Source organism: Tamandua tetradactyla, chromosome 19 (genome assembly GCF_023851605.1).
Source record: "Tamandua tetradactyla isolate mTamTet1 chromosome 19, mTamTet1.pri, whole genome shotgun sequence".
Classification (NCBI taxonomy): domain Eukaryota; kingdom Metazoa; phylum Chordata; class Mammalia; order Pilosa; family Myrmecophagidae; genus Tamandua; species Tamandua tetradactyla.
The window spans coordinates 45,739,703-45,811,791 of NC_135345.1; the positions used below are offsets into that span (position 1 = coordinate 45,739,703).

The window sequence follows — 72,089 nt, forward strand, 5'->3', positions numbered from 1 at the left end:
CTGCATTGGCTTCTGTTCACATAGGGGACTGGAATGTGGTTGTAAGTGCAATTCAAGAATTTTAAAATAGAATTAATGTTTTTAAATTTTAGTCATTGTTTCTCAATGTCTAGTTCTATGTTACAGCTTACATCTTTGGGTCCATTAAAATTATTTAAACATGTCATTGGGGATTTTTAAGATGAGATTGACTTCAAGCCTATGAAAACCACAGGTGTGAAAAGGAAATTGAAGAGATGGTGTCATTGCCTTAAACACTTTATGCCTTTTCCAAAATCAGTTACTAATTCTGCCTCAAAGAAGGTGTCTGAGATTATCTGAATTTATATTGACCAGTTCACATGCCTGTGGTAAATGGCATTCAGTCTTTAAGTAAGTTTGGAGGTTAGGTTGGAAATTTGATTTAAAAATGTAAGAGTCTTGTGGTTTTCATTTGGATTTCACAAAAATAGCATAAGAAAAGAAATGAGATTTTTCTTCCACTTTAACATGCATTTCAAGAAATCTCTGTAGGCAGAAGCAGAAGGAAAATTTTAACTTGCTGCATCTAGGTTTTTGTTTTTAAAGTATTTCCTGATTTTGGGCATTTTTCTTTTATGCTTATTCCTAGCTCATGGAGAAGCAGACAAAATGCAGTAGACAGTAGTTATTAATCAACCAAAGCAGAGCCATCAGAATCTAATATAACCTATTTGTTGATGAGATGGCATAGGTTTGTGATAATTGTACACCAGGAGGTCAAATCCCACTTTGGAGAATTCAGGAAGCTCAACAATTGCACAATTTAGCTTGCTCAAGTGAGATATTTGAAACCAAAATTAACTTTAGGCAGTGTCAGTTAAATGTCTACATTTATCTTTAACAGGAATGAAAATCTAAAGTATTTTTGCCTGAAGGCAGATAAAATCTTAGTGGTTGTTATGATATTCAAGCATCTTTCATGTACATTTTTAAAACTTCATGTCTCTTATAACGAATTTTTCCATTTCATGAAATAAAAACTTCCTTTTCTTTACAATTTCTAGCTTTAGGCATAAGCTGACATTCTGCAAAGGTCCCTGACACACAAAACCTTCCTATTATTTGAAAGATCATTCTTCAGAGCAGAACATATAATCCTCGGGCAGGAGAGGGAGGAATGGATGCAATCTCATTAAATAGGAAGATTTGCCATCTTAGTTTATATTGTGGAAATTTGAGTTTTCAATCACATTTAATATGGCAGATTGGTGAGACATTATTGGTGGACACTCAAGATTCATCTTTGTCTACATTTTGTTCTTATCCCCTAAATTCAAAATGACTTTTGAACACCGGGATTATCTTTAAAATATGTGTCTGTGACAGAGGCTTTACTGTGGACAGGCTCTGCATTATTCACAAAAGGTCTAGTTTTGACATATGGCTCTCGGCATGAGTTCAACCGCTAGCTGACTCCCAATCTGTAAGATTTGCTGCCATCTAGAATCAATATCATTTTGTAATAGGGACACAGCCATCAGTCTTTTGTAGAAACAGATATTAGTCTCTTCCTTCCTGAGTCATCCATGGTCTGTACCACACATTTAGACACTTAAATAATAACCTACATTCTTTTCCTTGTTTCTATATTTGATCTTCCAAAGGAATTCACTGAAGCCAGGAATTGGGTTTTACTTATTTTTGTACCTTAACATAAAAAATTTATATTGTTTTAACATTTTATATTTATATATGATTTACCATTGCAACCATTTTTTAATTGTACAATTTAGTTACTTTAATTACATTTAGAATGTTGTGCTACCATCACCACCATCCATTACCAAAAGTTTTTCATTTTTCTCAAACAGATACTCGGCATCCATTAAGCAATAACTCCCCATTGTAATCTGCCCCTTGGTACCCGGTAACCTCTACTCTTCTATCTATATTAAATTGCTTATTCTGGATATTTCATAAAAGTAAATGTTTGTGCTTTGTCCTTTGGTGTCTGCTATATTTCACTAGGCATTAAGTGGTCAAAGTCCACCCATATTGTAGCATGTATCAGAATTCCATTCCTTTTTATAGTTGAATAATCCATTGTATGCATACATCACATTTTCTTTATCAATTCACTTGTTTTACATATTTTTGACTCTATTAAAGTTTGAGTGCTAGATATATGATAGTAATTCACTAAATTGAATGAAAATTGTATGTGGATAGTAACACATTTTATACAATGTCCCTATCATTTAACATATTAACAAACTTAATTTTTGCTAGAAAGCCATTGTAGAATATGAATATTTATAGACAGCACAACCTAACTTTCTTCAGGGTATTAAGTCTTCTGGCAGCCAAAGGACGAGGTTGTAACAGCTCAGCCATGTCACAGGTGGAATTAAGGGTATCCCAGAGACTGGTAGATGCAAATGGTTAGTCATGTAGGATGTGGGAGGTGAGGGACATTACACAAAAAGCTCCAGGATATTTCTTATTCTTATTGTTATTACCATTATTTGATATAACAGGGGAGTCTTTGTAAACTGCAATCTCCCATAAGGGAATCGGACTTAATACCTACAAAAGGAAATGAAAATCCCGTGATGAAGCAGAGAACACCATGGCAGAACTGATCACCTAATGTGCAGGCCACACAGTGCTGAGAACAGAAAGAAAATGAGGAAAACAAAGTTGCACAGGAGAGAAAAACTATTCATGGCTATGAATAACATTTTTCAGAATTGCATGAAATTATGTTTATATAGTAAACAGTAGAGTTCTCATTTGATAAGTTACTTGCGATTTCTACCAATTAAGTGGTTTCATAAAATTTTAATTTAAAAAAGTCCTTTATATATTTTATTGATTCATCGCAGGACTGAGTAGACACCATTGACTATTGCAGATAAGATTTTGCGAGCACAATGAGAAAAAGTTGGGTACTGTCTTCATGGTGTGAGCTCGGGCTTCTGTTCATCACTGTTCTGGGAATTCCTTTTACCACTTTATAACTGGCAGCTAAGCATTTCCCTTCAGCCTCTGGTTTCCCCGAGTTCCAACCACAGGGATATTATTCTTGGGATTCACTTGCCCTTAAACAGAATATCCCTCGGGGTGGAATTAATCAGTCCCCAGGTCAGAGACTGTGTAACTGAGTTTTATAACTAAGTCTATTATACAGTAGGAATGGAATTCTAGAGTGACGCCCCAGATCACCAAGGGCAGTATGTACAAAAGAAATGGGAGGAATTTGCCCCATGTCTCTTGATCTCACGACTGATTTGCAGGATAGGAAATTGTTTTCTGTTTTTTGTTTTTTACTTTTCCATGACATATCCATGAATTAGGCAGTCACTTGTATTCTGCCGCTTTGGGTTCTTTTATACTTCTCAGGCATGAATCGGTTTCAGTCTTTTCTACACCCCAGCTATAGGAAACACACTTCAATATCTCTAAGTGGGCCCAGAGATGCCCTGTGCACTCGGCTTGAAGTAAAGGAGGAGATCAGAGCATGTAACAGCTCTCTCCAAAGAAACACATAGAGAAAACTTTTCTTTCCCACTCTAGAACAATTTCCTATCCTACAAATCAGTGGTGAGATCATGAGATATGGGGCAAGTTCCTCCCCATTTCTTTTGTAAATACTGCCTTTGGTGATCTGGGGCAACACTCTAGAACTTCATCCCTACTGTATAATAGAAACTTAGTTATAAAACTCAGTTATGCAATCTCTTAATATCCCCCATCAGAGGTATTCTGTGGCTCTACTTCTTGAGCTGATTTTGTTTTTATATATTTATCATTTTCTTTTGTTGGTTCCTTTCTTATCCTGCTGGACAATTACATAAAGAATGGAAATATTAATAAATTGGTGACTGAATGGATGGTTGAGTACATAATAATGGATAATATATGTTAAAATTGCTACTGGAAGTTTGCTGATATTCTTGAGATACCTGTTCCTTCATGAGAATACATGAATTGAGGTGGATCTTTCATTTCGGTGCCCTAATGTTTGCTAATATTTGCTTAGAATGTACCTGCTACCTTTATATTGTCAAAATGTACCTTTCTTAGCCCTCAGTTGGTCAAATCGGACCTCAAAAACCCCAACACTGCGTTTGCTTATTGTTCTAGTTTGTTAGCTGCCGGAATGCACTATTACCAGAAACAGAATGGCTTTTAAAAGGGAGAATTTAATGAGTTGCTAGTTTACAGTTCTGAGGACAAGAAAATGTCCCAATTAAAGCAAGTCTATAGAAATGTCCAATTTAAGGCATCCAGGGAAAGATACCTTGGTTCAAGAAGGCCGATGAAGTTCAGGGTCTCTCTCTCAAGTGAGAAGGCACATGGCGGACACAGTCAGTGCTTCTCTCTTGGCTGGAGGGCACATGGTGAATACAGCGTCATCTGTTAGCTTTCTCTCCTGACTTCCTATTTCATGAAGCTCCCTGAGAGGTGTTTTCCTTCTTCATGTCCAAAGGTCACTGACTGGTGGACTCTCTGCTTCGTGGTGCTGCAGCATTCTCTGCTCTCTCTGAATCTCTAATTCTCCAAAATATTTCCCCTTTTATAGAACTCCAATAAACCAATCAAGACCCACTCAAACAGGTGGAGACATGTCATCACCTAATCCAATTTAACAACCTCTCTTGACTAAATCACATCACCCAGGGAGATGATCTCATTACAGTTTCAAGCATACAGTATTGAATAAAGATTATTCTACCTTTATGAAATGGGATTTATATTAAAACATGGCTTTTCTTAGGGGGCATACTTCCTTTCAAACCAGCACACTTATGAACATGCTTAGGACCAATACATAATTATCTGTCTGTCTGTCTATCTATTTATCTATCTATCTATCAACTATTAGAAAATTTCAGGCACTGGGTCAAATAGGGGAAAGAAACATTTGGCCAGGGGCTTAGGGACACTCTAAGGTTCTTCTTTTTTCTCATCACTTCTGCTTCCACTACAGCCAAGATTAGTGACGAAGCTAGATATCTGAGAACCCAAGCTATCTTATTTTTCCTATCATTATTCTTAGTTATGGAAAAAAAGTACATTTCATATTTTTTTTCTTTCAAGGCCCACTTTTAAATGTTGATAACTTGGCCCTAAGTTCTTGGGATATAAAGATCAAAGACACAAAATAATAAAAGAAGTACCATAACAATGACATAGGAAGAGTGAAGAGTAAAAAACAAAAACAAATATAGAAAGAGTAAGCAACTCCCCAAAGAACTAAGGCAAACTTCAGAGAGGAAAGGGACATTTTATCTAAAGCTTTAATGAATAGGAATTCAAGATGAGGGCTGGGAGAGGAGAAAAGGTGGAAGGGCATTTACGGTTAGAAAATAGCTTGAGCAAAACTACCGACAGGTGAAATTGACCATGATAATTTTTAAAGAATCATATGGCAAAAGCAGTGAATAAACTGGAGATAATGGGCCTAAGTGAGACTAAAAGGTAGTTTGGAACGAAATTGTGAAAAGCCCTTTTAGGGTGTATTAAGGAGTTTACATTTTCCCTCTAAGTCATCCAGAGCCAATGGAAGTTTTAAAGGAAGGAACAATAAGAACAGAAATGTCATTCTGAAAATTAACTCAAAGTGGAGAGAGTGTCCTGAAGTCAAGGAGAAGTAACTAGTGCCTACAGCAATTTATTTACTCCTCCATTTATTCACCAATTGCTTACTGGTACTTACTACTTGGTAGGACTTGGCTAGGAGCTGGAGATGTAGAGGTTAATAAGGTCCCTGCTCTCAGGTGAGTTCTATCATAATGGAAAAAAGAAGACGAAACAAATAAATAAGATCCCCTTAGAATTTGATGAGTGCCGTGCTGCAGATATAAGCAGGGTGATGGAGTATAAGTAATTTCAGCAAGGTTTGGTAGGAAGAAAAAGTGGTTAAGGAAGTTATTTCTTAGGCTATGATCCATGAATCACAGGCATCAGAATCACCTAGAGCCTTGTAAAAATGCAAAATCCCAGCCCTCAGCCCCATATTTTGACAAACACCCCAAGGTGCTTTGAAGTTTGAAAAACATTAGTCCCTAAATCTAGAGCCTAAACCCAAAGTCTATTTAGATGGCTATTGTGCAGGTGAAAAACACATGAACAGTGAGAATAAAAAGAAGCAAGAAGATTTAAAAGATGATCAGGGAATAGGATCAACAAGAGGGTAACATGTTTCAAGGTACTGACTCAATTATACAGTCTGTTATCAAAGACTTTAACATACATGATGAACAAATTCACACCAAGTTTTTAAAACCTTGATGTATTGCTCTCCTTCAGGTGCAAAAAATTTTTATATTCTAATTGAAGGGTCTTGAGGTGGGGGGAAGTAAATGTAGAATTTTAGGGTCCCTGACAGGCGGAGAAAGAGGTATTTTAGGCTGACACAAATGATTTTGATGAAAGTTAAGTACAATGCAGAAGCACCCAGATAATGAAGCAGGCAGACAATTTAATTCTCGGGTAAAAAAATTAAAAAATGCAACTACCATACTTCAGTTTGACTGCTGCTCCAACAGAGTGAGTAATTTCTTATACTACATATTAGAGTTCTTCTGGGAATTAATATAATTGCAAATGTTGAGGAAAAATTTATGTTCAACACAGGCTTCTAGTGGAATCCTCATTAATCCCCAAAATTCAACTTTTAAATTCTAAACCACAGAGAGGCTGAACATATGGCCTTATGGTGCTCTTACACATATTTTTTGCTATGGTTATGAAAGATGCCCTTGGATAGATAACACTGAAATTGTTCACAGTTTATGTACCCAGAAAGTAGTACATCAGCAAATGCTAACAAAAATCAATATCCTTTCTATGCCTGGGCAGCTTATATGTACTCAGTCTCCTAGACTATATATGCTGAGAAGGTCAAGTTTATGGGAGAATATAATGGATAGTATATTGTATTGTAGCACCTTAGAATTTATAGAGTTTTCATTTTATACACACTATCTTAATGGATTTTCATAGTAAGTCATGAGTTATTTATTATGCCATTTTAGAGATGAGGAAACTGAGGCTCAGAGAGTTTAAATTCGCACAAGAACACACATCTAGGTTTCAACTGGGCCCAGGGTATTTGCAACCTAGACATTTCGACAAAATGTCAGTGATCTTTCTTCATGAAGTCCCATATCTCAGATAACGTGAAGGAGGAGAACATTGCCTTGGGATCCCTTTCAATATGCCTTTAGGCTCATTCACTCTTTCCTTTCCTTCACATCCCTGCTCTCTTTCTCTCCCTCATTCTCTTTTCTGGTACTTTAATTGGTCAATGCTACAGGTTTTTCCAAATCCCTACCAATTAGGAATTGTTTAGGTTTCCCTTTCATAATTTTCCCCTTCATAAGCTTTCAATTTAATTATGCTGTTGACAAATTCCTGGAAGATCCAGATCTCAGCTAATCAGTAGCACTGGAAGATTCACACAAAGGAAGCCAGTCTTGGCTATGAATGGAACAAGAATGTCAGCAGTGCCTGCCTAGTAGCTTCTTTTTGCCTCCACCTTCTCCCATTTCACTCCATTCTGTCTTAGAGATCACATACAGAATATCCAAGAACAAAACTCTTCATCAGCCTGTTTGCTGTGGCCAACTTCTCCTTCCCCCTCTCTTAATACATCTTTCCCTTCACTTCCTTCTTGTGTTGGTGTGAAACTGTAGCATACCCCAGAAAGGTCATTAATTCTCATTCGGTATTGCTGGGTGGGATCCTTTTGATTATTTCCATGAAGATGTGACCTACCCAATTGTGGGTAATAACTTTGATTAGATGGTTTCCATGGAGATGTGTCTCCACTTATTCAAAGTGGGTTTTCTTATTGGAGCCCTTTAAGAAGGAACCATTTTGGAAAAAGTTTCAGTGCCAACAAAAACTACACAGCCAGAGACCTTTGGAGATGTAGAAGGAAAACTCCCTCTGGAAAGCTTTATGAAATGAGAAGAGAAAGCTAGCAGACATTGCTACATGCCTTCTCAGCTGATAGAGAAATCCCAAATTTCATCAGCCCTTTCTTTGGAGTTAAGATATCTTTCTCCAGATGCCTTAGTCTGGACAACTCTATGGCCTTAGAACTGCATACTTACAACTTGTTAAATTCCTTGTTTAGAAATCATTTCATTTCTGTGTATTGCATTCTGGCAGCTATAGCAAATTAAAACATTCCTGCTCCTTTTTCTCTCCTTTCCTTCCTTTCTCCTCCTTCTCCTTCTTCCTTCCTCCTCCTCTTCTCCCCTCCCCCTTCTTTTTCTTCTCTATACTTTCAGAAGTTCATATACTTTCCAGTTTAGTACCACCTTCCTGCTCCCTTATTGTCTTACAGCATGGCAGCTTCACTCATCTACTTGACCTTGCTGATTTCTGAATAATTTTTAGTTTTTGGACTCAATCTAGCTCACAAACATTTACTTCATTTTCTCTGATTACTCTCCTTCCCCTTTCTAACTCAGATTGATATTTGATCTCCCCAGTGTGTGGAGCTCCACTTTCCAACTTTTGATTTGCTTAAACTTAACTCTTTGTCAGTTTCTGTACTTCCTGAGACACAAATCTCTTATTGAATTTCATGAATAATTTCGTTAATTTTTAAAAGGATGCAAAATACAGCAAAATATTAATGATTGTCAATTCTGGGTGTTATGTATGACATTTCTTAAAATGTTTCTTACAAAATTCTTCCAGTATTTTCTTTATTTTTAAAAATTTCCCAAAATTAAAAGCAAAAACAATATTTTTAGTAACTGTTACTTTGCTAAATCCCACAGTTTAAACTTTTATGTCAACCATTCATTGGACGCCCCTGAGTTAGCTCTTCTGGAGAGTTCAACCCATGCATTTGCAATTCTACATATCATTTCCTATTTACACTCTAGTGAATTATAGCCTGGGACATTAATATCTGAATACAATGTATTTTAATATTTTTCCAGGAACCAATGTCTTGACTGAAAGAAATAAAGCTTAGTGGTAAAATATCAGATGCCTGCTTTGATGTGGTTCAAAGTAGGTCACATGGAGAAAATCTGCATCTAAGTGGCCACACCTTTAAGAGAGCCAAAATAAGAAGTACAGGTGGTTCTTCATTGCTCCATGGCTTTATGAATTATATTCTCTCCTCTGGGCTATAATATTTGAGGGCTGTTGTTCTAGGCCTCTTGTCTGATTGGAATGCATCACTCCTTTACACTCTCCCCACCTATCTTCTGCTCAATTTTCATGTCCCTGCTGAAAAATCTTGCTCTCAGAGAGACCTTCCCTGAATACCCAGTCTAGGTTGGGCTGATTCTTTTATACTCTCCATCTGAAATTATAATTACTTGCTTAGTGTTTGATTTCCCATCAGCCCAGCCAGAGCGCTTTATGACAACAGTGACCAGATTCACATTATTCATTACTATATCACAGTGCCTGGCCCATTGTCAAGTATATAGGATGCATTAAATAAAAATATTATTGAAGAAAAGAAGAAAGGAAGAATAAGGCAAGGAGAGAAAAAATTGCTGTTTTCCAAAATTGGCTATGAACCAACTAGCATCCTAGCATCCTTGAGATTTGATCTTCTTATTCCCTACCAGTCTATACATGTAATTTCCTCACCTTTTGCATGTGCCAAGATTCTAAATTAAAGTGTCAAGGGAAATTTTCACAAAGGGATGACTGTGACTTTTGTAATTATTAATAATAGGGCTTTTGTGACTGGAGACTCTGTGCCTTTCCCTCAGCTGAAGGTTGAGAAAAAAAACAGTTAATTCTCAGTAATATATATCTAATAGATCAGAATTTCAACAAAGTTAATTAACTGGAAACACATGACTTGAAAAACCCCATTAAACCTCTCCTAGATTAAATGCTGATAAGAGGCTAGACTAATACCCACATTAAATCTCTGATTTTGCCTTCAACCATGTGGAATGTGAAAAGTTGGCTTCTGGTGGTGGTTACATAAAGAATATGGTAAAGCAACTTCTCAGACAAATGAGTTATGAGCACGTGTCAAAATTTTCTTTCAAACTTGTGCTAAATGAAGATTCTTAGGAAAGCCAATTCATTGTTTCCTTTAGTGCAGATATTTTATAGTAGATTAGATAAAAAGGAGGGGAATGCTCATTAGAGATAATTAAGAAAGACAAGTTAAAAGCAGGATCAAGACCATTACATCTTTGATTGTTTAATTAAAGTTTGTTATGCTCATCATACATGAAACTGAGTGTTGGTTAGTATCTAACACTAGGTTCCCAAAAGGGGTCTTAATTTTCTTAACACCTAACAGAAAATTACTCAACCATTTTATCATAAAAATTAGTTACTTTCTAGAAGATGCTATAAATTATACTGTGCAAAAAGATATTCTGTTCCACACCAGGTTGAAGACTATATATATAAGGGTGTATGTGTGTGTGTGTGTGTGTGTACACATACATACATGTACACACACATATACATATATATGTTTACACACATACATGCATGCAGATATAAGACATATATACATAAAGAGTATATATATATATATTACTCTCTCTATAAAAATATTTATGTAAAAATATACATATATAGTATATCCATTTATGTATTTGGGTTCATATATGAAAGAAATGAGTCTTTCATTTCTTTGAGTCTTAGATTCAAAGAAATTTCTAAGATTCTTTGAGTCTTAGAAAAGTAATAAACCCAACCACCAATCCCCCTTATAACTGAAAGAACTGGTACTTTTATCTCTCTATATCATGATACAGAAATGAATTAGTTCATCTTGCAAAATATTTTATCATATATCCATATAAATACAGAGTGACCAATGATGGTGGTATATAGTTTAAAGAGTATTATCTATACAAAACATAAGATATATGATGGAATAATTAATTTCTGCAAAGTGACCTGATAACCTGGATATTCTTTACAACATTATTTCTGTGGGAAAATAACAAACTCTTAAATGAATTTTTGGGTGACAACTCCATGGTGGGGGATTGTCTGCACTGTATAAACACCAGATGTTGATATAATAAATGCTAATTTGTGTGTATATAGAGAGATACATTTTGAAAATGTGAATATCAACTGAATTCATCTACTTAAAAATACCAGATGAATATATCCATTTTTCAATCTTCAGAGACTGATGGAATGGTTTTTAAATCTACACTGTTGCATTAAAAATTGTTTCTTTGAGTTACATCTCCTTTTTCCAAGCAGCTAGCATCTGTCATGCAAGTCACATATGGTGGCTTGGTTAGTGAAGTGATAAAGAATCATTGTAGGCTGCAACCACCCAATTCAATTAGTCATCAGTCATTTAAAACACATGAACATTTAGTTTGACAGCCATGGCCTTTGCACTAACTACATAAACAACAGGTGTTCCCTCTTCAGGCTCGCAAAACAAAGGCCATCTTTTATGTTTCCTCTTAACTGCATATACTCGCTTCCCCTCTAGCCAGCCTGCTTCAGTAACTCCAGGTTATTCAGTTACCAAATGACAGTTCCTCAATACCCTCCTGCTCTATTCCCAGTTCTATATGAATCTTTCCTTTCTTTGTTTTAAGGAACAGCTTAAGCTACATGTCATTGAAGAAGCCTTCCCAAAGCCGGCCATGAGGGATCTCACCTTTAAGTCTCCAGCATCCCTCTAGCACAGTGGATTGTGATCACTCTGTCATTCTGTCATTCTGTCATTCTGCCATGTTTGTGTCATTCTGTTTACCAGAGACTGCCTTGCATTCCTTCCATAATCTTGTGAACACTTTCTCTGAGCTAAGCACTCTGCAGGCACTCAGATTTAAAAGGAGTAAATACCAGATGCTTCTAGTCTTGGGAGGAGGTACATATGCATAAAAAATATATATTTTTAATAGAACTGGATTCAAAGCTATTTTTTTAAATATTGCATTTAATGTGTTTCAAAATGGATAATATACTCAAGTCATATGTTATGAAAGTTATAAAATGATAAAATTGTGAATATTCTCCTACCTTCTCTTTCAGTTATTCAGTTCCTCTCTCCAGAGACAAGTAATATTAGGAGTTCTTGTGTATTCTTTCTGGAATATTTCATGTGTATGCAAGAAAGTATATGGCTATGCATGTATGTGTGTGTGTGTGTGTATTCTTTACTTTTTGTTTTAAAATTTTAATGCAGGTGTAAAAGTCAAAAAAAGACTGCAGCTTGCTTTTTCACCTAATATTTCTATTTTGTATATAGCTCAATCAGTCCATAAAGAAATTTCTTATTTGTGTTAAATTTGGCTACATAGTATTCCATCATAGGAATATACTATAATTTATATTACCAAATCCCAACTGAGATATATTCTGGTTGTTTATTCTATGTCTGTGCCTCTTTTGTATATTGGAAGCAGTTAACTTGTTTTCTAGGTTTCAGTTCCATAGACAGAGGTGAGTTTTGTCCCAAGACAGATCACACCTATAGTCACATTTGATCAGACTTTGTTACTGAAATGATTTAAGGCTTTGGGAATATTGTACCAGAATGAACGTATTTTGCATATAGAAAGAACATGCCTTTGTGGAGTCCAGAGGGTGAAGTTTAGTGGTTTGAAACTATGTGTACTCCATAAAAACATGTTCTTAATTTAATCCATTCCTGGGGGTGGGGTGGTGCTCGGAGTTTAGGCATTGCTACAGAGGAACTGAACTCAAAGTGGATCCTTGACATGCACCTCCACTTGGTGCTCTCTCTCTCTGTCCCTGCTAACAGAGGCCCCATGGCCTGAGGGAGCCCCACACCCACACACCAGCCCAAGTGCAGCTCCTGCCTGTCAGGCCTCTGCTGGAGAAACAGGCTGGGAATTGAGCCTGGGTCTCCCACAGGGTGGACAGCCTTTCTGCCACTGGAGTAGCCCTGCGCCCGAGCCTAGTTTCTACTAGACACTTAAGCTGAACTGCATCCCCTCCATGAGATCTGGATCTTAATTTGGTGGAGAATAACTGACAAGCGAAGTGCAAAAGGAAACATTCAGCAAAAAAACAAGAAAATACAAAACTTTAGAAGAGTAAAGGACACCAACTTGCAAAATGACCATATCAAGGTAATCAAATGCTCTGAACACAACAGAAAATCACAAAGCACATGAAAATCCAAGCAAGAATGGCCCAGCCAAATGACAAAATCAAAATTCCAGAGGGGACACAGAATATAGAACAACTACTCAGGATATTTACATAGAAGTAAAGGATATATGGAAGACACTAGAAGAGCATAAAGAAGAATCTGGGAGGTTAAACAGAAAAATGGCAGATCTCACAGAAATGAAAGGTACAGTAAGCCCAATTAAAAATATACTGGAGACACACAATAGCAGATCAAAGAAAAAGAAGAAAAACAAGTGAGCTAGAAGATAGAACAATTGATCCGGAGTACACAAAAAGAACAAATGACAAGCCAAATGGAAAGAATGAAACTGGATCTTAGGGAAATGATGGACAACAAGAGGTGCACAAATAGAAGATTTGTTAGTGTCTCAGAAAGAAAAGAGAAAAGTAAAAGGTTGGGAAAGTTAGTTGAAGATATAATCAGAGAAAACTTCCCAACCCTTATGAAAGACATGAATATGCAAGTCAAAGAGGCCTCCTGAACTCCAAATAGAATAAATTCAAACAGCCTTTCTCCAAGACACATACTAATCAGACTGTCAAGGTTTGAAGGGAAACAGAAGGTCCTGAAAGCAGCATGAGAAAAGCAATCTAATATATATAAGGGAAAAAAACATAAGACTAACTTCAGATTACTGGACTGGCACCATGGAAACAAGAAGGTAGTGCTATGATAGATTTAAGATCCTGAATGAAAAAAGCTTTCAACCAAGAATTCTTTATCCAGCCAGGTTACCCTTCAAAATTGAGAGAGAGAGATGAAAATCTTCAGAGACAAATATTGAGAGAACTAGTCAATAAGAGACTAGCCTTACAACAAATTCTAAAGGGACCCTTGTCAGCTGATAAAACAAGACATGTGACGGATGTCTGGAGGAGAGCACAGAATTGAAGAATATGAGTAAAGGTAATTTAAAGGGAAAAAAAGAAGAAACATAATATATTGATCTGACAAATAAAAACTAAAGAACAATATGATAGAGTCAGGAACCACTTTTATAGTAATTACTTTGAATGTTAATGGATTAAATCTACCAATTAAAAGGTACAGACTGGTAAAATGGATTAAGAACATAATCCATCTATATACTGTTTACAAGGGACACATCTTATTCTCAAGGACATGGTTAGATTGAAAGTGAAAAGATAGAAAAAATATTCTATGCAACCTATAATCAAAAGAAAGCAGGATTAGCTGTACTAATATTGGACAAAATAGACTTTAAATCTGAAGATGTCATAAGAGACAAGGAAAGACACTGCATATTAATAAAAGGGAAAATTCACCAAGAATAAATAGCAATTAATTTGCATTGCAATCAAGGAGCTCTAAAGTACATAGGGCACATATTGGAAAAACTGAAGGGAGCTGTGGACAAATCAACAGTAATAGTAGGAGAGTTCAATACACCATTCTCTACTATAGATAGAACAACCACTCAGAGAATAAACAAGGAAATACAGAACCTAAACAATGGAATAAACTAATTAGATCTCAATTACACCCCAAAACACCAAGATATACATTCTTCTCTAGTGCATGTGGAATGTTTTCTAGGATATATCATATGCTAGGCACAAACTCAGTCTTTATAAATGTAATAAAATTGATATTATCCAAAGAATTTTCTCTTATCACAATACTATCAAGTTGGAAATTAATAATCACCAAAGAACCAGAGCTTTCACAAATATGTGGATATATTTCACAAATATATTTAAGATCCACACTCTTAAATAATCAGTGGATCAAGGAAGAAATTACTAGAGAAATCAATAAATAGCTGGAGATGAATGATAATGAGAATACAACTTATCAAAACTTATGGGATGTGGCAAAGATGGGGCTGAGAGGGAAATTTATTGCCCTAAATGCCTATATTAAAAAAATAAGAATGAGCAAAACTTGAGTATTTAACTGCTCAGCTTGAAAATTTAGAAAAAGAATAGAAAACTAATCCCAAGGCAAATAAAAGAAGAGAAATAATGAAGACTAAAGCAAAAATAAACAAACTTCTATTGTTAGAAAGAATCAACAAAACTAAAAATTGGTTCTTTGAGAAAATCAATAAAATTGATGGTCCCCTAGCTAGACTAAGGAAGAAAAAAGAGAGAGGACACAAATAAACAAAGTCAGAAATGAGAGGGGGTCGATACCACAGATTATGAAGAAATTTTTAAAAAATCATAAGAGAATATTATGAACAACTATATGCCAACAAACTAGAAACTTAGATAAAATGTGCAAATTCCTAGATATACACTAATTAACTATATTGACTTGAGAAGAAATAGAAGATCTCAACAAACCAATTATAAAAAAGAGATCCAATCAGTCATGAAAACTCTTCCCACACACAGGAACCAGATGGCTTCACAGAGGAATTTTATCAAATATTTCAAAAAGAACTAATGCCAAACCTACTCAAATTCTATAAAAATGAAGAAAATGGAATACTACCTAACTCATTTTATGATGCTAAAATCATAAGCTAATACCAAAATTGGATAAAGATGACACAAGAAAAGAAAACTACAGACCAATCTCCCTAATGAATATAGATGCAAAAATTCTTAACAAAAACTAGAAAATTGTATCCATTGACACATTAGAAGAATTATACATTATGTCCAAGTGGAATTCATACCAGGAAAGCATGGGTGGTTCAACATAAGAAAATCAATCAACGTAATACAGCACATTAACAAATCAAAAGGGAAAAATTACATGATCATATTGACTGATGCTGAAAAAGCATTTGAAAAAATCCAGCATCCTTTCTTGATAAAAACACTTCAAAAGTTAGGAATTGAAGGAAACTTTCTCAATGTCATAAAAGAGTTATATGAAAAACCCATAGCCAGCATCACACGTAGTGGTGAAAAATTGAAAGCATTCCCCTTAAGATCGGGAATGAGACAAGGATGCCCATTGTCATGACTATTACTCAAAATTGTATTAGAAGTACTAGCTGGAGTGATTAGACAGGAGAATGAAATAAAAGGCATCCAAATAGGAATGGAAGAAGTAAAGCTTACATTATTTGCAGATGACATCATCCTGTACTTAGAAAATCCTGAGAAATCTATAGCAATACTATTCAAGCTAATAAATAAATTCAGCAAAGTGGCAGGATGTAAGATTAATGTACAAAAATCAGAAATATTTCTATACACAAGCAATGACCTGTCTGAGGTGACAACTAAAGAAAAAAATTCATTCAGAATAGTGAGAAGAATCAGGTATCTAGGAAAAAGACTAGCCAGGGATATCAAGAACTTATACACAGAAAATTATTTTAAAAATTGTTAAAAGAAATAAGAAATGACCTAAATAGATGAAAAGATATTCCATGCTCATGGATAGGAAGGCTGAATATCATTAAGATATCATTTCTACCCAAATTGATCTACAGATTCAATGCAATAGCAATAAAAATCCCAACAATCTACTTTGAAGTCTGGGAAAAGCTTGCTACCAAATTTATATGGAAGGGAAAGAGCCCCAAATAGCTAAAGATATCCTAGAAAAGAAGAGAGAAGTGGGGGCACTATCACTTCCTGACTTTAAAGCTTACTATAAAGCCACAGTGGTCAAAACAGCCTGGTACTGGCACAAAGATAGAAGGACTGACCGGTGGAATAGAACTGAGAGTGCAGAGATGGACCACCAAATTTATGGATATTTGATCTTTGATAATGCCCCCAAATCCACTGAACCTGGACAGAATAGTCTTTTCTATAAATGGGCATGGGAGAACTGGATTTCAATAGCCAAAGGAATGAAAAAGGATCCCTATCTTTCACCCTGTACAAAAATCATTTAAAAATGGTTTAAAGATCTAAATGTAAGAGCCAGTACCATAAAACTTATAGAAGAAAATGTAGGGAAACATCTTCAAGATCTAGTAATAGGAGGTAGCTTCTTAAACTTTATACCTAAAGCACAAGTTATGAAAAAAATAAACAAATGGGAACTCCTTAATATCAAGATCTTCTGTGTCTCAAAGGGCTTTGTTAAATGAAGAGGCAGCCAACTCAATGGGAGAAACTATTTGGAAACTACATACAGGATAAATGCTTGATATCCTGTGCACATGAAGAAATTATACAGCTCAACAAGAAAAGAACAAGCAACTCAATTATAAAATGGCAGAGGAAACGAATAGGCACTTTTCTGAAGTGCAAAAACAGATGACTAAAAAATACATGGATACCTACTCAACGTCATTGGCTATAAGGGAGATATAAATTATCTCAATAATTTGAGACAATAAGATATCACTTCATATCTATAAGAATGGCTGTTATAAAACAAACAGGAAACTATAAATGTTGGAGAGGATGTGGCGAAATTGGAACACTTGTTCACTGCTGGTGGGAATATAGATGGTTCAGCCACTGTGGAAGTCAGTTTGGCGATTCCTCAGAAAACTAAATATTGAGTTGCCCTATAACATGGCAATACCAATACGCAGCATATACTCAGAAGAGTTGAGGGCAGTGCACAGATATTTGCACACTGATGTTCATAGCAGCACTATTCACAACTGCCAAGAGATGTAAATAATCCAGCTGACAGATGAGTGGATAAACAAAATGTGGTATGTACATATGATAGAATATTATGCAACATTTAAACTAAATGATGTTCTGAAACATATGGCAACGTGAACAGACCCTGAGGACATAATGCTGAGTAAAATAAGTCACACACAAAAGAACAGCTACTGTATGATACCATTATTATGGCTCTGGTAAAATCTCCAGTGTTTTGGAGCAGCTAGAAGGAAAATCTGTGATAAGGGAATAGTAGCCCATGACAAACTCTGAGACCGGTTTTGTAGCTGCTTGTTGAAGGGTGCTTTGAAAATTATTATTTTTTTTTCTTTTCTTTGTACATATACACCCACCCCCCCAAAAAATGGTAAAAAAACAAACTATAGGCAGCTATAGTAATTTTAGATAAAATAAATTCCTGTAATCAAAATTTGAAAATGCTTATTAACATAGCTCACTACTATAGCAAAGTTGGTATTTATAACTTTTTACTTGATATTTTGAGAACACACACAGTTTGATAGTTAATCAAATGGTATTTAACATCGTGTTAATATTTAGAATCTAAGAAACTCTGATATATGTATCTATACATTTATTCCTTTGCTTTAATTTTAAATCGGTTTATGAAACATTGTACAAACAATCTTTACAATGATTACTGAGATATTTTATTTAAATAAGCCTATGGATAAGCTAGCTAAGATACCCATTTTAGGTGGTTAGGATTTTTAAATGCTAATTGCAAAAATATTTGTACCTCCATATTTTCCTGAAATCAGGAAAATGTTTAGTAACATAGGTCATTACTATAGCAATGTAGATATTTGTAATAACTTTCTACTTGATATTTTGAGAACAGCCACAGTTTTGACAGTTGATCAAATAGTATTTAAGTTAGCATTTAATATTTACAATTTAAGAACTTTGCTATCTGAATTTGTAGATTTTTTTCCTTTTTTCCTTAATTTTAAATTGATTTATGAAACAGCATAACCAGAAGTTTTACAACGATGATATGGATACTTTATTTAAATATGCTTATGTTTAAGCTAAGTAAGATATCCATTTTTGGTGGCTATAAGTGTATCATTTGTTTTCTTAAATAAAAATATTCTTAAAAAATTTAATCCATTCTTGTGGGTGTGGATCCATTGTAAGTAGTACCTTTTGATGAGCCTATTTCAGTTAAGATGTGACCCAACTCAATCAGAATTGACTCCTTTACAGGAGAATTGAACTCAGACAATAGTGAAGAAGTGCCACAGAAGCAAGAAGATGAAATCATTGGAACCCAAAAGAGCAGAGAGAAATCAGTAGAAGCTGCCACATGCCTTATCATGAGGCAGTGGAGCCAGTGACCATCAGCAGCTGATCTTCGCAAAGATAGTATCACCTTGTAATGCCTTAATTTGGGCACTTTCTTGCACTCTAACCATGAGCAAGTAATTTCCCGTGGTCTAACCCAACCCATTTCATGGATGTGCTTTGAGCAGCCTAGAAAACTAGGGGGGTGTGTATTATCTCTTGGTTTCAATTATCCTTACTTGTTAAACTTACTTGTTTTCTTTCACCGTAACTAGCATCACAGACTAATCCCATATATATATATATATATATATATATATATATATATATATATATATAAGAATTTCCTATAAAGACTCAATTATTTCATACAGAACACATCCTGCTCAAAGTAGTATATCAATGCAGTAATTCTTCTGGCAGGAATCTGCAGATATTTTAATTAGAAAACAAACAAAAATAAAGCTGTTGATATATCACTATGGCTTTTAGTTCAACAGGGCTAAGTAGCACGTTAAATACGGAAGCAGAAATCACACCTGTTCTAAATGGAATAGCTAAGGTTGGTGGTCTATTTGCTCCTCAGCTGCATTAGGTTACACTGCGGAGTAAAGACATTTTTACAGGGTGGGGTGAAGCAATACAGAGGAAATTTGCCTTCATTTCAAAAAGGAGAATCAAGATGGTGCAAATGCAGTACACAAGAGACACCATTAGTTTATGGATTTGTTCTAGGAACTGGCAGAGTTAGAAAAGAGGATATGGTAGCAGAGAATTCAGGACACAGACCAACTGTGGCCATCATTGCAGACAATGTCTGTGATAGGGTGGTCACCAAAAAACTGAAGCATAAAAAGAAGACTCATATCAAAGAATGATCAGCACTTGTTAGCTATGTGAGATATTTGGGTGCCAGTAAAAGACATTGGATATATTTTATCACTCAGTAAAGGTGCTATATTTGTATTAAGGAGCTTCTAGTCTAAAATTGTCAGTACATAGGAAAAAGCCAGATCTGCCAATTAAGAAAGTGACTAGAATTCAGAAGTGAATTTATGAAATGCTGTGACATGTAAGACCCGACTCATGGAAGCTGGGTCAGATACACAAAGAAGGAAATTCAGTACAAACCAAGTAGCATAAGAACAATTGTTGGCCATTAACACTAGATCAAAGTGCATGATTTAGTTTTCTCTTCCATTATTTAGAAAAATGTTATTTTTATATTATCCCTACCTTGCTTCTTTCCATATTGAGTTAAAAATTTGGAAGAATCTGAAATTGTCTAAGGTGGGACAGGGTTCAAGGGATGCTATAAAATGGCAGGTTCTAATAAAGTGAGGCGGTTGAAGACAGCCTATTTTAAAAGACATTTGAACACAAGGAATGATATTGACATCTTATGCAATGTTGTTTCCCTCCCAACATATCATCACTCCCATCAAGTCTTCCTAAAAGACACTCCTCTTCCTTGTTTCATTCAATATTCTAGTGCTTGCTGGGAACACAAGTAAGATGAGACTCTCTGACAGAACTGCCACTTTGGACATTAAAAGCAACCACCCCAAATATTTTACTGCAGTCTCTTACTAATGAATGAGAACAAGTTGGTACTATTCTCCAGCCGTGGGAGCACCATGCCATCTGATATTACATTGTGTGCCCTTTCATAACAAAATAAACCATTACAGAATCCCCCATGCTGCCCTGGTGTGTTCTAAATCTGTTGGAAGATTTAACTGAATCATAGCTTTTTACACTAATTGTGTGCCTTATATAATATAAATCAATCCATTTCAATTTTATTTTAAGATGTATGTGCTGCTCTGATTTCCACTATCATTTCATCACCCTGTAAGTATTTCTTCCCAACTACAAGAAAAATCCTGAAAATTTGTTTTTTAAAATGTAAATGTGCACATAGGAAGGGAAAAACCTATACACTTTTCATATATTATCTGAGCCACAAATAACACTCTGCTAGGCCCATCATTTTCCTATTCTTCATACTATATTTTGTGGAATAGAGAGAGAAAATGTAAAATAATAATGATAGCACACATCTATTAATACTTTCATACAACACCCTGTTCAAGATTTTTGAATGTAAGATCTCACTTAAGTCTTACAACAATCCTGTACAGTAAGTACTATTAAAACATACTCATTTTATAAGGGGTTGCACTCCTGAGCAGAATAAACCAGACGAGCTGTAGGAGGTAGGCTGTTTCTGGTTCCTGTGCCCTGTGCAAGAACGTGTTTGGTTTGTTTGAATAATTTAACATTCCAGCTGGGAAATGAAACCCTTTGGCAAGCCCTAACTAGGTGGGGAGACTTTCTTGCTGTATTGGGGGCTTATCTGGTGAGAGCAGAAGCATTCACAGTGAGACCTTTCAGTTATGTTAGGCTCAAAGATGTCAAGGAAGCTGTGCTGGTTTGAAAGGATGTGTGTACCCTAGAAAAGCCATGTTTTAATCCTAATCCCATTTTGTAAAGGAAACTGTTTCCTCTAATCCCTATTCAGAATTGTATGTTTGAAACTGTAATTAGATGATCTCCCTGGAGATGTGATTTAATCAAGTGTGGTTGTTAAATTGGATAGCTGGAGGTGTGTCCCCACCCATTTGGGTGGGTCTTGATTAGTTTCTGAAGTCCTATAAAAGAGGAAACATTTTGGAGAATGAGAGAAATTCAGCGAGAGCAGAGAATGCTGTAGCACCACGAAGCAGAGTCTACTAGCCAGTGACCTTTGGAGATGAAGAAAGAAAATGCCTCCCAAGGAGCTTCATGAAACAGGAAGCCAGGAGAAGAAGCTAACAGATGATGCTGTGTTCACCATGTGCCCTCCCAGATGAGAGAGAAACCCTGGCCATGTTCTCCATGTGCCCTTCCACTTGAGAGAGAAACTCTGAACTTTATCGGCCTTCTTGAACCAAGATATCTTTCCCTGGATGCCTTAGATTGGACATTTCTATAGACTTGTTTTAATTGGGACATTTTCTCAGACTTAGAACTATAAACTAGCAACTTATTAAATTCCCCTTTTTAAAAGCCATTCCATTTCTGGTATATTACATTCCAGCAGCTAGCAAACTAGAACAGAAGCTCTTGAAATTTTAAGCTTTAAAACACAGAAGGGTCGAAGATTTACCCCAACTGAGAGGAAAATTTATCACTGACACTGTTTACACTCACCTGTTCATGGTGACAATAAAAAATGTTCCGAATTTTAATCAGTTGTATTATTTTTTCTAAATTCTTACAGACAATGCATTCCCACATTTCCCACAGAGAGTGAATAGCTTCTATCAACACAGAACTCCTGTTTTGTGCTCCTTGATTCCCTCCCCACTCCTTTTGAATGGTAGGATTCATTATGGTTATATTCTCTTCTCTAATCATGCAGAAAACATCTCTCTTCAATTCACCATCTGCAAAGAACCCAGACCTATACCCAAGCAACTGCACCTCCAGGAGCTCATTCATACCTGGACCTGGTATATAGAATTAGATATGGGACCTTGAGTCTGAGTCTTATGCCATAAAAAAGTGAGATTTTCGGATTATCTGCAGAAAGTGAGTCTGTCTTTTATGAGAAAGAAGTGTAACCTTTAGTGGTCAAGATAGGGCTTGTGGTGTGGTGGTCCATTACATTATCAGCTCTGGTATGCATGTTCTGTTTTTTTCTTTTTTTTCATGGGCAGGCACTGGGAATCGAACCTGGGTCTCCAGCACAGCAGGCTAGAATCCTGCCACTGAGTCACCATTTTACTGCCCCATACATGTTCTTTTTTGGTCCCCTCCAATTGAATATGGGCAAGCATTGTGATTTTCTGAGTTGAATGCAGGGGAACTATAATTATGTCAGTTACATGCCTAAATTTTAAGAAGGCCTGGCTATTCGGTTTGACACTCTTGAAAATCCAGATTTGCCATGGAAGATATCTGGCTACCCCAATGGAGACTATCTGGAGAGGCTATCTGAAGAAGAAGTGTGAGAAAGGAGCCATGAAACTACAATGAAAAAGAGAGAGAGAGAAAGAGAGAGAGAGAGAGAGAGAGAGAGAGAGAGAGAGAGAGAGAGAGCCAACCCTCCCAGCATTCCAACTAAATTCAATCTCAGGTGACCCACCACCTGTATGCAACACAGGAAAGACAAGAAATTTATGACAGTCCAGATTACAGACTGGTTGGCAAGCAAGATGAATATTGTTTTAAGTCAATAAGTTTTGAGGTAGTTTTAAAAATAGTAAATAGACAACCAAAACAGTAGTATTAAATGCTTAATAAATGTTTATTGATTCACCCAAGAGAAATGATGATGCCAGGATACTGATCCTCAAGACAATTACTGGGTAATTATTGGAACAATTACAGGGTAAGGGACAGAATAATAAACTGAATAAAACTAATAAAACAGTGTAAGAGGAGTTTCTGCACACATGATAGAAGTGTTCATATAGTACAGCTGAAGCACGAATGGAAACCCTGGCCAAGATTAGTAAGATCAAGAAGACTTCCAAATCAGATATCTGAACTAAATTCTAAAAGGAGAATAGAGTTTGATGAGAGAGATACAGAGAAAGATGCATGCTTTCCTTTGAATCTCAAGCATATCCAGAAGAATTTCTTGTTCATAAATGAAGAAAGAATGAATGAACAAATTGATGGATTTGAAAGTCATCAGCATAAACATAATATTTTACATGGATAAGACTGTTAAAAGGAAAGGGGGCTGAGAATGCTTCCTCTTAAACATGTTTAGTTCCGGCCCTGAACTCTAAGCTCTTTATTAAAATCAGTGCTTCCTCTTCTCTGAGAACAATTCTTTCCACTGAAAGAAGTTTATGTTAATAGAATACAGATTATAGTAATTCCTTATCACTGCTCTAATGAAAACTGCTATGTCCTCATTAGTGACGTTGGATTATTTCTAGAAAGAACCATGGGGATATCCCTGCGGACATTCAGAAAATTATTATTTGAAAAGTTTTTAAATTCAGAATTAAAGCCATGAGGCACAGTTGTACTCTGGACAAAGGTATTTCATTTTTAGTATCTGACCATTAGATAAAATTTTGCCCCTGTAAGTCTATCTTCTGCTCTCATATGATAGAGCATTTTACTTTTATCATTGACTATCATCTCCCTTAGTCAATATTGATGGAAATATCCCATTACACACTCACATACAGAATGGGAAAAACCGAATTAAGTGATTTCAATCTACTGCAAAAAAGCTTTTGTGGCTGGATTTCTACAAATCTGAATATTGCCTGCTATTTTGCAGTTTTAAGCATGTGTTCAATAACTAGAAGTTTTGGACATTTTAAAAAGAGAAATAATAAATATTGAGTAAAATAATCTAGTATTTCTTGGCAATCAATTCATTCCTTCCTGATTTTACAAGACAGAATAAATAACTTCCATAAAATGCTATTGAAGGTGGGCCTGCTGAGGCGATGCTCAAAATCTGTTAAATGAATAAATGAAAACACAGGGGTTATTGTTCTGCAAGACCATGAGGGGCAAAACACTCACTGAAATATGGGAATTAGTAAAGACAAGGTGATATGTCACTCATACTAGGGCCACACTGGTTTTTATAAATAAGTTGGCTAAGGAGACTATTAAAAATTAGTAGAACAAATCAACAAAATGGTCAACGAAATGAATAATCATGAGTGACAGTGATGAACACAGTGAACCAAAAAGAAAGCAAAGGCTTGTGAAGAGGATGGCAGCAGTCTTTGAAGGGGCCCCTTTAAATTTTATAGATGACAGAAGAACATTTGCCTCTGCAAACAGCTTGCTCACAAGAGGGAAAATAAAAAGGAAAGCCGGGGCTTCGCATGTTTAATATCTCCCCCCAAACTCATTGTTGAGGTTAAGTCTCTTCCACAGGTGAGAACCAAGTGGTGTTCTCTATATAGCCAAAGTTGTTCATATGGAAGCATTTCTCACGCGGACGGAAACACCAGCCGTGGGGATCGGTGTTACACCAGCCGTGGGGATCGGTGTTACACCAGCCGTGGGGATCGGTGTTTCCCCATCACAGCTCACTAACTCTGCCCCGCTAATAACATGTTGCATCTTAGATCAAACAGAAGTACAGCTCTAGCGTCTTGAGAAATATCAGTTATCCATAAGAGCAATCCTGACTCCAACTTTATAAGGCAGCACCCCAATACTAACCGCTGGTCCTTAGAGGATTATTGTAAGGCAGAAGGATGTAAACTCCAAAGATCTTAAACCAAGTTATAATAACACAGGAATCAAATTCTAAAGTCATATTGTACTCAAGATTATAAATGGACTCCGTATTCTAATTATCTTCTTTCAGAGCAGTACCTCAACTAAAGATTTCATTGGAAGTACTTTACTAGGAAATCTCTCTAGAGAAGCCACTGAGGGTGCGGGGAAACCGGAGAGAAAAGGCGAAAAAGCCAAGTAAGGGTGTCATTTCAGATGAAGTCCTAGAATTAGCGCTCCCATAAGGTAGCTCAGGGACTCTAATACTGTAAATGCATAAGTCTATAATCTGAAATATGTGCAAATTTCATAGCCACAATTTCAATTTGACTAGTTGAAAATCATGGTCTTCAAAAACAGTTATGGGGTGGTGGACAGTGGCTCAGCGGCAGAATTCTCTCCTGCCATCCCGGAGACCCAGGTTTGATTCCCGGTATCTGCCAATGTGAAAAAACCAAAACCAAAGACAATAAACAAACTGAAAGAAACAATTATATGGTGGTAAAATGCTTGCCTTCCATGCAGGAGCTGGGTTCGATTCCTGGATCTTGCACCTAAAAAAACGAAACAAACAAAACACAATTATGAACAAAGAAATAAAACAAACGAAAAACAATTATGAATCTTGTATGTAGCATAATCAATACCAAGTACATTTATGATGCGTAGGTTTCTTAAGTAATAAAAACAGTATGCTGTGCCTCACTAATAAATGTGCTTTTGCACTATCACTGTGAAAACAAACATTTAATAATTTTCGTTATTGTTCATTTATATAATTGCAAGTATGAATTATACACAAGTATAGCATGAAAAAATAAAATTTTGAAATTTTTTGAGATTAATTTGCTGACCTGATGCCACAGTGCACCACAATACTTGAGTGTGCATTTTGTACAAAAGGATATTTTCTTAGAAAACCATAATGTAAACATCTAAATAAGAAAATTGACATAGATGCATTATACGATACAATTTTTAGATCGCTTCAAGTTTTACCAATTACCCCAAAAATATCCTTTATAGGAAAAAGGAGCCAGTTTAGAATCAGGAGTTGCACTTATTTGTCATGTCACCTTAGCCTCCTTCAGACTAGTACAGTTCCTCGTTTTATCCTTGACTTTCATGAGTTGACACTTTTGAAAAGAACAGGCCTGTCATTTTGTAGAATGTCCCTCCTTACTCTTTCTTAAATTAAATTGCTTCTTTCCAAATCCATAACCAAGCATTTTTTTTAACCAACTTTGCCCATCTTCTAGGCCAATCCCAGGGTGAACATTCTAAAATACAAATCTATTCTTCCCCTAATTGAATGCTTTTAGCATTCCTTCTACCCCCTAAAATTTAACATCAAGTTGAAAGCTCTACCTAAGTAGGTTCAAGACACTTCATAATCCTGCCACTACTCAGCTCTTTTGCCTCATCTTCCACAACTAATCTGCTCACAATTTGTGCTAGGTATCTTTTGTTTGCCCCTCCAGGTCTTCTCTCCAGACCCTTTCCTGCTAGGTGCAGTGGGAGTACATCAGTGAGCTCCTGTGTCATCTGATTTCTGGGTGGGTTCAGCCAATGGTGCCCAGGAGGTGGTCAGAGAGAGAGATGAGTGACCCTGCTGGGTGAAATCTTTGCCTTCTTTCCTGCCAAGTCTCATAGGCTCACTATGTCCCTCCTCCATAATTTACTCTTTCTCTCAAGACAAACTTTTCTATCAGACTTTGTCCTTCTGGAATCAAACCATCACTCTCTCATCTCATCTCATCACTTTTGCCCTACAGGTGGAAATAATTTCTCCACTGTTAATAGCACAAATTATTGTATTATCCACAGTGGCTGACATATTCACTTTTATAAATACTACCCATGGTGGGGGTAAAACGTTCCTAAATTATTCTAATTGTGTTCCATCAGTATTTTATAGCAACCATAACTGGTTAGAATCATGCTAACCTAGAATCATGTTAAATTTTACCTTGCTGCTTTATGCCATTGTGTCTTTGCATCGCTGTGTTGTCTGCCCTTTCCCTTTTCTTTAAATCTCAATTAAAATATTTTCATTTCCTATGAACTCTTCCCTGAGCCATTTTAAACTCAGGTGTCTGTACACTATATTGTGTATTTTGTAAGAATGGGAACCACATCTAATTTTTCTTTATATCATCAGCACGGCATCTTGTACCGGCAAACAAGTAATATATATATATATATATATATATATATATATATATATATATTATGCTATATATATATAGCATAAATAAATAGATGAATGTTGCAGCAATGGAGGCAACATAGGCTTTCTTGTTTTACAGAACATTGCAGACAATTGTGCAGTAAGTTGCAATTGTGTAAATGTACAATGTGGTAAAAAAGAGAGAAAGAAAGGTAATAGAAACAGCAAAACAGCAGCTATTACTCTGATTACTGCATAAAACCCAATAAAGAATTAGGCTAAGGAAATACTACCGAATTTTTAGGGCAGGATTGGCAGCTATGAGTGAGCATATTACGGCCTCCAGTGCCATCATTATAAACCCATGGCCAGTATTGCTAATTAAAAACTCTCTATCTCGCTAAACCCAGAGAAAGCCTCAGATACTACTGAACACAGATATATAAAAATTCACCATAAATCCATCAGCTTTTGCATGAAATTGGCATCCAATGTTGTAGAGATACTAGTATTCCAGAAGAAGAAATTCCAGGGTGATCCATGGTTTGAGTTTTACCAAACAAACCAATCTTGCAAAATTGTGTAGACATGAAAAGTGTCCAATAACAGCTACAAAGCAAAGCTTAAATAATTTGGTGAGGATCTCTTAACCTTAACAACTGTTATGGTTACTTTATATCTTCCTATATTGCCCAATTCTTGAATATCAGTTGCTCATCCAAAAAGACAATATAATCTGAAGTTAAAGTGCAGTGTTAATCTTGTCCATTCTGTGATTTTTATTTCATTGTTGAATTACCACCATAAAACATCACAGTGGATCCTAATATCAGCAGTTTGCAACACTCTTCCATTTTATAACATGTGATCTGTCATCAAAAAGAAGGGAATCAATTCTGCCCCAACTGTAGGAGTTGAATCAGCAAAATAATCTTAGAGAAGTGGTGTGATTGATATAAGAAAATTTTCTTTTGTTATTTGTAATATTCTTTTTGAATTTCAGCCTGAAATATCTTTTAGGGGATGCTAGTTCTCCTAGTGCAATGACCTGCTAGTTTTAGAACTTGTCTGTATGTTCGTTTGTTTGGCTGTTTTACTAGAAGATTAAAAAGTGTCCTTAGAAACTATTCTTCTTATATTTCTTTGAAAAAAATAGAATTTTGATAGTTATGCTCAGAGATAAAGTAAGGATAATTCAATTTTATGTAGATAAAATTTAACGCATTTATGACTGATTTTAGGAGACTGGCAGACCCTGGTATAACGTTATTACCATTGTAAGAGATATATCATATTTTTAATCTTTATTTTTTGCATCATTAAAAAAGGGTACCCTTAATCATAATAAGTTGTACATTTTATTCAAAGCTTCCTTTTTCAATATGGTCAACAATTTAGTGGTCACATCTCTTTGCAGACTAGAATTTATCATGTAAATTTATCATACAAAACTTCAGTAAGCCAAAAATAAATGGTTAAAGATGAATTCACTTTCCATTATAGATGTTTGTAATCAAAAAGCTACAGATAAAAAGTTTGTTATTACACTAATTTTTTTCAAGAGTTTAACGATCTATTGATGTTTTCTCTTCTTTAATTAGATTTTTGTCTTATTTATTTGATTTACTTCATCAAATCATTTTGAAAATGATATTACTCAATAAACAGAATAGGTATATAGGCTTATATTTGAAATATTTTTTATAGTTTTTTAATGAATTAAATTGATTTCAATATTTCCTTTCAAATGAAGTATTTATAGATCAAGGACATACACTTTCTGACAAATGAACTCCAATTTTTTTAAGTCAGCCACAAGATGTTACTTTAAAAACTTTAACCAGCATCACAAACCCTACAACATTTTGCAGTTCAGGAAAGTTTTCAATGACACTCTGTCTTTCAGTTTGTGACATGATGGGATATATGTGACAGCAAATCTTTCAATTCATTTATCCACTCAACAAGAGTTTATTGATGAGCTTCTGAATGGTCCATTAACTATTAGATTTATATGTGGCTTTTATGTTTGTGTTTCTCAAGGTAAAATGCAAAATTAAAATCATTATCCAGAAATAGTAGAAGTAATTATTTTAGAAGAAAATCTTGGGCATGAATGATTCTAAGTAGGCTAGAAAAAAATGATTAAAACAACCCAATAACTAATCTGAGACTCTTACTTTGCTTAAAACTGATCACAAGTCACTTGAAGAAGACACAGAAACATGCTGTCCAGTCCTACCTTCAGTAATAGACTCAAAACCAAATAGTATTGAGTATGTCAGAAGATAATCTGTAATCTCCACTCCTTCAGAGTCTACCTCATCTGCAGAAACCCTACTAACCCCAAATCATACCCTCCTGAGGCAGACCTCCTCTAGTCACATCATAAGAGATTACAAAGGTGAAACCATTTAAGAAGAGAAAGGGATAATTCCAATGGACAACATGTGCTCCAAAAATCCCTAATAAATTAGCCCAACCTTTAGACCTCTTTCGTGGTTCAACTTCTTCCTCTATCCTGCCTTGCTTCCTCCCCTGTTTAATAGGTGTCGATACCTATACAATATCCTGCACCCCAAATACTATCTTGGCATTTGCTTCTAAAAAATGTTTTTTTTTTCTTTTTTCTTGATGTATTAAAAGAGATGTCACAGCTTGGGTTCTTTTGCATTCATTCTAGAAAAGATGATTCTTCAGTGGATATTCCCATTACTGAAATTCCTTCCCTCCCCCCCAAAAAATTCTCATCCCTTTTTTTCCAAAGGCAAGATTTATCCAGTTAAAGAGGGGGAAAATCAGTGGAAGTGATCCCTAGATTTTCATTCCTCACCTCTTAAGTTTGCCTTTCCAAAATGACTGTCTAGGCAAGAATAGAGAGAAAGGATGGTTCCCTAGCCCTTCTTCATTTATCTCAATAAATGCCATGTTAGCGGCAACAATTCATCAACCAAAATTTAATAAACTCCTCCTGTGTAAGAGTCAATTTAACATGTCCTAACAAAAAAAAAAAAAGCATTAACTGGCAGCCAATATTTATGAAAGTGCCAAATGATATTGTAATACTGAGATAATGTTTCCATAAGTAGGCACATTGCTTGTGTAAATAATTTCTCAGATGTTAGGAATCTCCTAATTCTGTGACTACATAGCAAGTCACTCTAGACCTGCACCGTACAATATGGATGCTATTAGTTACTTGTGTCATTTAAATTTTTAAATAAACTTTGTCGAGTCATCATAATAAAACATAGCTATTTTAAAGGTACCTTTTGATGAATCTTGAAAAATATACACTCTCCTATAACCACTACCACAATCAAGATAAAGAATATTTTCATTATTCTTAAAAATATTCCCTGCACTCCTTTATTTTTGCTAGTTAAATTTAAATTGCTATTAACTAAAAAAAAATGATAATAAAAATGTAATTTCTCAGTCACACTAGCAGCAATTAAAGGGCTCAATAGCCACATGTGACTACCAGTTACCATCTTGGATAGTGCAGACTTAGAACATTTCCGTCATTGCAAAAAGTTCTATTAAACTGTACTGCTGCAAGTCTCTTTTTTCTCCAAAAAAAAAAAAAAAAGAATTTCAGTTTTAAACCACATACAGAAAATGCAGAACAAGATAAAAATGTATTATTTTGGCTCACTTTTTGGTGCAAGATTTGCAATTGCCTTTACCTCCAGTACACTATTATTCTCTGAACCAGTGTATTATCACTACTTCCTTTCTCTGCTAAGTAATAACCTCCTCCTGCTCATGTTCCTCCTTAAGGTCAAAATAGGTCTTATCTTTTCACTTTTCCCTTGGCTTTCTGCAGTTTCCTTGGGCTGTGCCTCCTGTCTCCATCTGAGTGCTCTTTTCTTGCTTCATTTCAGTCGTGTCAGCTCTTTGCTATTCCTCAGGCACAATATCACTCTGCATCATGTGCTCAGCCTTTCACTCCTGGTCCCTTAACTACAATTTTCCCCACTTTCATATTACATTATCTTTCAAGTGTATTATTAAATGACTCTTTACATGTCTTTTCCTTGCAATGGCCTATCTGAGAAACTTTAGCTTGTGGTTTTGACTGATGAACCATTAAGGATTGAATCTATATTTTCAGCTCCTACCTTTCAACTACTGTGAAAACTGACCAGATATTTGGCATTATACTTTCACTAAGGATATCACTATAAAGATGGCAGTTTTTTAAAAAAAAGAGGCAGGGGCTATATGTCTCATTGGCAAGTATGTATCTGGAATTTCACCTTATTGAATGCTCATATAATGTTCTCCTGTCTCCATGAAGACTCTGGCATTTTTTCTTCATCTAAAGCTGATAATAAACAGCAAAAATGACAGTCCGTTTTTGCATTGATTAAGCAAAGCACATAGGTAGTTATGATAGTCCATTTTAGTCTCGTGGTTCTTTATCTTTTTTTACTTATTATTTCCATTTTCTCATCGTTGGCGAGACCTCACCCCAATGCCACTAAAAATCTTGCCGCTCACCACAAGTCTAAGTCAGGGGGTGCACCTTTACTCCAGCTCAGAGCTTTTCTGTTGCATTGCTCACAAGGCTTAATGTGAAGTTTTGGAGTTTTGAGAAGTTTAGGAAAAATAGTACCATAGCAGCCCATGACCCAGGCATTAAGACCCTGGTTTCTTTCCCAACTATAATTATATAGATAGGGTAACCATATCATTTATACCTACAAATCTTTTTGTGGTGGCATTTGTGTGGCAGGAGCTAAAGAGAGAAATGAACCATTGTTTAGTCTTTTTGACAGTTTAGTGGATTGATTTTTCAGTTCCCTAAGAAAAAATCAAAGCCATTGCAATAAAAGTTCCTCTTCTTTTCTTTTTTTGGGGGAGTGCATGGTCCAGGAAATTGAACCTGTGTATCCCGCATGAAAGGTGACATTCCACCACAGAACCATTGTGCACCCTGAAGTCCCTCTTCTTTCAGAAGCAGCACATTAGCAACCTAGATGGCCACATAGTTGTTTTAAAGGCCAAATATAGAGTTAATAAATATATTTAAAAAATTTTAAAAACTAAAGACATTATAAAGCAATGAAAAAGGTAAGGAGAAATAAAGTCGAGGGGTGAGCAAACTTCAATCTGTTTAACCTGTGTTTTGCTAAAATCAGTAGCAATGGCTAAATTAATTTTTTTCAGTGCACGAAATATAAAACAGGGTGGGCCACGGTGGCTCAGCAGACAGAGTTCTCGCCTGCCATGCCGGAGACCCAGGTTCGATTCCTGTTGCCTGCCCATGCCAAATATACATATATATATATATACATATACACATATACATATGCCAAATATACATATATTTATATATACATATACACATATACATATACGTATACATATATATATATATGAAGCAGTAAGATTTCTAATGTCTTCAATATTTGCTAATTACTAATTTTGCTAGAATTTATATCAAAACTAACTCCAAAAAAGAGTAATTAAACAGAATAGTGAGAATTTTAAAAAATTTTAAAAAGCTTATGAAAGAAAAAGGAATTGTGAAATAAACCTATTATGAATTGTTCATAGTATGCATCAAATCCAGCTTTGAATATCTTAGATGTGAAGGTTGATGTATAAGATAAAGAGGCAGATGCAGAGGAAATATAAATATAAGGAAAATATTGTTTTTATCTTCAAGGAGCTTACAACTATGAGAAAAAAATATATAAAGAGTTAGTAACATTATACCATGATATTGAGGGCAGAGTTCAAAGTTTGTTTCTGAAAAGGGTGAGTATGTCTTCCTCCAACTCCAGGGAGAAAAGCTATAGATACATTTGTATGAAGAGAAAGGCAATTGTAGATAAGTATTTCAAAGGATTTTCCTTCTCACTAACATATTAAATGAAGTTATCTGCTTCTTTTGGAAATGGGTGTATTATTTCATGGTTAGTAGAAAAGGTTTTCAATTCCCATTGGGAGAACAACAAGAAACTGATGTTTTTACTATACCTATCACTAAAAATAGTCTCTCAATAAAGATAAAATAAAGACAGAGATATTTCTATCAAAATATTGCAAGAATATTTGCTTAAGATCTTCTTTTAAGGTCAGAGAATATTTGATAAGCCAAGCAATTTCTATGAATAATTCTGTGTAGACAGTTTTTTTTGTTAAATATACATTAGAGGAAATTATTTTTCTCCCTTTAGCGTCTAGACTTAAGGCATTGTAGACAGATTCCTTTAAATATATGGAAACTAGCTATGTTTATTTTATGAGTTAGAAAGTCTTATAACTCTCAAGACCCATATTCAATTTGTATCTCTAAAATGGCTTTTTATAAACCGGAATAAATATATCATCTCTTTTCTGTAAACCATAGACTATCTAGCCAGATCAAACCAACATATTTGAATATGTTAATTTTAGAGTGGCTTTAAAATACATCACTAAGATTTTGCACATAAAACATGCTTTTGAAGCATAAAATTCCATTTTAAGTACTCCTGTTCACTTTTTGCATTCATATCTTTCTTTTAGCAGTATTATTACTAACAACTAGATTAAAAATCTGTATCAATACTATTATCCCCTTATAAATCAATGTGAAGGGTGCAAAGGTAGTCTGGGGCTTGGAAGGAGGTGCTATTGTTAAAGGGCCTGAATTCAGAGTTCTTTCTGATTTGTTCTTCCTCGTACAAAGTGAAGTCATAAAGAATGGGACAGTTATATCTCTTCTCATCCTGATTATTTTTATTGGGTTATAATTATTTTGGTAGATAATTTTTCTGTGTTTATTGAGCATTCAATTAAGTTAAAAAATTGGAGTGAGCCCAAATTTCCATCAGTAAAAAGTTGGTTAAATATTATGGAAGAGAGGTATATCCATGAAGTCACTAAAAACATGGCAGGCTTATATGTACTGAAATGACAGATGATCACAAAATATTAAGTTAAGAAAAAGAAATTACCAAATAGGACACAGAATGAAATCTTTCTTTTATAAACTAATTAAAAGCAGAAAGAGTTAGGGCAATTTATAGACTCTAAGGGCAGCTTCTTCTCATCCAAACCATATGGGAGTACCTGCCCTGCAAGTAAATTAGTTAGCACCAAAGTGTAGAAGTGGCAGGGTCCATCATCGTCCCAAACCATATAGAGGTACAGGCCTTCATAACTGGTTATTCCCAGCGCAGGGATTACTGAGGTGGTTGCTCAGAAAGGAAACTTATGATTAGGCCAGGCAGGATGTCAAGATACCAAATATAATTTCTTTATACCATTACACATTCATTAGGCAATGGTTTCTTAGACTTTACACCAAAAGCATGAGCAACAAAAGAAAAAAAAAAGATAATGAGACTTCATTAAAATTAAAAAGAAATTGAAAAGAAAAAAGACTTTTGTGCATCAAAGAACAATATCAGGAAGTTTAAAAACTACCTATAACATGTGGGGGAAAGAAAAACAAGCCAAAATGGTAGAATAATCCAGAATTGCAGAATTCATTTGGAAACCACAAATATATTACTAGCTTAATATCCAAACTATTAAATATTAGTTTAATAGTGTAATATCCAAATTATGTAAAGAACTGCTACAACTCAACCATAAGAAGGCAAGCAGCCCAATTAAAAAGTGGGGGAAAATTTAACAGACATTTCTCTAACAAGGTATATAAATAATCAAAAGCACATGTAAAGATGCTCAACCTCATTAGCCATTAGGGAAATGTAAATTAAAACCACAATGATACCATTTCACACCCACTAAAATGGCTACTATTAAAAAAAAAAAGAAAGTAAGTATTATAGAGAATCTAGAGAAAAAAGAACCATTATTTATTGTTGGTAGAAATTTAAAATGTTGCAACTGCTTTGGAGAAAAGTTTGAGGGCTGCTCAAAAAGTTATGTCTAGAATTACCATATTACCTGACAATCCCACTTCTAGGTATATACTCCCCAAAACTGGAAGCAGGAATTCAACGAGGTACTTTCCCAAAGATAGAAGAAACCCCAGTACCCATCAACAAAGAATGGTTAAACAAAATGTGGTATAATGGAATATTATTCAAGAGTAATAAGAATGAAATTCTGATACACACTACAATATGTATGAACACTGAAGACGTCATGTTGAATGAAATAAGCCAGACAAAAATAGGTAAGTATTGCATACTCTCATTTATATGAAACGAATAGAATATGAAAATTCATAGAGTCAGAAATTTGAATAAAAGTTACCAAAGTCAGGGGTAGGGTGGTTAGGGAGCTAGTGTTTAATTGGTAAAAGGTTTCTATTTGGGGTGCTGGGGTAATAGGTGGTGATGATAATACTACAACCTTGTGAATACATTAGCACCAGTGAATTGAATATTTGAAAGTAGTTAAAGTAGGAAATATTAGGTTGTATATATGTTATCAGAATAAAAATTTTAAGCCCTCCCTTGCCTAAAATTATATTTTGCATATAAAATTATTCTTTACATAAGCATTTATTTATTCATGGTCAAGATAAAAGCCAGAAAGTGAAAATCAGGATGAAATGAAATATGATCAGAGTAAAATAAGTACTGTTGGGTTATAAAATGAAAAAAATGCATATACCTGAAGTGTTATTTTTATGAGTATATTCAAAGTATGAAATATGATGGAATAAAATAAAAGGCAAGAATTTTTTTATAATAGTAAATGACAATACTTCATTAATTTATTTCTTCTTTTATTGATTGATGTACTAACATATTAAAAAAATGCAAAACAAACTAAAGTCCTCTCTTGATATACTATCCCAGTAATACCAGGCTACACAAGATTACCATAAATAAAGCCTTCTCATGATTTGAGAGTCAGCAGGCACTATTGTGTATAGGTGATAAAATAAGTATGTTAAAAATGATGAGATCTAAATAAAAATCAAAGAAAAGGATAAGTTACAGTGAGATAAAATATGCTAATAAGGAAGGAATCAATCAGGGTATCTAAAAATTAAAAACATAATTGACATAATAAAGGGAAAATTCATTGAAAGAGTTAAATATTGATTAGTCACTCCAGGGAAAGAATTAGTGACCTGGAAGAAATATTGGATGTACCCTCAAAAAATAAAATGACAGAAAATATGCGTGAGAAGTTAAGAGACATGAAGAACAAAATAAGTAGATCTAACAATAATCTAATTGGTATTACAGAGGAAGAGAATAGAGAGAATTGTAAGGACAATAGTCATAGAAATAATGACTCAAATTTTTCTAGAATTATGAAGATTTATTCTGGAATACCAATTTGGGTACAAATAAAAATAATTCCTTCATCTATACACATGGCAATGTAATTATAGATTTCCAATTTATAGAAATAATTTTAAAAGAAAAGATACAAATTACTACAATAGAACAATAACAAAACAGCATATTTCTTAATTACAAAGATAGAATTTTTCCAAAGAAAGTATACTTTTAGAGAATATAGCTACAACCAAGAATTCTATACCCAGCTAAATACTATTCAGAGGCAGGGACAAAATGAATTCAGATAGTTAAACATTGAATTTACCAATGAAAGCATCCAGTTTTACCAATAACAGCTGTAAATATTTGGAAGAAGAAACGTGAACCTAAAATAAAGGAGTAAATTGCAGAAAGGGTTGTAAAGAAAGCATTTTTTAAACAATAGCAATAGTATAAAATAATAATAGTGGTGTCTGATTTGGATCATATAAAAAACATGTAGAATTAAATTGCTAAACAACTATAGCACATGTGATTGAAACTAGTAATCCACGTGAAAACTTTCTAAGATCTTTGTATTGTTCTAGAAATGCATTAAGATAGTGGTCATCTTTAAACTGTATAAACTTCAAACTCTTAATCTTGTAAGTGATATTACATTTTAAGGTGAGTAACTTAAACAAGTAAATAAGTAAAAGGAGAAAATAGGATATAAGGAAAGCTTGAATCATAAAAAAAACAAGAAAAGTTAGCAAAATAAGATGCAAACAAAAATCAGAGAAAGTTGAAAATATGATGGGAAAAATAATCCTCATGTTTTGAAAACATAAATTGTTTGAAGATATAAATTGTAACAAAGAACACTCTTCTCCCATCAAATACTTATTCTAGACAGGGTTTTAAATAGAAGATAGGTCTACCCTTTCATCAAGTCCTGCCTTAGAGATATTTGCTCTCGCTGATGCTTTAAAGGAAATAAAGAGATTTAAAGGAAATAAAATTTTATTATAATAATATGGTGTAACTCCCAGGTAAAATACATAAAAGCTAAAGTTCTACTATGAGGGAAGACAGAAACCACAGTGAAAACAAATGGCCAATTTTTTTTAAGGCCACCCAACCAGAATGAATGAGAACCAAGGAATCTCCATTTTTATTTCACTTCTCTCAAGTTTCAAATTATCAGTTTGATGTTCCAGGGAAAAGGCAAATTTTATTAACTTCTGTAACAAGAAAACATGCAACTGATTAAGGCAGGGGTGGAGGAGATGGAGGAGAGAGTTCACCAAAAGAAAATTAATGTACCGTTAGAAAGGAGGGAACAAAATAAACACTGAGATGGTTAAAAAAAAAAAAGACATACCAGACATAATTTGATTATAACTTCTATAACATCAGCAATTTATATATGATATTTGACTCAATGTGTACACATTTCTCGAATAGCTATTAAATTATTTTCTTTATCCTTCAACATTAAGACCAGTAATCACCAATCAAATGATGCTGGCATAAGAAACACAAGGAAACAAGTGAAGCGGTAGTAGAATAGGATGATAAATGAGAACTGACTTTCAGTGTCAGAAATAAAATAGGAAATGATATAAGTGAAGGAAAACTGGAGTGTATATCACCCAGTCCAAGAAAGTAGCAGTTATTCAGCTCTATCAAATTATTGTCATGCAGGAATACACACCATTTGGACCCAGATCTCTTTTAAAAATATCAAGAGTCAGGAGTGCTTGCAAAATTACCAGATTTTCAAATATTGACAACTGACTCAATTTTAAACATAGTACGTGATCCAACACTAGGCAGATTAGCCAAACACAGTTGTAGGGTTTATTTTGCTTGTGTCCATCAGTTTCTGATCTGTGTTCTGTACTGTCTGTGTAAGTTAATAGGAAAAAGTTTTGAGAGTCTATACATCCGCTTCTTTCCTCTTGTCCTATTATCAGCCATATATTTTACTTTACATGTGCTGTAACGTATACATCTATTGTCACTATTTTTGATTTAGAAAATCAATTATCTTTTTAGAGAGACTAAAAATGAAAATTAACATATTTTTAACTATAACTTTATTTTTACTATTTAAGAGCTCCTTGTTTCTTTGTATAGATTCAAGTTTCCGTCTGCTGGTCAATATAGTCAGCTATATAAACAGCCCTTAATATTTTGTCACTCATGTATCAAACATTTTAGAAAAGTCTGTGGTATTTCATTATAGTGTCAAAATACTTAGCATAGTTCTTACTACTTGATTACTACAGTGCTCATTATAATTTTGAAAAATAATGACTCAAAGACAACTACAACAAAAATACAGAGAGATAGCATTTAAAAAGTACCTAAAATGAATTAGAACTGATTGTTTGGACATTCTGCATAGAAATGCTTATTTCAGTCTAGTGAATTATTAGGAAATTTCAAGCTTCATTATCTTTTCTGCTGGTAAATAAACATGTAAAGACCCCTCCACCAACCTTGATTATAGAAATACACTTGATGAAGTTTCTGGCCTGTTCAAACCATATTAGTTTTATCATACAGCATTCAGTTACAGCTTTGATTTTCTCACAACATCGATAAAATTTGCCTAGTGCTCTGGGTACGTTTTATTACAAGGCATTATTCAATCCTTCCTTTTAATAAAGGAGCAGGGTGAGTTTCTAACTTGAGCTTGAGTTCTGGATAGAGGAAAACTGACCTACTTTAGGCATGCGTAAAAAAGCAGACCAAATTCAGAGTTCCAAGGGACAACAGAAAACCAAGTGGGCTAAAGACACTACATATGGAGAACAATAGATGAAAGTAAAAAGTTTCAGGCAAATGAACAGGAGAAACTCTGGAGGGATGGACTGAAGGGGATTTGTAGGGAAAAAGTTATTAATGAAGAATTCAGAGAAAGATCTGCAAGTAAAACCAACAATCAAGAACTGTTTCACAAAATGTATGCTCATGACGTCACCCAAAAGATACATAAAGTTAAACGGAGGAAGAAAGTGAAAAAAAAAAAAAGAAAAAGAAGACACAAGTGCAATAATAGCTGCTGTTGTCGTGTACTGAGAGATTACCACATGCCAGGCACCATACTAAATATTTAACTGTATTATGTCATTTAATTACATGCAACTGCTATTCTCATTTTAGAGATAAACAGAGAAATATTTTGTAGGTTAATAATTTAAATATGTGAAGGATTAGAAAGGTCATGTACTTTTTCCATCATTAAAATAGCACTGTGGTATTTTCTAAAGCAAAGATTTGAATCTGGGTAATCAGACCAGGAGTCCATATACCTAAGCACTAGATGCTCTTCTCTACCTATGGATGACTATTAATTTCTTTCACATATATTAGACTTTAGAGTATAACACTAAGCACATAGAAATATCTCATGTTTATATATCATATCATGTTTTACCATATATTTTGTGTGCATTACTTAATTTAATCCTTATAACTACCCTATGAATTAGATTTTGTTAGCCTATATTATAGAAGAAACTGAGACTGAGAAAGATTTGGAATCTCAAAAGTCAGAACTCCATCTTTGTGTCCTCTAACTCAAAACTTAAAGATTTCTAACTCAACATTTGGCTGCATATTGCAGTTTTTCACCATGGTTTTTACTTTTCTCATAAACTCATTTTTCATTAATAGAGAAATAAATATTTATTGAATACTAGCTATACAAAAGGTCTTCACTTAGATATTGGAGGGAAGTATTACTCAGACTTTTTTTTTTATCATGACTCAGAAGACATGCAAAACAAAAGGTACATATATATATATACACTCCAATGTAGAGGATCCAAAAACGTATAAGTTGTTTTATTTCTGACATTCAGGATTTTTCAGTCTATGTGTTCTAGTTATAAATTAAATGTAATCATATATAACATAGGATTAAAATGTACTTGAGTGAAAAAAAACACTAACCACACAAAATGGCAAATAAACAGTGCAGGACAAAAATGTAATTGAAATACATAAAAGGAAGTAAAAAAAAAGCTTTTTGTGTGATCTGTACTGTTTCCCCTTTTTCATGTTTAATTCATTCCTTTATTATCCTTTTTTTTTTAAGGCTTAGCATCTATGGAAACTGGGCCAGAAGATAATGTCAATGGCACACATCTGACTTTATTAAGGGTGAAGCGATATTATGCACCTTTTCTCCTTTCTCCTGGGTGTGCTCCAGAAGCTAAGTGAGATCCTTGTACAGATTATCAATAAAATATAACCCATTACCTCTTATGATAACAAGTAATTATTTGTGTAAATATTCATGTAATGTTCATCTCACCCATTAGACTATGCAATCCAAGACTTCAGGGACCGTTACTATCATTTCAGTACTCCCAGTACCAGCAATAATGCCTGGCATAGAATGGATGTCAAAAAATACTAAAAATAGTTGGTATGATGAATGGAATAGATAGACAGGAAACAGATAGACAGGTATGATAGATTGATAGATGACCGATGATAAATAGATAATATAGATAGAAATAGACAAAGTGATAGATATGGGTAGAACATATTTTGAGATAAGATGATAAAATCTTAAAATTGCCATTCATTTCATCATATCTTTTGGGTTTCTATTATTTACAAAATGCTGAATCACAATTTGACTTAGAATGAAAAAAAAGTTAATAAGACATAGTTAACAACCATATGAACACATAATACTTGGAATGGAGCACATTAATTGACTTGCCGGCAAAGCATACCTTGAGGCATACATGTGCCAGAAACAGTTATTTGGGAGAAAGCACAAATGAAATTGGCAAGTGACACAGAAGAGTAAAGCCAATAAAATATCAATGAATGAAATGGTTACTTTGGGGAAACTGGGCTCAGTGTCACCGGGGACTTCTGAGGAGCCATGTAGAATGTGGCTCCCAATATTCCCCTACAGGAAAGGGTGTCTGCTAAATTTATCTACTGGCATTCACCACCTCCTCCCATTACTTGAAGGTTGGGGAAAGGGGCTGTTAACTCAGATTTACCTCCCATCTCTGGGTTGCAAATGCATGTGGTACAGCAAGCTTCTCTCTTTTTTTTTCAGGTAGGAAGTTATTGCACCTGGAGCTGTAAACTGTAGCTTCAGGTGAACTCAAGTCACTCAAGGGAAAAAGGCACAAGGCCAACAGTATCTGCTGCAGAGTATTAGCAATCACAAACACACAAAAGGAAGGCCTGCATGTAAGTAGGGAATAGTGGGGTGGGTAATATTAGTTCTGTATGGAAGAGAAACTTAATATGACATAATTCCAAGGCTGACTCATTTGTTCCTTTTGATGCACGGATTTTAGTCCACTATCTCACCTGGAAGCCAAGCCTAAAAGTATTGGAATGCTACTTAGGAAAGGAATATTTGGAATTGGAGTTGATTACCGTAGGGGCTAATAGCAGTAATGATAGTTTAATTAGAAGAATACAGTGAGACTGCAATCTTGAATTTAAGCTGTATTCTCCCTAGGATTGAAGCCTGTCTAGAAAACTGAAGGAATGAGGCTACCTAAGCTCTCTTTATATGAGGAGCTCGTTAGGCTCCTGGGGTAGAACTCATCCAGGAGAAAAGTGTCAAGATATATAATAACACTTCACCTTTAATAGAGTCAGATGACTGTCAATCATATTAACTACTGATCCAGTTTCAATAGATACTATCTTGAGCACTAGAAAAAGGAAGTTGCAATAAAGGAGTGAGTAAAAATAAAAAAGAGCTAATTTCCCTGAACTCCCAAATTGACATTGATTTAAAGGGATGGAAAAAGATGAAAAAAGTCTAATTTGGTTCCTTTGGCACCTGCTGCTTCAGACAACGCAGATTTGGCAGTTGCAGGAAACAGCATGGCTGAGTTTGCTTCATAGCCAAATTAGCATATGTAAGCTTGAGCATCAGTAGCTACCTTGCTGCATTTATTGCATTCAAGAGTTACCCAGAAAAAGATCACTTCTTGAAATTAGAAGAGTGAAGGAATAAGATGTTAGATATTGCCAGGTGGATTAAAGTCTGACTAGATCATACATAAGACAAGCCTAATGAACTATAAAACAATGTGTTGGTATATTTGAGAAGAAACAGTGCAGTTTGCAACATGGAGGTAAGAGACAGAGATTGAAATAATTTTTTATACAACTACTCTTGCCATCAGTTGATATGGCCAATTTACCTTTAGAATGTTACATTGGGGCTTGTGATATTTGCAGACATTTTAGAGTGCAGCAAGATCAGAATAAGGGAGCACTACCAATGCACTCTCACCAATACATGGGAAATTTATTTGAATTTTTTTTTAAATCAATTGACTCAGGCTTTTAGAAGCTGCTATGTCAAGTCATGGGAGCTACAATTTGGTCATGTGCTATTTTTAAAATTTTTTTTTTTTTTTTTTACATGGGCAGGCACCAGGAATCGAACCCGGGTCCTCGGGCTTGGCAGGCAAGCATTCTTACCTGCTGAGCCACCGTGGCCCACCTGGTCATGTGTTATTTTAAGCAACAAACCACTCCAGAATATTTAACACTCTGTTCATCTCAATAATTCCATGAAAATTGCACTTAAACCAAGATAAGCTCAGTTTGCTTGGTTTTTCTCTTTTCTTTTGTTGAACATTTGCTTTGGGCATTTTGTCATTGCACCTTTTATTAACTCTGTATCACCTTGATTAAAATATATAATCCTGGAAGGGTTTTTGGTGATTACCTTTTTTTAGCATTCGATTTCCGCATTCAGAAAGTTTGAGATGATTAATATATCCATAATATTCCCTTAGAAAATATAGAAGAAGATGTTCTTGATGGATACAACAAAGAAAATAATAGCACATTGTGTGGTTCATTTTCTTTAGGAAATTGAATTACCAATGTCTTTGGTTGAGATGTGTCAGCCCACTTCTTTGGTATCTCCATGGATACCATGAAGAGGGCTCAGAGAAATGAAAATGATGCTTAATGGATTGAAAAATAAGAGCTACATGGAAAGACAGAGAAAATTGGAATTTAGCTTTATAAAAGAGACAGCTATAAGTTGAATAATCCTTTCATAGTAAGAGGGGCTGTCATGAGCCGGATGGTGACCACTTATTTTCTGTCTTCATAGAGAGCAAGAGGAAAGAATTAAAAGGAGAGCAAAGGGGAAGTTAGGCTAACCATTAGGAAAGATTTGCTGGTGATAAGGAATGGTAATCCTGATTGCTGAAAGGCATTGTTCACCTGAGTGCATTCCATAATAAGTAATAGGCTGCAAGATTTTTAATTCAATAAATTGAATTTAACGAATTTATGTAGTCATTTATCTAATAGCTTTCAATATCCCTATTTTTATCTTCAAATAAGCAGAATAAGAAATGATACTTTTATCTTGTTATCCCTTTGTCTTAATAGTATGTCAATATTACCAAGTTGTTATTAATCGTTTCTCTATAGGATGAATTTGTTTTATTGAATTAAGCTTAGCTAAATTTTCCAGTGTCTAAATAAATAGAAAATGGAGTTATATATAGGAGGTTGAAGTAGGATCCTTCTTCCAAGAAAATCTTTTTGGTTTGTCGATATAGGCCAGCAGAGCTGCTCTGGTTGACCTGGGAATGAGGGGAGAGAAATGGGCAGAGGTGGTACAGAGCTGTGTGCTTCCACCCTTACCTGCCCTTCCGAGCAGTCTCTGAGACCTCCTGCAGGAGCCTCTCTGGTATTCAGAACATAGTTTAAAAATCACGCACCTAGGTAATAATGATGGATTACACTCTTATAATGTTTTATAGTTTGCAACATGGTTTAAAGTATGCTGTCTGTGTCCTTCCTGTTTTTGCATTCAGATTTTATTTAAGCATATCAACTCAAAGCACCTAGGAATGATATTGAGGGTTACCATAATCTAGTTATTTTAATTGTAATGAAGAAAAAATAGTGTAATATAGAACAGGTTATTTTTCTTTATTAAAAAACATGACAGACATTCCTATTTCCATCACTTTTATAAAAGTTTAAGTTGAATAAGAGTATGTTAGTGAAGTCCACTGTAATTGAGCTTGACCTTAAACTCAGGGCTGACTTTAAGGTCAGCCTTAAAGCATCAGAGTCTAGGGCACACAGCACTCTTGGGGGACAATAGCATTGTTTAAATTCTCTTAAACTCAGATTTTTAAAAATGAACCACGTCAAAGAAAATTGCTTAAGATATAATATTACTATATTGTTTTGATCACCACTTATTCTCCCTTTGGTGAGAGAGGGATTTCTACCCAATGTTTATGGACATGATTGAACCCATGACTCCCAGCACCAGACAGATATGATAGTTTATTTGTCATATACCCTCACAGCCAGGGAAGGAGGACACTGCACACCACACAGGGCCACATGGGAATTGAACTTGGAAATAGAGTGAACACCAGTGGCTGAGAGAGGCAGGTGTCATAGTATCAAGAGAGTTGGGCTGCAGGATGTGATTGACTTGTTTGAATAATTCCATGGGCTGGCAGGAAACTTAGACCCATCACTCAGGAATAAGGAAGAACTGTGCCTGGTCCATTGATTAGGAGGGTTGTTTGGCTAGGGGATCTTAACTGAGGCAGCACATAAGGAAGGGAACTTGTGGTTAGACCATTTGAAGCCCCAGATTTCACCAAATGTCAAGACAGCACATAATATCCAATATTAACTTAAGGTCTTACAGAATGTACATTTGTCTGTATACTAACATAGCCATAAAATATAATTAAATTTTTTTTTTAATATAGGAAGAGGCCCACAAAAACAAAGGTGTCTTTTGTCCACAAATGTCATATGCAGCCCTGTCTGAGACTGACAAATAAAGAATTAGAGTGTCTTCTGTCTAGAAGTTAGTCTCATGACTAACACAAGACCATTAATTAACTTCTATCACCTTCCCAATCTTGCAGTGATCTTAATCTTCAAATTAAAAAAAAAAAACAAAAAAAATTGGCCCCATACTTTAAAGGTTGTTGCATGTCAGCCATGAATGTTGTAGAAGAAATGTGTAGAATCGGAAAATACAGTTTTGTTTTCTGAATAAATACTATTTATAATGTTGGACAAGTTCCTCAATCTCTCTAAACTACAAGTTACGAATCTGTAAGGGGATGTTATGATGATTGAATCAATGAACAGATGGAATCACCTCCCAGAGGGCCCAGAGGGTATTCATTGGATACAAATCAGCATTGCAATAAAATTGATCTGATTTTACATTATTCCTGAACGTTCTACATAGATGTTGCCTGGCACATATGGTATTACTTAAAATGCATTACATGAATAAATGGATGGATAGAGAGATGAATCAATGGATGATAGATAAATAAACGAACTTAGATATATACAAGACTCATTAGTATTTAGTCACACCGCTTTCATGAATAGAATGTTCTCACTCTTCATACTTAGCTAAGTTCTTCCCTTTTTTTATAAGTCCAACTTTCATCTCATTAATTAACCATTTAACCTCCCTGCTCTCTTTAGAATCTATTTCATTTGAACTTTTTGAGAGTTTCTTGTCTATGACACCCATTTTGGACTGAATCTATGGTGCCTTGCATTATTAATTCTTTAGAATAATTTCTATTTCCAATTAGACTGCTAAGGGTACATCTTGTCTTATATGTCTCTGTTTTCTTAGCCTTAGGATAATTTCTTCATCATAGTAGGAATTTAGCTGAAGGTAAATATCAATCAGCCTTTTTCTCTCCATTCTGCTTCTGCCTTTATATTTTACTTGAAAACATTCTCATCCCTCATTTATACTAAAAGAATCAGTTTCCAATGGTAAGTGCAGGTTGTTGGGAAACCTGGCATAAATATATCCCTCATCTATTAAAGGTGGTTTTATTGACAGCACTGATTTAAGAATGTAGGCAGAAATGTCATTTGCCTGGAAAACCAGATCCACTACATACAACTGATGATCCAGGATTTCATATTCATCTTGGTGTATCCTTAAACCCTTTCACTCTCCCAGAACTGCCACTCAATCATTTCCACTGTTCTGTCTCTAAAATAGCTCATACATCTATCACAATTTTAAGTTCGTTTTCACTGTGATGTCATACCTTCATCAACCCTTTTCTGAATTATTGAAATAGCCTCTAAATGGGTGTCTCTGTCTCTAGGTTACTTCTCCTTCAATTCATTTCTAGGTAACTGTTTTTACTCAAAAAATAATCCTTTGATATGAATATTCAATGGCTTCAAATTGATTATAAAGTCCATGTTGGGTTCCTTTGCCTAGAATTATAGATCCTCTACAATATTTTCATAACTATTTTTTCAGTCTTATAGCATATTATGTCAAATTGCTTAATCATTGTTTAAGCCAGAGCCATTTTTCTATGGAAGATTTTCTTCCGTCCTTTCTCTTTGACCAAGTTCTAGTTCTTCTTTCAGTTCAAAATGTTTGTACATCATCTGGCCTCTTAAATTGAATCCCCATCATTCTACATAGAGTTCAGTCTCCAATATATTGTTTTCTCATGTCTTCTTCCATAAAATGTGCATTTCCCTTTCTTTATGGTTTTTAATTCCTCAAAATGAGTTTTTACCTCATTCTTAGCATTTTTCAAAATCTATCTGAGTGTGTGTGTGTGTGTGTGTGTATGTGTGTGTGAAAGAGCAGGGAGGGGGAGTTCTTACTATATAGTGTAATTATGTTTGACAAAGACTGATGTCTGATTATCTTCCCAACCCTAACAGTATTAGAACTGCCTTTCCCAAAAAGAACAATCAATAAATGTGATTGAACTGAGTTTCTTTCCTGGACTAAAAGAGAACAGAGCTTTAGGAATTCAGTCAGAAAAATGCCCCAATTAGATATGTTCACAATAGATGGAACTAAAAGTCAATAAATATCATTCTGTAAATTATCTCATTAATCACCTTAATTTCCTCCTTCAATTTTAAGTGTAGACATCACCTACTTTCATACAAAATATCCTGTGATACTTAGAAGAAAAATAATAAACTGAATTGCCTTATAACAAAACTTTTCCATATATTTACCAAGAGAAGATAGTTCACAACTAAAGGGTTCCCTGGATATTGAAGTTTCTGAAATGCCAAGTTAAACTAAGCTGAACTGATCTCTTCCCCACAGAATTTCAATGTATTTTTAATGCATTGTGAATATCAAACAGGGAGAAACAGTATCTGCACTTTCCTAAGCGTATTGCTGCACAGAGACATTTTCCCCAGAGCATATTACATACTGATGGGTTGGTGTTTAGTGGAATGTTTGGAAAGCACTCTTCATAGGAATGAATCTTACACAGAGACTTTATCATTTTTTACAAGAGCTAGAAAACAATTACCAACATGCTCAAATATACAAGCCTAATAGAATATCTTTCTGAAAAGTGAAGGGTTCAATCAAAATAGTATTTACTAATGTAAGTCTTGTTACCAATCCCAGATAATATCAATGAGTATATATGTGTGTGCATATATATATATATATATATATATATATGAGGTATCAAATATTTGAGTAAAACAGCACACACACACAAACACACAGCAGGTTTTGGGGATCACAGACTAACTAAACAACTTTCATAAACCTTTTGATTTCATGAAACCTAGCATTTGGGAATTGAACAAAATGAAATCATTTAATTTTAAGCATTTAATTTTTAATAAGATTTGATGTTTGATATAAACATCAAATCTATTATAAATACATGTCTTAATAGGTTTGCATAATATTTTTATTTATTTATGAATCAGCTACATCCTAGAGTCAATCATATAGTAATCATGAAATTCTTGACAAGGATTGGTGATTAAAGTGATGCCTAGACATCTCCAGCCTCCAAATAGTTATTGAAAAAAGCTAAAATTGTTTAATTTGGTCATAATAGAGATTTCAACATTATCCTACTATTTTTATTATAAACTTATGGGCACTCTTATGGGGAAAATTTCAAAGATTCTGCTCATTGGAGGCACTAGAATAATGACTATAATAATTATTTACTAGTTATTTAATTCTGACACTAATTTCTAAAAATACAATTTCCTACGGTTTATTATTTATACATCATAAAGACAATAAGATTATTAACTGGAACTAAACCAGCTTGTGTAATGAAAACTAAATGAATGAAATAATGAAAATATAATAAATACCATTCACTGTGTCTCTCAGTCCATGAGCCATCATTTGTGGAGTTGAGATTCAGCAACCATGTTTTAAAGATGATTCAACCACAAGTAGCCTGATCCAAGCTGAGCTGGTCCTATTATTTTTACTTGGGAGATAGCCATTAATTATCCATGTGTGACCATGTAACATAAGTTACATGGAATCAGTCTCTTGCATGACTACAGTGTAGCAAGTGAGTTTTGTAGCTGATGGAGGTCATATTATTCCTTTAACCAAGAGAGCTAGTCTGGAGGAAAAAGTGAACTGCGAGATAAAATACATATTCAAAGAATAAGAGTCAAAAAATACTTCCTAATGTCTTCAAAGTTTTCAGTTGTTTCTTCAGGATTCTAAGTTCTTTTTACACTCATATATATAGAATACTCATGAATTTTGTTTTCTTGTTTGTTTTTTGTTTTAGAAATTTCCATGTTGCTTAAACTAGTTCAAATAGATTTCTACTTTTTGCTACTGCAAAGTTTTATGAAGAATGAATTTCAGCATAATTGTCCACACAAAAGGTAGTGCCGAATCTCTCCAGGCAAAGATCACCAGGTATATACCTGCAGTTGAACAACCTGGGTCTATTGCAGATTTCAGTAAGGGGACACTCGTACTGTGGTGAACAGTGTGACACTCCAATAGCAGCCTGTTAGAAAAGACTCGTTATAGGATTTGGGTTTGTGATAGGTAATTTGGGAGAGGCTCTAAGGAAGTGGGGTAATGCTCTGGATTGGATGCAGTCAGGAAGTGGGAATAGTTCTATGATTATCTTAATAAACCTGATCTAGAAGAAAAGAGGACTAGACTGAGATTAAAGCTATGCCTGGCAAAGAATCAGTAGTTACTCCAATTTGCCAATTGTGATCATTTTTTTGTGGCTTGAACAATGTTCGTGTTTTGTATGTATTCAGTCTTAATTATGGGGTGGTCTTGTTGTTCTATAAAATTGTGTTAAATATGAAAAAACCAAGGCCCAACTGATATTGCCAGACTGGTATTGGATGTCATGTCTTCTCTTTCTCTTGGTAAATAATATAGTTATTTGACCTTATCCTCAATCTCACCTCATTAATGGATTAGTTACTCAGTATCTGACCCAGTCCATCCTGGCTCACCTTCTATTTTTGTCAGATTTTTTTTTGTGTTTTAAGCTGGTCATCTCTGTAACCTGTGCCTTCCTTGTTCCAGAGAATATTTTCTTGCAGCAGTAACGGAAAAGTGTCAGTCTGCAGATTGTGCTAAAGCTCAAATATTAAAGGCAGTAACTTCATCTATTGTGTTTTTAAAGCTCTCACTTATCCTTATTCCTATTTGTGTAGATTTCTGCAATTTTGTAATTTTCATCGTTTGCTGTGACACAGACTTGTCATAAATGCCAGCTCTATCCCATCTACCCACTTCTTTCCCTCTTTTTCTCTCTTTAATGAACACAATGTTTGACAGAACTTCTATGTAACAGGGAAACAAACTGCCTTTATAGCCCCCAATTTTTATTAGGGAAATAGGTGTCTTCAGTTTGAAAATATCTTCCAAGATTCAGAAACTATAGGAAAAGTTTCCCTGATGGAAGAGCTATATTATGATTCTGTGATATACTCTACGGAACTCTATCAAATATCATACTTGCTGTAGTAATCTGAGGTTTTCTTATTTAATTAATTAATAAAATTCTGTCTTATATTTTACTTTTATGAAGATGATGTAGGTACAATTTGAAGTCTAACAAAGGCAAAACCAAAGACCAAGGACTGCATATCTTGACAGTCAACCAGGTATACTATTCAAAGACCTGAACTGGCACCATTTCATAAAATACATTTCTGAAATATCTAGCATTGTTAAGAACAGGAATTCTAAAGTCAAACTTGCAGATTTAAAACTTTAACTCTTGCACTTTTGAGCTGTGTTACTTTGGTTAAATTACTTAATCTCTTGATTTTATAGTTTCTTTATCTATAAAATAGACAGAAGAATGGCAGATATCTAAGGGATACTGTGAAGGTTAGAAGAGAAAATATGAATAAAAAATTTATCAGAGCTACTGGACCATAGTATGTACCACAAATATACACATACACCACAAATACATGCACATACACATATACTTTTCTTGTGTTAAATAAACTGCTTAATAGAAATAGAAAATTTCATAATTTTTAATGAAAAATGTATAAAAACAATAAAGAAATGAGCTCATCCTATAGAACAAATATCCATTAATAGCAAAAATCCCCTAAATATAGTCTTTTGTCAATTCATGCAACAGACAGTTTCTGAGATCCTACCCCGCTAGATTCTAAAGAAATCAAGATAAAAACTTGATTCGACTTGTCAATTTGCATAAATAAGAGGTATTTATAGGTTTATTATTTCTATATAGTTTTGTGTAACTTAAACTGCAGATTCTAAACATAAGTAATATCATAATTTAGGATCATTTGAGAAATAGACATAATTTTGATGAACTCCACATGTTCTGCCCTGGGTGTGAAAGAGGTCTGTTCTCATTAAGAAAGAAATGTATGAACCCTAAGTCCCTGACCAAACAGAAATGGATTTGTTTACAATTAGGAGTTACAATTAGGCAATCAATTTTCTTTTTTTCCTCAAAACTTGTTTCCAGGCATATAAAAGAAAAAAAGTTGCCAAAATAAATCATCCAGAAAAACTACTGAAATTCATTAAATTCTGAAAGATATTGCACTTTCCAAAATATATTACCACTTCCATATATATTGTTTTTTTAGATTCCCGTTTTTATAATTCAAAGCTCAATTATTATTGGTTTTCTCCAGCAGAATTAAACACAAGGCAAATGAGTGAAAACTGTGATGAAGACCCTAAAAGGAAGAAGGCTATTAATTATGACTGTGCTTTCATAATAATTACATTATATAATAATTGTATGTTACAGAATAAAATAAAGATTTTTAAAAAGAAGTGCTAGATTTTTATTTTGTTTTTTGCTTTATTTTTTTAAAGTACTTTGTGCAAAGGATGCCATATCACAATGTCCAGATTTAAATAGTCCAGTGGGAAGAAATGTAAAATATTGTCAATATTAATATTATTACTTAAAATACCAGTAAATAAAGTATGGGTACTCTGATGGTTTGGAGCTATGTACACTAGGAAGATATGTTCTTAAACATAATCTATTCCTGTGAAACCATAGTAAGTAGGAATTTTGATGAAGTTACTTCAGTTAAGGTGTGGCCCACTTCAATCAGGATGGTCTTAATCCATTTCTGGAGTCTTATGAGCAGACTGAAATTCAGTCAGATAGAGAAAAACCCTCAGGAAGAAAGAAGTTCAAATTCAATGGAACCTGAAGAGGGTACTTTCAAGTAATCCTGGGACCAGAGGGTCTCTGCCTCTTTGTGTCATGCAGCTGTTACAGCCGGAACATGGTAGAACACAGACTCAACTACCTCCTTATCCAAGCCTCCAGGGTCATCTGTTTCAACAGACACCTTGCCTACCTGGCCTTGCCATCTCTCTTTCTCTCCAACTATTATGGCTCTATATTAAGAAATATGTATTATATATACTGGCATTCCTCATGTCATGTGGGAACAGAAAATAAGGAAAAAATGAAATTTAAATTGCCTAAAACTCTAATGCCAAGGAGAGGCCAACACAGCCATTGCATGTGACAGAGAAGCCAGAGCCAAAGGTCACTGGCAGCCAGCCCCAGACCACCAGTCACTGGGAAGACAGCATAGATGGTGCCTTGATTTGGATTTCTCTAGCCTCAAAACTGTGAGCCATTAAATTCCCACTGTTAAAATCAATCTATTGCATGATTTTTTTTTTGCAGCTTGAGCTGCAAAGGATACTAAAACAAATACTATTTCTAAAAGCATCTTGTATCAATTATTTGTGTTGCTATACCCTCAAAATGCCTTAGTTACATTTAGATAATAAAATTGAATTATTATAACATCTTAATAGCACCCTGATGAATTTTTCAATGACATATTTTCTGATGAAGTTGAGTTTCTTATAGCTATCAGTTATTAAGTACTTGCAATGTGGCAGTCATTGTATTAAGCGTGTTAAATATATAATATAAATTTTCCTCGAAAAACAAAAATCCTATGGCGTAGATTTCGAGGTCTTTCACAGTTAAGGAGACTAATCTTAGGGAAGCTAATTAACTTGACCAAGATGACTAGACAAGTAGAGAAAATCTATTGAAATCCAAAGCATTGTTCTTAACTACTAAGCCATCATTCTTTGTTACAGCTTTATATTGATTACTTGTATATTACAGATTCTCCATGATCTCATTTAATCTGTACAACTATGTGAAGTGTAGGTATCTACCCAGCTTAAAGATCAGAAAATAGGACTCAAGTTCACAGTGTTAGTAAGTTAAATGTGTTCATGGAAAAGCGAGGATCTAAATTTAGGTTTATTTGTGTTTTAGTTTCCTTGGCTGCTCAAGCAAATACAATAAAATGGGTTGACTTAAACATTGGATAATTTATTCACTCACAATTCTGAGATTAAGAAAAAGTCCATATCAAGGCATCATTAAAACTGCTTTCTTCCTGAATATTGTGGCTTTCTGGAATTGACTGTTGGTGATCTTCAGCCCTTACCTGGTCACATAGGAAGGCACAGGGCTCCATCTCCTTGCTTCTCCCTGTTCTTGTTCCATCAGAGTTTAGCTGCTTGCATCCCATGGTGCGTCCTCTGTTTATCTGGAGTTTCATTCCACTTATAAAGGACTCCAGTAGGGTTCAGACCCATCCTTACAGAGCTGGACCAGGTCTAACTGAAGTAACCTCATCAAAAGTCTCTACTTACAATAGGTTCACACTCACAGGAGTGGATTAAGTTAAAGAACATGTTTTTCTGGTGGTTTTACAGCTCCAAACCACCACAGTCTGACTCCAAAGTCATGCTTTTAATCTTCAAGTCATATTGTAGAATTTTCATGTCTACTTGGGGGTTGGGAAATATTGTTTTATTCTTTCACTATCCTCACTCAGACTAGTATTACCCTAAAATAGTTTGGAAGCAGTAGGTATAATTATTACTATCATTATCATACATATTATCCATTCTACCAGAAAAGGAATCTTTTGCAAGCACTTAAGGAATTCTTTAGGAAAGTGCCAAGGGTGTTGAACTATGTTGTCTGAAACCAATTTGAATATTTGAATTCAAGCTTAATAAATGCAGTTTGAAAATGTAATGGGAAAATTTAAAGTAGAAAAAGTAAGATTACATATTTCTGACTCCAGGGTGGATACCTCTTCACATTTCTACAGCAAGGAAGAAATTAATGCAGAATAATACTATCATCCCTTAACCATCTGAATCATCTATGGATTTAGCTCTCAATAGTGGAAGTAAAATAAAAATTTTTTAAACAAAAGCTGAAATAATATGAACTGAATGGATTGCTAGAATATTAAAAGTTCATACACTTTATTTTTTAACTTCTGTAATCACAGGTACACTCACTAAGCTGCTTTGATTTTAGATTTTGAGGGCAAAAATATCACTATCCACAAATTTTATTTAACAAGCACAGTTTAAAGAAAATTCTGTGTCTATAAGAAACCAGTGAACTTGGTGAAATGATACACAAAGCAAATTTTTCCTGTGCCTTTCTCTTACATGCCACAGCATTCCCTCATCCAAAAGAAAAAATAGTACCAGCAATAGTTAACATCAAGAAGGCAGATGAAAGCATTTGTCAGCTTTGCCCCACATCCACAGAAACGCACCATGCAGAATGAATGATTTTGAAAAGAGGAACACATAGAAGGAAGGGAGAACAACTGTAAAGACAAATTAGGAGCCCAAGGAAAGTGAAAAGGAAAGAGGACATAAAAAATCATTTAATCCCTGCATTTTTAAGTCTCCAGGGAAGAAAGGGACAAGAATATTAACTTAATGAAAGGTTAATATGTATATTATCAATCACACACATTTTTTCCCATTTATTTAGTCACATGTACTCCCATTCAGTTGCCTTTAATTTTAATGACAAGAAAAAATACTCTCATCTATATTTTATTTATACTTATATATACTTACATATACTTTAACTAAGAGCTTTTGCTTTTCAATGTTATTGAAATGTTACTTAGGGATAGATTGAATCCTTTCCGCACCACTGCCAATTCCAAATCACCAATAAAAGGATTCTGATTGCCTAAGCTTGGAAGTTCTCACTCCTGAACTAATCAAAAGTGACCAGGAGGCTTTCTGATGAAAAGATTGTCTGGAGTCTTTTTACGGCCATTTGGATGGGGAGTCCATTCTTTCAAAAAACACAAATTAAAGAAAATGTAATGGATCTCTCCCACCCATACTCAGAGCAAGTATTTACCAAATTATACTTTAAAAAATGAGAAGTATATTAGACATTGTGGTAATTTGTAGCTCTATGTACCCCAGGAAAGATCATGCTCTTAAAGCTAATCCATTCCTGTGGGTGTGGACCTCTTTGGGTGGGAAATAAGGTTATTTCAGTTGAGGCACGCAGTTAGAGAGCTAGATGACCAGGACCTCATCACATCCCTGACAACCACAAGAAACCCCAGTAAGTCTTAATTGGAGTACTTTGTAAGAGATGAAATTCAGAGAATCACACAGAGAAGGTGAGAGAGAAAAAGACAGAGAAGCTTAAAAAGAGAGCTATAGATGGAGAAGCCAGAAGCTGAAAGCAACAAAACCAGGGAGAGAAGGAAGAGACCAGCAGATCTGCCATATGCCTTGCTATGTGGCAGAGGAGCTGAAGATTGCTAGTAGCCTGTCTTCTTAGTCTAGGTATCATCCTGATGATGGCTCGATTTGGACATTTTCATAGACTCAGAATTGTAAGCGTGCAACTTAAATCCCCATTGTAAAAAGCCAAATCATTTCTGGTATATTGCACTTTGGCAATTTCAGCAAACTAAAACAGACACTTCCAGCTTTACTATTCTCTCATTTGAGCTACGACTATGGGCTAGAGCTCTGTGTGAGTTTTACTCCTCTTTACACAAGCTTAGCCTGCGTGTAATTTTGTCCATGGCAGTGCTGTATGTTCCTTGCCTCCTGCCCTGGTTATACTCAAATTTCAATAGAAACATAGTGCTATGATGAAGAGAAACTATATCTGATCACAGAGATAAGGGCAGCAGTGACACAGAATGAGGTTGGAAAATTGGACAGGGCTACATCATGCAGTATCTCACCACAGGATGCCCCTTCAGTAGCCTCCCTGTCTAATACTCTACTTCTGCCAAGCATGGAATTTTGTTTTCAGTAGTAAGATAATTTGAAGTAGCAACTGTGAACTTAGAAACTCATTCTGTCTGTACTGTAAAGAGTTTAGGCAACCAATAATACGCATGTGGAATGAATGGATGGTAGAAAAAATGACTTTTCATATAAAGGATTTGGTCTTAAAATTGCAATATTTTATTAAGTCTAAAACATTTCCATTTGGAAGTTAATATTCTGAACACTGGTGGTATATGACTAATAATCGTGTTCTCTATTTATGCTACTCTGAAAAAAATTACAAAATATTTTACATATTCTTTTCCTAGGTAAAACATAATTGTATGCATATTTTTCCTAAATCACAATATAAATCCAGAAATGATTATTTATGGAACCAATGCATTTTATGCAGAATTTCTATATCCTTTCGTTTTTTTTCTATCACTAAGAACTGGATTTTAAACACTGTTTTACAGAAACTCAATGTTGGACAGTATTTAATGACAGTGTATTACCTTAAGGCATGAGCATAATGTAATTTGCATCATAGACATATATCACTCTGTATGTGTTAATCCTTCTAACCTTTCATTCTCTTTGTGAAATGACACATCATGTAAGAGAATGTAAATCTTTTACATTGGGGAGAAATCCTTGCTTTACTTTCTTCCCAGCAAAGTAAATGAACTCAGTTTGAGATACCTGGCTACTAGCTACACATTTTTCTGAGCTTGTGGCCATGGGTTACTTAATATATTAGTTAATGATGAATATTTAATGTGCAATAGCACATACTAGTATGATCACATGGGATATCACATTTACTCTTAACAACAGTGAAGTTGTAGTTATTTTTCCCATTTTACAGATAAGAGAATAATGGTTCATAGAGGTTTGCTGGTCTCCCAAATTTCACAGAGCTAAAATCACAAAGGAATGTCACATAAGCTGCGTTGGATTCTTCAAGTCAGGGATTCCAACCAGGTCCTTGGTCACTCAGAGTGGTGTTTTTTTTTTTCACTTTCCACAGTAATATCACCAGATCATGAACATTCTTCAATAAACATGTTCTGTTGATTTGAAAACTAGAAAAATAACTCTATAAATGGACACTATAAATTTTAACTAGTTCTAGCAACAAAGCTACTCTGAATCATATTTTCATCAATTCTAGATTAAGGCATTTTCGCCCATTTTCATCCATATCTGATAGGCAAAAAGTGACACAGAGGAAAGCAGATGGTTCTCACTCATATATTTTCAGGTGAAAAGAGCAGCCAAGAGTAAAGATACCTCTAAGGCAGAGCGGATTCATAATATTTGTTGGGAGCGCTCCAAGAGGCAGAAAGTACAAGGCGAAAAGGCACTTGGGATGCACAGATAGCACACATCTGTGTGCTATTGTCGGATGCTACACAGTGTTCCTTGATATGCCCCATTCCGTAATTAATTCTATTATATTTTACAGTATTAGTTTTCTAAAATTATGAGAAAGGCACAACCCAAAAAGTATAAACCTTACTAAGTACAGATCCTTAATAGAAGCAAGGACAATTAAAAAAAAGATACCACACTGGACAAAATCTCTCCTTTCCTTCCAAAACCCAGGAGGAGAAATGTTCAGAGGATGTAGACATAGAGGGGATAGTGCTTAAATTGAATGGATGCTTTAAGTCTATGTACAAATTATTGTTTATATGTAACGTGTTATATGCATTTAATTCCATGACCTGCCACTCCCAGTTGAAGACAGATATTGTAGTCTGGGAAGGAGCATTCTGGATTAATCTATGGGCAAATAGTGATAAGGAATCTCTCTGGATATATAAATATTTGAGTTTGGAGCACTAGACTTTAGGAAAAAGCTGCTCTGAGATATATTCTGTTTAGGTTCTTACCTTATCCTTACCCCCAGCATTGCATTGGATTGAATTTTAATTAGTTCTTTATTATAGCATTGCTATTATATTTGGGTTATAACAATTGGTTGGCTTTCTTAACAGTCTAATTTTTCTGAAGCTAATCTTGGTTAGTTTGATTTTCAAATGTGGGTCCTATGTTCAGGTCAGTACACAAATAATGTGAGAGCTTTAAGTTTACCTTACACTGAGATAACCCTTTAGAGATCATCATATTAGAAATTCTTTAGCCATATTCCTTAAATTAATGGCTAATTAAAGAGCTAAAACAGGAAAAATATGAAATAAACCTGGATCATCTTGTGTTGCCTTAAAATAAGGAACTATTTTTTTGTAAATAATGGGGATAAGTCAAAAGGATGCAGGAGTCAACTTGAAAGGGTTTTACAAGGTCAAATATGGTACTATTTAAGGAACAACCAAAAAATAACGATAATAATGGGTTTATAACCCCACAAGTTTATAATCCATTATAGAATAAATCAAACCTCCATGAATTTACAATGACATAAATAAATAAATAAATAGGGGCTAAAGGAAAGCTCTTCATTATTGTAAAATTCCAATTAATAAATAAAGAAGAAATGATGGAAATAGAAATACTATCATTTGACAAATACCACAATAATAATTACTTCAGCCAGAATAATGAATAGATGCTAAACTAGTGGCTAAAATTCTGATGGGAAATGGAATATTTGTATACTCTCAAAGTATATCAAGATATTTATTAGTTCCAAAGGGTAAAAGAACCCCACAATGGAGAAATCTGGCAGACAGCACCTTAACAAAGCCATCAAAGTTAACATGACCAGCATTGGGACAATGGACACCATGTGCTTCTTGATATGATACACTGAAATGACACAAAATCCCTTCTGCGTTTCCATGCTGAAAAAAATACACAGCTAAATTTAATCAAGGGGAAATAGTAACAAAGTTCAATCTGAGGGGCATTCCACAAAAAACAAACAAGCATAACAGTAGAATGCTGGCGGGTACTCTAAAACAGAGCCAACGACATAAAAGACAAAGAAAGAGAGACACTGTTCCAGAATAAAGGAGAGGAAGGAGACATGCCAACTAAATGTGATGTGTGATTCTGAATTCATTCCTGGATAGTCACAGGACCGTTGATCAGCTATGAATGAGATATAGATTTGTTAACATATTGTTTCTTTTAGGTACATATCCAAAAGAACTGAAAGTAGGGACTTGAACAGAACAGTTATTTGCACACCCATGTTCACTGCTTATTAACACTTGCCAAAAGGTGGAAGCAAACCAAGTGTCCATAAGCAGATGACTGAACAAAATATGACATACACATACAATGGAATATTAATGAGCTTGTAAAAAAGGAATGAAGTTTTGATACTCGCAGTGACATGGATGAGACATCATGTTGAGTGAAATAAGCCAGGATCAAAAAGACAAATACTGTATGATCCCACTGATACGACATAATTAGAATGAACACATTCATCGAGTTACACACTAGAATGCAATTTACCAGGGGATGGAGTTTCATTAGGGAGTAAGTAGTTAATGCTTAAATTGTAGTTTCTTTCAGAGTGTCAGAAAAAGTTTAGGTAATGGTAGTAAAGTTTAGGTTGTAATGGTAGTACAAAATTGTGAACATAATTAAGAGCACATATTTGAATGTAGTTATAAGGGAAAATTTTAGGTTGTATATATGTTACTAGAATAAAAATTGAAAACAACAATATAGGATTGCACAACACAGTGAACCCTAATGTAAACTATTTAATGCAGTTAATAGTATAATAATATTATTTCATGAATTATAACAAATTTCCACACTAATGGTGGGTGTTGATAATAGAGAGGGGTTGTATGGAGTTCTGTATTTTATGCATGTTTCTCTGTAAATCTATAACTTCTATAATAAAAACAAAAGAGTGTGTTTGAACTCTATTTTTGCAAGTCTAAAACAATTTCAAAATTCAAAATATTTAAAATCTAAATATTTAACATACTTAAAATCATAAAAGAAATTTCTGACCTTTAGAATATATGCATCTTCCTGACCTAATTTCAGTGGTCAATTCATGAAGTCCATATTGTAAGAAACTGGTATAGAAAGAATTTCTAAACTGAGAGATGTTCTTACGAGAGAATAAATTTTCATAGTAAACATAACTGTATAAGTGTGTGTTCTGTGCACACACATGCACACACACAATATAGTCCAGACTTCCATTACCTACCTTTAGCTCTCACCTGGACTACCAGAATGTTTTCCTAAAATGGCACTCTTTAGTCCCTTTTTTATACTATAGCCAGAATGAACTTTTCAAAAACTAAATATGATCATGTCACTTGCCTCCCATGACTTCTAGTTTCTCTAAGGATCAAGATGGAACTCCTTGAAAGAGAGGTACCTATTCACTGTCAGTAGGAAAATGAGAGGTGCAGCCTCTTGGAGGGCAGTGTGATGGTTCCACAGGAGGCTAGGGGTTGGGTTGCCATATGATCCTACAACCCTGTTGCTCAGTGTATTCCTGGGGGAACTGAGTGTGGGGATACGAATGGACATTTGTACCCTGGTGTTCATGGCAGCAGTGTTCACTACTAACAATGGATGGAAGGTGGCCTAAGGGTACAACTGAGGAATGGAAAGGGAAACTGTGGTGTATATATATGACAGACTACTGAAAGGCTGTAAGAAGGAATAAAGTTGTGACATATGCTACTAGGTAAATGAAACTTAAGGACCATATGTTGAATGAAATGTCAGAAACAAAAAGACAAATATTATCATGCCTCACTCATATGGACTAACTATAATATAAAAACTTGGTGAATTGAAGTCTAGAGCATGGGTTATCAAACTGGTGCCTATTGTAAAGGGTCCTAGATTGTAAGTTCTTACAGCAGTCACATATATTCAGGAATTGTGACTGTTATTGCTAAATTCTGAGATATTGAGCTGGGTTGCATATAACCTGGTCATTCCCAGAAACTTCAGGTTTTATGTCACACATGAGACTCAAATTTAGAGCTCTGAAGCCATGAAAGTTAGCAGTACCCCATACAGAAATTGTTTAAAAAGTTGAAAAAGAGATCAGACTTTGACTAGAGATATGCATGAAGCCGATCTGGATAGGACTGGAGTAGATCAGAATGCAGAGTAAGATGACATTGTCCATATCTTATAACTTCTCTGTGTGAGACCAAAGGGAGAGATGCTTAGTTGGTGCAAAATTTATATTCTGGGGAGCATATTATCTGATTTAACTTGTACAGTCAGTTAGTTTAGTTGAATACCATAAGTACACGGAATCTTGAACAGGACATGAGACCTTGTTGGTTTGTCCAGGATAGTGTGATGCCCTGATATATTCTAGAGTAATTTGAACAGTGAACAAAGAAATACTTGCAAAGTCCCCTTGGGGGACTGGGTAGAAAGGAGGAAATATTCAACTTTCTCCATCTGGGAATTCCTGATATGCTCACAAGCAGTGGGGACAACCAATTCAATAAGCTGAGGGCTCCATCTTGGGGTTTGCCCCTATGAAATCTATTCCTGCAAAGGATGGCTCAGTCTACTGATAATTATGCTTAAGAGTCACCCCAACAAACTCTTTCATTGTTCAGATGTGTCCCCTCTCTCTAAGCCAACTTGGTAAGTGAACTCGTTGCCCTCTTCCCTATGCGGGACATGATTCCCAAGGATGGAAATTGTATTAGTAAGGTTCTCTAGAGAAGCAGAATCAACAGGGAACACTCGCAAATACAAAATTTATAAAAGTGTCTCACGTGACTGCGGGAACGTGGAATCCAAAATCCGCAGGTCAGGCTGTGAAGCCAAGCATTTCGATGGAGGGTCTGGATGAACTCCACAGGAGAGATTCGCCAGCTGAAGCAGGAAGAGAGCCTGTCTCTTCTGAATCCTCCTTAAAAGGCTTCCAGTGATTAGAATGAGCATCACTTATTGCAGAAGACACTCCCCTTGGCTGATTACAAATGGAATCAGCTGTGGGATCATGATCTAATTCTATGAAATGTCCTCATTGCAGCAGACAGGCCAGCACTTTCCCAACCAGACAAACAGGTACCACCACTTGGCCAAGTTGACACATGAACCTGACCATGACAGAAATCTCCCTGACAACAGGGGACAGAACTCCTGGGATTCACTGGGAACTGGTATCATGGGAATGAGAACGTCTTCTTGACCAAAAGGGGAAGAGAGAAATGAGACAAAATAAAGTCTCAGTGGCTGAGAGATTTCAAAGATAGTTGAGAGGTTATCCTGGAGGTTATTCTTCTACAATATATATAGCTATCCTTTTTTAGTTTTATGCTGTATTGGAGTGGCTGGAGGGAAGTGCCTGAACTTGCTGAACTGTGTTTCAGTAGCCTTGATTCTTGAAGACGATTATATAATGATATAACTTTTACAATATGACTTGTGATTGTGAAAACCTTGTGTCTGATGCTCCTTTTATCCAAGGTATGGACAGATGAGTAAAAAAATATGGATACAAATAAATAAATAATAGGGTGATAAGAGGTGAAATAAATTGCATAGATTGAAATACTAGTGGCCAATGAGAGGGAGGGGGAAGGGGTATGGTATGTATGTGTTTTTTCTTTTTTTCTGTTTATTTCTTTCTCCGGAGTGATGCAAATGTTCTAAAAATGATCATGGTGATGAAATCACAAATATATGATGATATCGTCAACCACTGATTGTATACCATGTATGGACTGTTTGTGTATGAAGATGCATCAGTAAAAATATTTTTTTAAAAATGATGGAACTCCTTAAGAAGCCTACCAAGAACTGACACTTCCAGTCTCTATCTACTTCTCCAGTCTCATATCCTAGAGGCTTCTCACCTCTGTTCTGGCTTTTCTTCAGACATTCACTCTTGCTATATTTCCTTCCATAACAGGGTCCTTATAATGATAGTTATTTTCCTACAATGCACCTCCTTTCTTTCTTTGCCTGATTAATTTTGCTCATTTTGCAAGTACGAACATAAGCCTTCCGTATTTTCTTGACTAAGTTAAAGCTTCTGTCACAGACACTTTCAAAACATGGTTCTTTCCTTTTTAACATTGGTCGCAGTTAGAATCATACATGTTCTGTGGTTATTTGATTAGTGTTTGTCACTTTCATTGTATTGTACTCCAGAGAACTTAATTATTATTGTATATCCAGCATTTAGCCTGAAGTAGCATAGTAAGTAGTTATTAAATGAATAAAACAAATATACCATATATTAAAGTGCTTATAAATGACTGTTGAATAATTGAAATTCACTTTTGTAAAATATATAAATAGAAGAAAATTCATGATTTATATTATGGACACCAAATAAATCTGTGTTTTGAAGATATTAACTCTCTTTGCCTCTTTCTTGTCATCAAACTGATTTCTCAAAGTCTAACAGAAATTTTGGAGTTGCATAAAACAAGGTTATTCATGTAATAATTAAGGCAGAATGTTGGCAGTTCTGTACTTAATATCTTCAATCCTTTCCAAGAGAATATCAGTAGATAACTTCAAAACAGATATTAATGAATTAGAATAATTCAATGACATGTCTATTATGACTATCTTTTTTTTTCTTCAAGTTTTATATTCAGGATTTAAGCTACTCTGTCAGAAAATAAAAGAAGGATCAAGTGGTGGCTACTCATTTAGTTTAATACTAAACTAAGGGTTTCCTAAATATCTGATATGATAGATTTTTTTATTAATTAAAAAAAATTAACTAACAAAACATTTAGAAATCATTCCATTCTACATATACAATCAGTAATTCTTAATATCATCACATAGTTGCATATTCATCATTTCTTAGTACATTTGCATCGATTTAGAAAAGGAAATAAAAAGACAACAGAAAAAGAAATAAAACGATAAGAGAGAGAAAAAAAAAAAACGTATGTACCATACCGCTTACCCCTCGCTTTCATTTACCACTAATTCAAACTGAATTTATTTTAACATCTGTTCCCCCTGTTATTTATTTTTATTCCATATGTTCTACTCTTCTGTTGGTATAGTAGCTAAAAGGAGCATCAGACATAAGGTTTTCACATTCACAGAATCTCATTGTGAAAGCTATGATATGATAGATTTTTATTGGCATTCTGACAGTGCCACTTTCAAGGGGTAGGAAAAACTGAAGGAAGATAAAGTTAAGAAGGAATAGATGACAGAAAGTTGTGACATTTGGACCAGGTGAGAAGAAACCTAGGATCCTCATACCTATAAATTAACCCTTACACTGACAAGTGCAAAGGCTGTTCAACTTTGAAGTGCCTACTGACTTTAACATTTCTACTTAAAAGAAAAGATAATGGGTAATACAGGACAGGGGCATCAGGTGAGGAAAGCTTGATTTTCATCCCAAAAGTTGAGAGGGAACATTTTGAGAAAAGAAATCATTGATTTCTTTTAGTAATCATTGCATTACTAAAATAATCTGCATTAGTGAAAAGAAAAATTCAACGAGCAGAGGGTCAGGGTACAGAACTCACCTGTTAGCATGTTCCTTATCCAAAGGCCTAAGCCTTGCACCACTTGCCCCTGAATCATTTCAGTAGCCTATATCTCGGTTTAAGGCTATCTGTTGTTGCCTCAGCTAGATGTAAACAGTAAAAGCAAATTCCCCCTTTGTTTAATTAAGAAAAAGTTAATTTATTCCTGTTTTTGCAACACAGATGACAAAGTTTTGATTAATCAGCTCTAGATCAAAAGCAAACTCTCTCCTTCACTTAATTAAAAATTAAATTTATCTGGCAGGTTGATTGCAACTGGTTGGGAGTCAGAATATGCCTCTGCCCCATATGTATTGCTTGCAGGACATTGTTAGACACAGTCCTTGGGAACTTGTGCACCAAAATAAACAGAGAGATGTTGACATTCAATTAGGTATCTCCCCATTTTCATTTTCAACAGGGAATGGGTGTAGAAAGAGAGGCCAAGGGGACTTTCAAAAATTTTGAAATTGCTAATGCCTAAGATTCCAGTTATAGCCATTACCCAGGAACAGCCATTCAAGTAATCCTCCATTTGATACATAAAAATCAAACAGCCACCATGGATAGTCCCAATTTAAATGGCACTGAGAGGTAGCATTTCTGGTTTAGGGCAGCATAATAACCAAAACATTGCAAAATTAGCTCAATATAGCTGTATCTATTTCCATATAACCATTACCTCAGGTGTAATCAATATTATATTTTCTAATTCTATGCCCACGTGTAACTCTTCACCACCTGCTTTTGAAATGTGATAATATTTTAAGTAAGGATCCACTGAAGATTTAAGCTTTTAAGGCATCGAGAGACAACTCTAATTGAGGTAAAGATCAGGTACATAATATCAAAAAGAAAAAACACAATATAAAAAATTAGGGAGGAAGGAGTTCATGACACACTGGAGAACACCAAACCTCTCAGTGTCTGGTGTGGGGAATTGGGAGCTAGTCAGTGTCAGGCTATCACTGCCATGCACGTGGGAAGGAATCCATGTCCAATGTACCCAGGTCATTTGCTATTTCAAAAGAAAATGGAAAACCATAGTTTTAATATAAACTATTGTTATGTTTAAACATTTGCCTTAATAATGGTAAAACTCTGCTCAGAATGAGAAACCACTTCACCCTCCTCATTCATCCAGTAGGGTGTCCTGTTTATGATCTCCCCTGAAGGAGTTTGTCTAAGTTTACCAGGCTGCCATCAAAAACTGGGTCTGCATAAACAATGAAATTAATAGCCTACAGTTTAGAGGCCAACCTTTGCTTCCTCCCAGGGTCAGCAGCGTTCTGGCTGGCATTCCTTGGTTTTCCAGGCACTTGGGGGATATTCTCTCCTTTCTCTTTCAGGTTCCTTTGACTTCTGGCTCCTCCCTCCTCCCTGTGGCTTTCTCTCTTTAAGTCCCCGAGCAATAGGACTACATCCTTCCTGATTCAGTTGGCTGCAGCTTACTTAAAAACAACATCTTCAAAGGTCCTATTTCCAATGGGTTCACACCACAGGAACGTGACTAAGATTAACATTATGCTTTTCTAGGGTACATAACTCAATCTGCCACAGACTAAAATTGACTTTTTTTCTAGGACTCTGGAGACCCTAGTTCCTGTGCTGGCATTACCCCTGAAGAGTGCATGACCTGCTTGGGTCCTAGACAGCAATATTCTGAACCTTGGGACCTCCATCTAAACAGTAAACCCTTGGTGGATTGGATAACATATACTTTAAGATTACTTTCGTTTCAACATTTATAGCATTTCAGCAAGTTCTGGAAGAGGACTCAAAAGTCACATATTCCAGTGCACTATCCATTGTTTGAAATATCTCTGTCAAGTCAGACATATGATCGCATGACCTTGGAAGCCTCACACAGTGCCATAATTACAAAAGCACTGAGTTTGGATTAATGCTCTGCTCTCATCATTTTGCAACTCCTAATAATTTATGAAGAGGTGTTCTGCATTTTCATTTTGCACAGGGTCTCAAAAATTACACAGTCCCTTCTGATCTCTATTCTATGATTGTGGACATTGTTTTATTGGTTCTTTACTTCCATTAACAATTACTTCAGTTATTCACTTCCATAACTTTTGATTTTCCAAACTCTACTATGGGGATAATAATAGTGTCCAACTAAGAAATTAGTGAGCATCAAATGCTTTATTGACAGGAGAATATTTAGTATGTTTTTTGGCACAGAGAAGATATTGAAAAATATCTTGCTTTCTCTCTCTTCCCTTTTACCCAAATTAACAATGTGCTCATGAGACATCTGAAAGCACTAGCCTCAGTGTTGAATAATTTGAAATGTGTAAGAAAAGATTGCTCCTAGTTTTGTTACATCTGCCAACATGGTATAAAGGAGCTGGATTTGTAAAAAATATCAAGGAATAAGATATCCAGTATCTTTAAACATAAAATAAAAATGTAAAATTGACAGTAGTATTTATTGTTACGTATAATACCCACAAATATATAGACACTGCCAGGTACAATATCAAGTACTTTATCAGCATTATCTCATTTAATCCTCACACTCATACTATGCAGTAGGAATGAATACTCTCCTCATTTTGCAAATTGATAAAATTCTGAAATCCAGCTGCATGGCAGTTAAATGATTTTTTTAAGGTCATGCAACTAGTAAATGATGGAGCTGCATTTCAAAAGTACTGAGCATTTCCTACCTCTGCTGCTAATCTTCATCTAGAGTGCTTCAAAACAGAGTTAACAAAAAATATTGTTCATTATCACCTATGTGTGTGGGCTCTTTCTGAGCACTGTGTTTGTGCAAAGGAATAAGAGAGGGTTTAATATTCAGTTAAAGAAGCATGGCCTGTAAAGAGCATATAATTAAGGGAGAATAAGCCCCCTCAAGTGTAAATATTTAGAAAAGGAACCATTTCTCAAGAAATGTTATTTTTTCATTCCAGCAATGAAGGTAACTTTGGCTTTACAATCCCAGTGGACTTTAGACAAGTGCAGATGAAGGAAAGAAGGCCTTCTGGAGAAATGAAGGCAGAAATGCAAGGGTGTATTTAGCTTGTCTGGAGAAGGACAGCGAGAGAGAGAGCCACATTTCAGTTCCTTTAGTGACTTGACTGTGATAGGATTGCCAGGCTCAACCAGCTCATTAAGAGTTTGTCCTCAGTGATTCTGGTATATTCTGTGATCTGGTTGAACAAAGAGTCCTCGCACTTTGGAGAATATGAGTATAGACCCAAAGCATTTTCTTTTTTTTTTTTTTTTTGGTAAGATTGAACAATGTCACAGTATACACAGTAGAGATGGTGATAGTCAATTTACCTTCTTTACTCCACATGGATTTTCAGGAAATAGACATTCCTACAATGAGAATGTGAATAAGTTCGTTTCTAGGCTAGCTTTAAGTATGAATGTATTTTGAGATTTCTTGTCAAAAGGAAAAAATGCTGCTTTACCACTGAAAAAAGATATTGTTTATGGATCATCCAGATGGAAAAGAAGAACAGCTTGTAACCTATAGTGATGGATCTCCTGCTTATCCAAAGACTTTGAAAGTGGGCCTTGGAGAAGCAGCTGATTTGCAGCCTGTTAGCAAAGGAGGAAATCCAAGTCACCCCCTTATTTACAGATTCAGCATAAAATACTATTCACTTTGTACCGAATAGAGTCTGAGGATAGAGTGACCAAAAACTGTTTTTTTCGTAAACAGATACAAATATAATATTTTAAACCTTTGACTCTAATTTGTGTACATTTCATTAAAATTAAAGGAACAAAATCCTGAGAGTTGAATCAATTCTTCTTTCCTTGACTAGTAAAAATGATGTGCCATATGTCTCCACACCATATACCTATTGATTTTTTTTCTATAATTCTGGTTTCTGTACTGTTCAGTACTAATTTTCTTCATGTTATGAAATGTATTTGTCTTGTGCTACTATTTCTTTCGAACTTTTTCAGTTCCCGGAAATGGGGAGGTTATATGCTGAACTTTCTCTGGATTAGATTCTTATAACACAGTGTCAAGAGAAACATCATCTCTGTAACATTTAAAAATCTCTCAGGGAGAGGTTTCCCTGGAATAGAAATCTTTTAATTTTTATCAGAATCTTCAAGAAAACATCATTAGATGATTTTACGTTAATGTTGGAATTAGCAAATATTTGTTATTGCTTATCATAAGGCCTGCCCTTATGTCCTTAATGTCCTTAGCTAGTACTTTATAATTTAGTAATTTGTTTTTCTGAAGTTAAAGAAAGTAAGTCTAATTAATAAAACTTGGGATAATTGAGCAAATGTCATCCATGGGAAAAAATTGAGTCTCTTTATTTAGATTACTGTTACCCTAGAATACTAAAAATGTATAAAATATCTGCTGGGAAAAACAAATGAAGAGCCAAACTGGTCTTGCCTGAAATGCCTGTTCGAAGGCTTCCTAAAACCATGTGTATGTGGAGTAGTGAAATGAAACTGGAACAGAAAGTGTTGGTGAGTAGCTGCTCCTGTCTCAAACGAGTCTAGCAAGTACTGCACTGTGTGCTGAACAAATGAATAAATGAAGGAATGAATGAATCCATTTTAATCCAAAACTAAACTTTCCGATTAAATTGAATAAGGGTTTGGATTCACGCCACTTGAGTTAAGCTGAAGCTGAACTGGCCTGATGCATTGCACTGGCTTCAGGAAGATACTCAGCAGCTGAGAGCTAGGGTTTTAGGGTTGATCAACTTAGCGCATTGTTGTGGAGGAGGCTTTCCAGATTTAGATTATAAATACATGGGTGTTACTCCTCATTTCACTTATTTATAGTTCAATCTGCATTATGAAGTCCTACTATATACCCATTCTGTGTCTGATGCTGGAGATATATATATGAGGGGTCCTTGCCTTCAAAATCTTCCAATGAAATGAAAGCAAACAGAATATTCAATGTGATTTGTGCTATAATAGAGATTTCTTCCAGGCATTATATATGAGACAAGAATAACAAGCAAGTACATCAACTCCCAGAGCAGGATAGCACTTTACAGACTAGGCAGAATGTGGAAAAGCCTGGAGTTAGCATTTTAGAGAAGCAGACTCCATAAAAACATAAAAGAGGTGAGGATCTGCTGCATTAGGGACTACAAATCTTTCCATGGGTATAATGAGAGATGAGGCCAGTAAAATTAGTTGGGCCTCATTATGAAGTTCTTGGTATGGCAGGTAAGGAAGTTTGAATTCAACTTATAGACAGCAAACGTGATCTAGACCAATAAATCCATACAGGTAAATGTCAAGGTGAAGACTTGTTCTTTGTTAATTTAATACCTGTAGCAGGTTAACCTGTATGATTTGGAAAACGGATTAAGCATTACTGAACTTCAGATTCTTCATCTCTAATATAAGGGGGGGGGGAGTAAACAAATTATTTCTGAGGTCCTTCCAGCAATGAGCAATGAACAATGTCATAGAATCTGTTCTTAAGTGGAATTTACTTATCAGATTACCTTAATGCTTATAATTTTTACCATTTAACTCATTCTTTTGGACCCAGACATTCTCTGAGAAGATACTTATTGAAAGATATTCCCGTAGAAGATGCGATATCATCTGTTGTTATATTAGCAGGCGATAGCTGCAAGTTTGGGTAACTTTTGACAGGCACTGAGAATAATGGAGGGCACCCTTGTAAGCGCAATGAGGTAGTGTTGCTTTGTCCTTGGTAGAGAGCCTGGAGAGACACCAGGAGGAAGTAATGGGGACACTTGTGACGGGGAGAGATTCCAGGGTGTGTGTATCTGTGTCTGTGTGGTTATGTGTGTGTGTGTATTTGTTGAATTAAGAAGAAAGCTATTGTGTAGAAGACGACGCCGCGAAGGAAACTATAGTTTTCGTACACTTACAGGACAAATTGGAGCTCCCGATTCAAATTTGATAGTTCTGTTAGACACAAACCAAACGCCATTCTTCATTTAGTGCTGTTTTCCTTTGGGCTTTTAAAATACAACTAATTAAGTTCTGTCTAAAGATCTTATAAGATAGTTATACTTAGTATTTGTGCTTGCATATTGAGTTAGTCAATGTTGACAAAGAAAAAAGGCTTCGTCCTGTTATTTATTTCTGCACTTTCTAGGATAAAAGGGGGAGATTTTGTGTGTGTGTGTGTGTGTGTTTCTCTTCTGTTAGTGAAAGCAGACATTAACAAGGCACAAATTGTTTTTATAATGGTAATGTAAGGATACTTAGAATGATGTATAAACTTTTTGAAAAGCATTGTCTTATTTTGTGAAAAGTGAAAATCTTGTATAAACTTACTCACATATACATACACATTCACTAAAGAGCATTATTTGAAACTTACTTTGAACTAATGTAAAGACTTCCTAATGAACAACTAAAAGGTGTCCTTATTTCCACAAAAAGGATTTTTTTGTTTCTTGCAATTTATACCCTTTGGAGCATCTGTTGTACATGTGGATTTACCTGTGGTCTTGAAGAGAAGGCAGCACAATATGGTAATCCAGTCTCCAAGATGAAGGGAGTTGATTATTAAAATGAAAACTAAGAAATATGATTACGTTAAATCATTTAAATAAAATCTTCAGCCTCATGTATGATAACATTCATAAATACAATTTAAATTTCATGTCTCCTGTGCTCAAATTTCATCTAACGGCCTTAAGTGAGACTCAGATAGACTGACAATATAATCTCTGACTTTCCTTGTTATTAAGAATCAATCTATTCATCATTTCACAGTATAAGCAAATAGGGATTGAAAAGAGTGGCCAAATTTTATTGGAAGTAGCAGAGAGCAAAATTGATCAAAGTTGATGTTGTTACAAATAGTATATTTTAATAGGTGAGTTTTGTCAGGAAGTGCCTTGAACCTGTTTCCATGCTAAATAGAATTTGACAGAAACTGACAGTGTGCGGACTGCCCGTTTCACAATTTGATAATTTTGGGCTCGACTTTCTTGTATTCACAGAGCATGCAGACTTTTGGTTAAGCACAGTTCTTAAAGTTAGCAATATGGTTTGGCAGCACTGTCAAAGATAAGCAAATTCAGTCTCTAGGGGCACTTTGAAGCAATACAATTAGTACGTGTATACATTAAACCAGTAAATCATTATTTTATGTGCATATCTGCATGCTAGGATCTATCATGGTTAAGAAAATGATCACTTCTAAGGGAAATAAGTAATACATTTTATAAAATGAGTATTGAACACTGTCCATTAACAAGGAATGGGGTCTTTGAACAGAATCTCAGAATTATTATGTGTTTGAAGGAAACGATTACTTCATCGCAGGGCTTTTGCATCACATGTTCATAATGGATTGAAGAAAATGGTTGTTTTCCTTTGGAAGAGATCTATAATGTTACAGAATGTTAATACTGTATCTCTGTTGAAGCTGTTCATAATGTTCCTGTGAAAGAGGTCATCTTCACATATAAAAGTATTTACTAAAAATAATTATTATCATGACGTGGCATCCTTTCAAGTGTTAAAAATAGTGAGTTAAATTGATTCATAAAAACAATATATAAAATATATCTTAATTATACTTACTAAGTAAGCAATGTAATCTTATATAGTGATTAACATGCTGCAATCTTAAGTAGCTTTTTCTTTCTTTTTGACTCAAGATTTAT

The 72,089-nt window shown here is 34.9% G+C and overlaps 1 long non-coding RNA gene across 2 annotated transcripts; it reads left to right on the forward strand.

The window, feature by feature from the left end:
• Positions 1-20,738: 20,738 nt before the first annotated feature.
• Positions 20,739-51,700, forward strand: LOC143663587 (uncharacterized). Of its 2 annotated transcripts, none has more exons than XR_013166054.1 (7): positions 20,739-20,838; positions 35,340-35,552; positions 40,709-40,829; positions 41,696-41,832; positions 49,212-49,345; positions 50,490-50,565; positions 51,592-51,700. It is a non-coding gene; the product is annotated as an uncharacterized LOC143663587 (long non-coding RNA). The 2 variants fall into 2 exon arrangements; XR_013166055.1 differs by having other exon boundaries at positions 51,589-51,697.
• Positions 51,701-72,089: the final 20,389 nt, after the last annotated feature.